Here is a 72,089-nt window from a genome sequence, read left to right on the forward strand (position 1 = left end):
ATGGCCAAGCAGTAGTGGGTGAACAGGGAGTACAGGGAGGGCTCAGAACGCACCCTTGTGGGGCCCCAGTGTTGAGGATCAGCGGGGTGGAGATGTTGTTACCTACCCTCACCACCTGGGGGCAGCCCGTCAGGAAGTCCAGTACCCAGTTGCACAGGGCGGCGTTGAGTCCCAGGGTCTCGAGCTTGATGACGAGTTTGGAGGGTACTATGGTGTTAAATACTGAGCTGTAGTCGATGAACAGCATTCTCACATAGGTATTCCTCGTATGCAGTGTGGTTGCGATTGCGTCGTCTGTGGACCTATTGGGGCGGTAAGCAAACTGGAGTGGGTCTCGGGTCTCAGGTAGGGTGGAGGTGATATGGTCCTTGACTAGTCTCTCAAAGCACTTCATGATGACGGAAGTGAGTGCTACGGGGGGCGGTAGTCATTTAGCTCAGTTACTTTAGCTTTCTTGGGAACAGGAACAATGGTGGCCCTCTTGAAGCATGTGGGAACAGCAGACTGGTATAAGGATTGAGTGACGATAACAGACGTTTAGTCTCTGGAGGGTGTTGATAAATAAGATGTTTTATCAATGTTCATAAGTATGCTTATGTGGGAAAGTTACTTGGGGCGCAGAGAGGGGAGAGGTCAGGTTTGTCTTATCTGTGAATGTGTCTAACTATTCCTAAACCATTTGAAGGGATGGTGTGATTAATGAGGAACCAGTTAGTTGGCTCCACAATGTCTGTGTGCCAGTCACTCCTCTCCGTAAGCTTGTCCAGGAGGGGTTGCATTTTTGATGGGAGTATCTGGAATTGACAATTAATAATGTTTTGTTTTGTAATGTTTTGGTACTAAGTGGTACCAAAAATGAGATAAGAACAAACTGAACAATAATTTATAGCTAATGCTATAAATGATTGGGATACTCCTTTTTCAAGTAAAAAGTTATTTGTGTAATGTTCCTAAGATCTGTTATTTGTCATGTGAGTTGAGATGGGTGTGTCTTGGCTATAAATTATAATAAGAACTGTTTTGTAAGCACTCAGAGAATTCATTTATTAGACACTGAATTGATCTGAGAGTCACAGGGCTATGGTGAAGCTCATATACAGTGGGGCCAAAAAAGTATTTAGTCAGCCACCAATTGTGCAAGTTCTCCCACTTAAAAATATGAGAGAGGTCTGTAATTTTCATCATAGGTACACTTCAACTATGACAGACAAAATGAGAGAAAAAAATCTCTTTATTTGCAAATTATGGTGGAAAATAAGTATTTGGTCACCTACAAACACGCAAGATTTCTGGCTCTCACAGACCTGTAACTTCTTCTTTAAGAGGCTCCTCTGTCCTCCACTCGTTACCTGTATTAATGGCACCTGTTTGAACTTGTTATCAGTATAAAAGACACCTGTCCACAACCTCAAACACTCCAAACTCCACTATGGCCAAGACCAGAGAGCTGTCAAAGGACACCAGAAACAAAATTGTAGACCTGCACTAGGCTGGGAAGACTGAATCTGCAATAGGTAAGCAGCTTGGTTTGAAGAAATCAACTGTGGGAGCAATTATTAGGAAATGGAAGACATAAAAGACCACTGATAATCTCCCTCGATCTGGGGCTCCACGCAAGATCTCACCCCGTGGGGTCAAAATTATCACAAGAACGGTGAGCAAAAATCCCAGAACCACACGGGGGGACCTAGTGAATGACCTGCAGAGAGCTGGGACCAAAGTAACAAAGCCTACCATCAGTAACACACTATGCCGCCAGGGACTCAAATCCTGCAGTGCCAGACGTGTCCCCCTGCTTAAGCCAGTACATGTCCAGGCCCGTCTGAAGTTTGCTAGGGAGCATTTGGATGATCCAGAAGAAGATTGGGAGAATGTCATATGGTCAGATGAAACCAAAAAATAACTTTTTGGTAAAAACTCAACTCGTCGTGTTTGGAGGGCTAAGAATGCTGAGTTGCATCCAAAGAACACCATACCTACTGTGAAGCATGGAGTTGGAAACATCATGCTTTGGGGCTGTTTTTCTGCAAAGGGACCAGGACGACTGATCCGTGTAAAGGAAAGAATGAATGGGGCCATGTATCGTGAGATTTTGAGTGAAAACCTCCTTCCATCAGCAAGGGCATTGAAGATGAAACGTGGCTGGGTCTTTCAGCATGACAATGATCCCAAATACACCGCCCGGGCAACAAAGGATTGGCTTCGTAAGAAGCATTTCAAGGTCCTGGAGTGGCCTAGCCAGTCTCCAGATCTCAACCCCATAGAAAATCTTTGGTGGGAGTTGAAAGTCCGTGTTGCCCAGCAACAGCCCCAAAACATCACTGCTCTAGAGGAGATCTGCATGGAGAAATGGGCCAAAATACCAGCAACAGTGTGTGAAAACCTTGTGAAGACTTACAGAAAACGTTTGACCTCTGTCATTGCCAACAAAGGGTATATAACAAAGTATTGAGATAAACTTTTGTTATTGACCAAATACTTATTTTCCACCATAATTTGCAAATAAATTCATAAAAAATCCTACAATGTGATTTTCTGGATTTTTTTTCTCATTTTGTCTGTCATAGTTGAAGTGTACCTATGATGAAAATTACAGGCCTCTCTCATCTTTTTTAAGTGGGAGAACTTGCACAATTGGTGGCTGACTAAATACTTTTTTGCCCCACTGTATAATTAAAGATGGGACTATAATAAACTCTGACTTGTGTGTGGTTTGCTCTCTCATGATTTGGTAATACAGGAAATTTCCACGACAAGGGACAAAAAGTTAAGCCAGGTAAGGTCTCCGCATGTGTGTGGGGTGGGACGAAAGAGCTATCTATGGCATTTTGAGTGGGACTGAAGGCTCTACAGTGAAATAAAACATTAAAAACTAGCCAAGACAGCAGTAGACAATTCATATTGACACTAGAGTGAGGTATAAAGAAATCACAGGTGTTGATCAGGAGAGCTAAGATAGCAACTGGTAAATGGCGATGAATGGGCAGAGCGGGTCAGTTAGGTACATACAGAACCTGAGTTTGAGGCTGGGGCAGACAGGTAAACTAAATGAGGTACCGTGTTATTGAAACAGTCCAGGGGGCATCAGCTGTGTAGCTGAGTGATCATAGGGTCAAAAGAGCAGCAAACGGTGAGTCAGTCTTTTGTTCGGTAGTCACTACTACACTAGGCAAGCAGGGGACACAGGGTTCTGAAAAGCTAGCGGGCCGGGGCTAGTAGCTGGTTCTTCGGGGACATCGTAACAGAATATTCTGTTGAGACCACATTGGGCGATCACTTCGTCAGTCCAGTCGTGATGGATCGGTGGGGCTCCGTGTCGACAATAAAGGGTCCAGGCCAATTGGCAAATACGGTATTGTAGCCCTAGAATTAGCTGGTATATGGGCCTAGCTCGAGGCTAGCTCAAGGCTAGCTGGTGCTTGCTTCGGGACAGAGGCATTAGCTAACAGTAGCCACTCATTTGCAGCCAGCTAGCTGCGATGATCCGGAGCAATGATTCGGTGTAATGACCCAGAGCGGCAGGAATCCGGTGGTATGGTAGAGAGAAGCAGTCCGATATGACCTGGGTTGATATCGCACTGTGCAAGCTGGCAGGTGTTTGCCAAGCTAAGGCTGGCTGATGACGGGGATAAAAGGCGAGGACCGCTAGCCGTGGCTAACAAAGACTAGTAGCTAGTTAACTGGCAAGCTCCTGATGGAAGTTCCAGTTATAAGGAATAAAAATTGCAGATCCGTACCACATTGGGTGAGGCGGGTTGCAGGAAAGTATTTTTAGTTCGTAGATAGAAAGTGAGAATAAGATAAATATGAAAAAGACCGGTACTTACACGGGATAATTTAAAGACAGATACACTTCCTACTGCACCATCACCTTGAATAAAAAATATACGGAATAAAAATATTCCAAAACATGCATATGTATGCAACAAGGCACTAAAAAAAACACAGCAAGAAAATACACGTTTTGGCCTAAATGCAAAGACTTGTGTTAGGGGCAAATCCAACACAACACATCACTGAGTAACTGCCTCCTTATTTACAAGCATGGTGGTGACCAATACTTTGCCCTGACAAGAAATAGCTGTTTGACAATGTTTCCCTGTCAAGACGAACAGTGACACAGCATTTTGAGGACATCGCAGAGAATATGGAACAACAGTTGAAGGACAAGGTAAAGGATTTCACCTATTTCTCCTTGGCCCTGGATGAGAGCAGTGATGCAGGTGACACGGCGCAGTTGTTGATATTCTTACTAGGCATAACCACAGAGCTTGACATTACAGAGGAGCTTGCTTCAGCACAGTCAATGAAGAGCACAACCACAGGGAAAGATTTATTTGAGGAGGTTATTAATAAGTGTGGCAAAGCTGGGACTGAGTTTTGAAAAGTTATCCAGTGTGACCACTGATGGGTGCCCAAACTTCACAGGAAAAAACGTTGGCCCTTTAAAAAGGATACAAGATCAAGTAGCTGAGCTGAACCCAGATCATAAAATTATTTTCCGGCATTGCATTATTCATCAAGAGGTGCTCTGTAAATGTGTTCTGAAAATGAGCCATGTTGTGGATACAGTCACTAAAGTGGTAAACTTCATAAGAGCAAAATCTTTAAACCACAGGCGGTTTGTCTCACTGTTGGAACACACAGAGTCGGGTAATGCAGATCTCCCCTACCACACAACGTGAGATGGCTCAGTTCAGGGAAGGTGCTTAAAAGGGCATGGGACCTGAAGTCGGAGACTGCTGAGTTTTTGCAAATGAAGGGAAAGTACTGTATGTGGATTACCCTCAACTGCAAGATAAAGAAAGGTTGACTAATTTTGCCTTCCCCGTGGACATCATGGCCCTCAAGAGTGAACTGAATTCTAAACTACAAGGGAAGGGACTTTTTGCACATCAGATGTACAGCCTTGTCAAAGCCTTGAAGGGAAAATTACTCATCCTGACCCGCCAAGTAGAAGCCAACAATCTCACCCACATTCCGACACTAATAGTCTGTTCACTATCAGATGACCAGCGGGAGAAGCATACATCGCTGCTGCGTGCTTTGAACAGTGAGTTTTCTTGTCGTTTTGAGGATTTCAAAGTGTTGGAAAATGACATGCTGTTGGTTTCCTCTCCTTTCACTTTCAATGTGGATAACGCTCCCACTGACCTGCAACTTGAGCCTATCAATATTCAGTCTGATGCAGTGACTGGAGAACTATTCAAAACAATGTCACTGATGAGGTTCTAAGCATCTCTCGATTAACAAAACTTTCGAAAGATTAGGAGTCATGCTCAGAATATGTTTTTAGTGATATATTGTGATAAATTGCAGGCCAAATACTTGCCTAGAGACTTTTCAGCTATACTGTCCGTGGCTGTTTATTTACCACCACAGACAGATGCTGGCACGAAGACCGCACTTAGTCAGCTGTATAAGGAAATAAGCAAACAGGAAACCACTTACCCAGAGGTGGTGCTCCTAGTGGCCGGAAGCTTTAATGCAGGGAAACTTAAATCAGTTCTACCTCATTTCTATCAACATGTTAAATGTGCAACCAGAGGGGAAAAACATTCTAGATCACCTGTACTCAACACACAGAGATGCGTACAAAGCTCTCCCTCACCCTCCATTTGGTAAATCTGACCACAACTCTATCCTCCTGATTCCTGCTTACAAGCAAAAATTAAAGCAGGAAGTACCAGTGACTCTGTCTATAAAAAAGTGGTCAGATGAAGCAGATGCTAAACTACACAGCTGTTTTGCTATCACAGACTGGAACATGTTCCGGGATTCTTACAATGGCATTGAGGAGTACACCATATCAGTCACTGGCTTTATCAATAAGTGCTTCGAGGACGTCATCCCCACAGTGACTGTACGTACATACCCAAACCAGAAGCCATGGATTAAAGGCAACATTCGCTCTGAGCTAAAGGGTAGAGCTGCCGCTTTCAAGGTGCGGGACTCTAACCCGGAAGATTACAAGAAATCACACTATGCCCTGCGACTAACCATCAAACAGGCAAAGCGTCAATACAGGGATAAGATTTAATCATACTACACTGGCTCCGACGCTCGTCTTATGTGGCAGGGCTTGCAAACTATTGCAGACTACAAAGGGAAGCACAGCCGTGAGCTGCCCAGTGACACGAGCCTACCAGACAAGCTAAATCACTTCTTTGCTCGCTTCGAGGCAAGCAACACTGAGGCATGCATGAGAGCATCAGCTGTTCCGGACGACTGTGCGATCACCCTCTCCGTAGTTGAAGTGAGTAAGATCTTTAAACAGGTCAACATTCACAAGGCTGCGACGCCAGACGGATTACCAGGACGTGTGCTCCGGGCATGTGCTGACCAACTGGCAGGTGTCTTCACTGGCATTTTCAACATGTTCCTGATTGAGTCTGTAATACCAACATGTTTCAAGCAGACCACCATAGTCCCTGTGCCCAAGAACAATAAGGCAACCTGCCTAAATGACTACAGACCCGTAGCACTCACATCCGTAGCCATGAAGTGCTTTGAAAGGCTGGTAATGGCTCACATCAGCACCATTATCCCAGAAACCCTAGACCCACTCCAATTTGTATACCGCCCAAACAGATCCATAGATGATGCAATCTCTATTGTACTCCACACTGCCCTTTCCCACCTGGACAAAAGGAACACCTATGTGAGAATGCTATTCATTGACTACAGCTCAGCGTTCAACACCATAATACCCTCAAAGCTCATCACCAAGCTAAGGATCCTGGGACAAAACACCTCCCTCTGCAACTGGATCTTGGACTTCCTGACGGCCACCACCAGGTGTTGAGGGTAGGTAGCAACACATCTGCCATGCTGATCCTCAACACTGGAGCCCCCCAGGGGTGCATGCTCAGTCCCCTCCTGTACTCCCTGTTCACCCATGACTGCATGGCCAGGCACGACTCCAACACCATCATTAAGTTTGCAGACGACGAGACAGCCTAAAGGGAGGAGGTCAGAGACCTGGCTGTGTGGTGTCAGAATAACAACTCTATCCCTCAAGACCGAGCACGCCCCCATTCTCATCGACGGGGCTGTAGTGGAGCAGGTTGAGAGCTTCAAATTCCTTGGTGTCCACATCAACAACAAACTAGAATAGTCCAAACACACCAAGACAGTCGTGAAGAGGACACGACAAAGCCTTTTCCCCCTCAGGAAACTAAAAGATTTGGTTCTACAGCTGCAACAGTGAGAGCTGGTTGCATCACTGCCTGGTACGGCGATTGGTCGGCCTCCGACCACAAGGCACTACACAGGGTAGTGCGTACGGCCCAGTACATCACTGGGGCTAAGCTGCCTGCCATCCAGGAACTCTACACCAGGTGGTGTCAGAGGAAGGCCCTAAAAGTTGTAAAAGACCCCAGCCACACCTGTCACAGACTGTTCTCTCTACTACCGCATGGCAAGCGGTACCGGAGTGCCAAGTCTAGGAAAAAAAAGCTTCTCAACAGTTTTTACCCCCAAGCCATAAGACTCCTGAACAGGTAATCAAATGGCTACCCGGACTATTTGCACTGTGTGCCACCCCCCTCTTTTTACGCTGCTGCTACTCTCTGTTTATCGTATATGCAAAGTCACTTTAACTATACATTCATGTACATACTACGTCAATTGGCCCGACCAACCAGTGCTCCCGCACATTGGCTAACCGGGCTATCTGAATTGTGTCCCGCCACCCACCAACCCCTCTTTTACGCTACTGCTGTTCATCAGAGAGTAGCACTTTAACCATATCACTTTAACCATATCTACATGTACATACTACCTCAATCAGCCCGACTAACCGGTGTCTGTATATGTAGCCTCAGCACTTTTATAGCCTCGCTACTGTATATAGCCTCGCTACTGTTATTTTTCACTTTTTATTTCTTTACTTACTTATTGTTTATCGAATACCTTTTATTGCACTATTGGTTATAGCCTGTAAGTAAGCATTTCACTGTAAGGTCTACTAAACATTGTATTCGGTGCACGTGACAAATAAACTTTGATTTGATTTGTACTGTTTGGGTCAACTTATGTATGTGAACAGACATTTTCAATTATGAAATATAAAAATTCAAGGCACAGATCATCTCTTACTGACTCTCAGCAATCCTGCAGCATAGCGACGTCAGAAACGATACCTGACTTCACTGCTCTAGTCAATGCCCATCAGAGACTTCACTCCTCACACTGATTGAGTAGTTTATATGTAATGTTGAGCCCTCTCTCTTTCTTGTGTTTTTGTGCATACCCGTTAACAAAAGTTCTGTCCGTGGTTGTAATGTGGCCCTCCATGGGAAATAATTGCCTAGGCCTGAGCTAGAGACAATCTCAAACACTCACTGGTATGTGAAGATAATAAACCTGAGTCTGAGACTCATGCCAGATCTCAGTTAAAACAAAGAACAATAATTATGGGGCTCCTTTTACACCCCAAAGAGAAAATATATGCAGAACAGAAAAATGTCAGATTGCTCTGCAGAATTTGTGATTCATTATTAAAGTGTCTCAAGCATCCTGCACTCCTGAACAAAGCCTGCAAGCAGAATCGGATGTCAAAACAATTGTTTTCAAATCTGCTTTGCCTGCAGGTAGCCTACCGGTTAAGAGCATTGGGTCAGTAATCGAAAGACCCCTGGTTCGAATCCCTGAGTCTTCTCTGTGAAAAATCTGTCGATGTGCACTTGTTCCTAAATGCTCCTGTAAATTGCTCTGGATAAAAGTGTCTGCTAGGACTAAAATGTCAATTTAAAATGTTTTGGAGGAGGAAAGAGGAAGGGTGAAATTCAAGAACATTTGTTTAAAAACTTTTCACACACAGTGGAATTCAAAGTTTTTCATCAGGGACCCCATTTTTTTCTGCAGAGGTTCGTTCTGGTGACCCTACCCTTCCCAAATCTAATGACAACCTTAAAATCAATCGATTTACATTTTTACATCAACAAATAACATAGAACCTTCAATTTATTACACTCTCATCTCTCTTATCAAATAATCTTTCCCAAAACCGTTTGTATACTGAACAAAAAAAGTGTTGGTCCCTTGTTTCATAAACTGAAGTAAAAGATCCCAGAAATGTTCCATATGCACAAAAATATTATTTCTCTCAATTGTTTTGCACAAATTTGTTTTGACCCCTGTTATTGAGAATTTCTTATTTGCCAAGATAATCATCTGACAGGTGTGGCATATCAAGAAGCTGATTAAACAGCATAATCATTACATAATAAATGTCCACTCTAAAATGTGCAGTTTTGTCACACAACACAATGCCACAGATGTCTCAAGTTTTGAGGGAGCGTGCAATTTCCATGCTGACTGCAGGAATGTCCACCAGGGCTGTTGCCAGAGAATTTAATGTTCATTTCTCTACCATAAGCTGCCTCCAATGTCGTCTTAGAGAATTTGGCAGTACGTCCAACCGGCCTCACAACCGCAGACCACGTGTAACCACGTCAGCCCAGGACCTCCCAGATCTGGCTTCTTCACCTGCGGGATCATCTGAGACCAGCCACCAGGACAGCTGATGAAACTGTGGGTTTGCACAACCCAAAAATTTCAGCACAAACTGTCAGATACCATCTCAGAGATGCTCATCTGCATGCTCATCGTCCTCACCAGGGTCTTGACCTGACTGCAGTTCGGCATTGTAACCAACTTCAGTGGGCAAATGCTCACCTTTGATGGCCTCTGGCACTCTTCATGGATGAATCCCAGTTTTAACTATACCGGGCAGGTGGCAGGCAGTGTGTATGGCGTCGTGTGGGTGAGCGGTTTGCTGATGTCAACGTTCTACACAGAGTGCCCATGATGGCGGCGGGGTCATGGCATGGACAGGCATCAGCTACGGACAACGAACATAATTACATTTTATTGATAGCAATTTGAATGCACAGAGATACCGTGACGAGGTCCTGAGGCCCACTGTCATGCCATTCATCACCTTCATCACCTCATGTTTCAGCATGATAATGGCCCATTTCACAAGAATCTGTACACAACTCCTGGAAGCTGAAAATGTCCCAGATCTTCCATGGCCTGCATACTCAACAGACATGTCCCCCATTGAGCACATTTGGGTGTAAGGGGTGCGTACTGGCGGCAGAGAAGTCAGGCGCAGGAGAGCAAAAACTGTGTTACAACGGCGCAGTTTAATAATAAAAATCACCGAAAACAGAACAATCAATACAATGGGTACAATACCCGTCGTACACCAGAAATTAAGGCGCACAAGCACTTACAATAAACAATTCCGGACAAGGACATGGGGGGAACAGAGGGTTAAATACACAACCAAGAGATACTGAAGGCCCATCGCCTCGAATCCAGCATGGAGCGAACAGAGTACGCCTGGGCCCCCTCGATGTCCAGAGGGGGCGGAGGAACCTCCCGCACCTCAGACTCCTGGAGTGGGCCAGCTACCACCGGCCTAAGAAGAAACACATAGAACAACAAAAACATAGAATACGGTAATCGGGGGGGAAGCTGTAACCTATAACAAACCTCCTTCACTCTCCTCAGGACTTTAAATTTCCCCACAAACCGCAGACCCAGCTTCCAGCAGGGCAGGCGGAGGGGCAGGTTTCGGGTTGAGAGCCAGACCCGGTCCCCCGGTGTGAACACCGGGGCATTACTGAGGTGATGGTCTGCATTCTTTTTTTGGCGCGGCACGCCCGCTGAAGGTGAACTGGTACCTGGTACCCCAATATGCACTGGAAGGGAGAGAGGCTAGTGCAGGAGTGTCGAAGTGAGTTCTGTGCCATCTCGGCCTAGGGCACGAACGCCGCCCTCTCCCCCGGCCGGTCCTGGCAATAAGACCGCAGAAACCTGCCCACATCCTGGTTTACTCTCTCCACCTTCCCATTACCTTTCGGGGTGAAACCCCCAGACCCCCAGACGTTCCATGAACGCCTTCCAGACCCTAGACGTGAACTGGGGACCTCGATCAGATACTATATCCTCAGGCACAAGTGCGCAATCAAGGCCTTCGCAGTCTGTAGGGCCGTAGGGAGACTGGGCAGAGGGAGGAGACGACAGGACTTAGAGAACCGATCCACAACGACCAGTATCGCGGTATTACCCTGTGAGGGGGAGATCGGTAGGAAAATCCACCAACAAGTGCTACCAAGGCCGTTGTGGAACGGGTAAGGGGTGTAGCTTCCCTCTGGGCAGGTGCCTAGGAGCCTTGCACTGGGCGCACACCGAGCAGGAGGAAACATAAACCCTCACGTCCTTAGCCAAGTTAGGCCACCAGTACCTCCCGCTCAAACAGCGCACTGTCTGACCAATCCCAGGATGACCATAGGAGTGTGACGTGTGGGCCCAATAGACAAACGGGTCACGAACGCCTGCTCAATGTCCGCGTCCAGCTCGCACACCACCGGCACCACCAGGCAGGAGGCGGGGAGTATGGGAGTGGGATCCATGGGCCGCTCCTCTGTGTCATACAGCCGGGACAATGTGTCTGCCTTCACGTTCTGGGAGCCTGGTCTGAAGGAAAGGGTGAACACAAAACGGGTGAAAAACATGGCCCACCTTGCCTGGCGAGGGTTCAGTCTCCTCGCTGCCCAGATGTACTCCAGATTGCAGTGGTCAGTCCAGATGAGAAAAGGGTGTTTAGCCCCCTCAAGCCAATGTCTCCACGCCTTCAAGGTACTGACGACAGCCAACAGCTCCCGGTACCCCACGTCATAGTTTCGCTCCGCCGGGCTGAGCTTCTTCGAGAAGAAGGCACAGGGGCGGAGCTTCGGAGGCGTAGCCGAGCGCTGAGAGAGCACAGCTCCTATCCCAGCCTCGGACACATCCACCTCCACTATGAATGCCAAAGAGAGATCCAGATGGGCCAGCACGGGAGCCGAGGTAAACAGAGCCCTCAGGTGACCAAAAGCCCTGTCCGCCTCAGCCAACCACTGCAAACGTACCAGGCCCCCCTTCAGCAGTGAGGTAATGGGAGCCACTACCTGGCCAAAACCCCGGATAAACCTCCGGTTGTAATTGGCAAACCCTAAGAACCGCTGCACCTCCTTTACCGTGGTGGGTGTCGGCCAATTACGCACAGCTGAAAATTGGTCACTCTTCATCTCCACCCGAGGTGGAAATGTGCTACCCTAGGAAGGAGACGGACTGCTGGAAGAACAGGCATTTCTCAGCCTGAGCACCAGGGACACATGCTCGGCACGTGTAGTGGAGTATATCAGAATGTCATCAATATACACCACTACACCCTGCCAGTGCAAGTCCCAGAAAATCTTGTCTACAAAGGCGAAGACCTGATGGCACATTCATCAACCTATACGGCATGACGAGGTACTCATAGTGCCCTGAAGTGGTACTGAAAGCCGTCTTCCACTCATCTCCCTCCCGGATACGCACCAGGTTGTAAGCGCTCCTGAGAACTAGTTTGGTGAAGAAGTGTGCCCCGTGCATTGACTCAATCGCTGTGGCTATGAGCGGTAGTGGGTAACTATAACTCACAGTGATCTGGTTCAGACCTCGATAGTCAATACACGGGCGCAGACCTCCCTCCTTCTTCTTCACAAAAAATAAACTTGAGGAGGCAGATGAAGAGGAGGACCGAATGTACCCCTGACGCAGGGATTCGAAGACATATGTTTCCATAGCCGCCATCTCCGCCTGTGAGAGGGGATACACGTGACACCTGGGAAGTGCAGCGTCTACCAGGAGATCTATCGCACAATCGCCCCGACGGAGAAGGCGAGAGCCAAATCGGCATATTCAGGGAGAATACGCACGGTGGAGACCTGGTCTGGACTTTCCACCATAGTAGCACCAACGGAAACCCCTAAACACCTCCCCGCACCCTCTTGCGACCACCCCGTGAGAGCCCTCAGTTGCCAAGAAACAGTGGGGTCATGACAAGCTAACCAGGGTAGAACTAGCACCATGGGAAACGCAGGAGAGTCAATAAGGAAGAGACTAATTCTCTCCTTGTGACCTTCCTGCGTCATCATGCCCAGAGGAGCGGTGGCCTCCCTAATCAATTCTGACCCTAATGGTCGACTTTCTAAGGTGTGAACGGGGAAAGGCACAGCCACGGGAACAATGAGGATCCCTAAACTATGGGCGAACAATCTATCTATGAAATTCCCAGCCACGCCTGAATCGGCGACAGCCTTATGCTGGGAATGCGGGGAAAACTCAGCAAAAGTGGCATACAAAAACATATCTTCAACAGAGGGCTCTGGGTGTGAATGGTGCCGACTCACCTGGGGTGACGCCAGAGCACCAACCCGGCACCGACCGACAGTTTGACCTCTGCGGCCACAGATGGTGCACGAGCTGGAACCCCCTCCGGTCTCCCTGCGCACCTCCCCTCCCAGCTCCATGGGTATCGGAGAGGGGATGCGGGGAGATGGAACCACCAGACCCCGATCTGAACATCCGCGGGTAGCCAGCAGGTTATCCAACAGGAGGAACAGGTCCATCAGGTATAAGTGGACGGTTGCCAGGTATATGTCTAGCTGCAACAAGAACCCCTTGCAGTTCGCAGCCGTCCCATCATAAGGAGGGGTGCGTAATGGAGACCCCGGTTGTGCTGGTGGAGGCGCTGGTAGAACTCCCTGTCTCTCCCAGGGGTCCATTGTCTGGACAACGCGGTCCATTGCAGTGCCAAGATGGTGGAGCATTGCTGCGTGCTCCCGGACGCGCTCCTCCACCCCTATACCCAGGGTACCTGCTCCTGCTAACTCCATAAGTTTGGTCCGGAATTCTGTGTGTACTGGCGGCAGGAAAGTCAGGCTCAGTAGAGCAAAAACTGTGTTACAATGGCGCAGTTTAATAATGAAAATCACCATAAACAGAACAATCAATACAATAGGTATAATACCCTGCCCTGAGCCTGCCTGCCGTTCTGTACCTTGTGACTCTGCTCTGGATTACTGACCTCTGCCTGCCCTGAGCCTGCCTGCCGTTCTGTACCTTGTGACTCTGCTCTGGATTACTGACCTCTGCCTGCCCTTGACCTGTCATTTGCCTGCCCCCTGTTTTTGTAATACACTTTTGTTACTTCGAACTGTCTGCATCTGGGTCTTATCCTGAGGTCTGATAGCACTAATCGTGGATAATGCCATCAATGTATTGAAACAGCTAATTTTGATTGAGCAAAGAAGGTTGAATGTTTCTATGTGATACTCACACTACCACTCTGACCCTCACTTGCCACAAAGTTAATGATTTTAAAGTATACTATGGAGATATACTACACTAGTTGTGGAGAAAATCACCATATGCACTAATAACATACAGTACCAGTCAAGAGTTTGGACACACATACTCATTCCAAGGTTTTTCTTTATTTTTACTATTTTCTGCATGGTAGAATTATAGTGAAGACATCAAAACTATGAAATAACACATATGGAATCATGTAGTAACCAAGAAAGTGTTAAAACGATCAAAATATATTTTATATTTGAGATTCTTCAAAATAGCCACCCTTTGCCTTCATGACAGCTTTGCACAATTTTGGCATTCTCTCAACCAGCTTCATGAGGTAGTCAACTGGAATGCCTTCGACTTTGTCAATCACAGCATTCTTATCGGCAGACTCAATAGCCTTGGTTTTTCTAATGACTGCCTCGCCTGGTTCACCAACTACTTTGCAGACAGATTTCAGTGTGTCAAATTGGAGGGTATGTTGTCCGGACCTCTGGCAGTCTCTATGGGGGTACCACAGGGTTCAATTCTCGGGCCGACTCTTTTCTCTGTATATATCAATGATGTCGCTCTTGTTGCGGGCGATTCCCTGATCCATCTCTACGCAGACTACACCATAAAATTATATAAACATTTCATATCTTTGAAATGTTACGAAGATGAAATGTTGATATGTTCACCAAAAGAGAGACCATTGTCCAGAGTGACGTCAAAGTTCTTCACAATTTTATTTGAGACGACTGTAGAACCATCAAGATTCATTGTCAGATTCAACCGCTAATACCTTTGTTTTTTCGGACCTAGAAATATAATCTCTGTGTTGTCTGACTTTAAAAGTAAAACATTTGCTGCCATCCACTTCCTTTTGTCTGAAACATAGGCTTCCAGGGTAGCTGTGTGTTGTCTGCACAGCAGTGGAAGTTGACATTGTGTTTTCGAATGACATCACCAAGAGGTAAAGTATATAGTGAAAACAGTAGTAGTCCTAGAAGGGAATCTTGAGGAACACAAATGTACCATTGATCTGTCAGAGGACAAACCATCCACAGAGACAAACTGATATCTTTCCGACAGATAAGATCTAGAACTTGTCAGTGTAGACCAATTAGGGTTTCCAATCTCTCCAAAAGAATGAGGTGATCGATGGTGGTATCGAAAGCGGCACTAAGGTCTAGGAGCATGAGAACAAATGCAGAGCCTTGTTCTGATGCCTTTAAAAGGAAATGTACCACTTTCACAAGTGTGGTGTAAGTACTATTAACCTTAAGAGTCTATTGACGCACCTGTGCGTCATCTAAGGGACTGTATGTTATTTATAATGAGGGATACCTGGAGAAAATCGGATCTCTCTGAAATTATAATGGATGGTCATCCCGTAATTAAAATATATTTTTCTCTGACACTCCCTGAATACTTGAAAAAAACAAGTGACCCTTCCCTATACCAAAAATAATAATCAAAACATCAAGTGGATAGCCTACCATTTACCTTCAGGACAGACTAAAGCGTTAGATATGCAGTTTTAGAAACTGTTCTTCATTTTGTAAGCCTGAAAGTAGTCACGGACAAGGGTGAAAAGATATCCATTGTAATAAAAGCACTGCATGAATCTATTATCTTATTTGTCACTTTTTTCATTGTTGTTACAAAATAGATTTGTGTTGACTGTGATTAGGGCATGGGAATATAAGACTATCTGCTAGGCTAAATTAACAAACTAGGCATACATAGATCACCACATGATCCTCAAACCAAAGACTGGCCAAACTTGTGTTTCTGAAAGTGAATTGAAAGGCACTGTAGACTGACTGTCACACCCTGACCATAGTTTGCTTTGTATGTTCTATGTTTTGTTTGGTCAGGGTGTGATCTGAGTGGGCATTCTATGTTGGATGTCTTGTTTGTCTGTTTCTGTGTTTGGGCCTAATATGGTTCTCAATCAGAGGCAGGTGGTAGTCATTGTCTCTGATTGGGAGCCATATTTAGGTAGCCTGTTTGGTGTTGGGTTTTGTGGGTGATTGTTCCTGTCTTTGTGTTTGTTACACCAGATAGGGCTGCTTTCGGTTTTTCACATTTCTTGTTTTGTATATTGTTCATTTATCATCTTCATTAAAGATGTATCACAATAACCACGCTGCGTTTTGGTCCGCCTCTCCTTCAACAGAAGAAAACCTTAACAGAATCACCCACCACAACAGGACCAAGCGGCGTGGTAACGGGCAACAGCAAAAGCAGCAGCAGGAGAAGCAACAGAGGCAACAGCAGCAGGAGCAGCAGCAGCAGCAGTGGGAGAGGCTGCACTATTTGGAGAAATGGACTTGGGAGGAGATCCTAGACGGGAAAGGACCCTGGCCAGAGCCAGGGGAATATTGCCGCCCCAAAGCCGAGCTAGAGGCAGCAAAAGCAGAGAGGCGGCATTATGAGGAGCTAGCACGGCAGAGCGGATGGAAGCCCGAGAGTCAGCCCCAAAAATGTATTGGGGGGAGACACACAGGAAGTGTGGCGAAGCCAGGTAGGAGACCTGCGCCAACTTCCTGTGCTTACCGGGGGGCGAGAGAGACCGGGCAGGCACCGTGTTATGCTGTGGAGCGCACGGTGTCCCCAGTGCGGGTGGATAGCCCGGTGAGGTACATACCAGCTCCTCGTATCGGCCGGGCTAGAGTGGGCATCGAGCCAAGTGCCATGAAGCCGGCTCTACGCATCTGGTCTCCAGTGCGTCTCCTTGGGCCGGCTTACATGGCACCAGCCTTGCGCATGGTATACCCAGTTCGCCTGCATAGCCCAGTGCAGGCTATTCCACCTCGCCGCACTGGCAGGGCGACCGGGAGCATTCAACCAGGTAAGGTTGGGCAGGCTCGGTGCTCAAGAGCTCCAGTGCGCCTGCACGGTCCGGTCTATCCTGTGCCATCTACATGCACCAGCCCTCCGGTGGCAGCCCCCCGCACCAGGCTTCCTGTGCGTGTCCAGAGCCCAGTACTCCCTGTTTCTCCTCCCCGCACTCGCCCTGAGGTGCGTGTCCTCGGCCCAGTACCACCAGTGCCGGCACCACGCATCAGGTCTATAGTGCGTCCCGCCTGTCCAGCGCTGCTAGAGCCTTCCTCCTCTCCAGCGCAGCCGGAGTCTCCCGCCTGTCCGGCGCTGCCAGAGCTCCCGCCCCTCAGTCCAGAGGCGCCAGAGCCCCTCAGTCCAGAGGCGCCAGAGCCCCTCAGTCCAGAGGCGCCAGAGCCCCTCAGTCCAGAGGCGCCAGAGCCCCTCAGTCCAGAGGCGCCAGAGCCCCTTAGTCCAGAGGCGCCAGAGCCCCTCAGTCCAGAGGCGCCAGAGCCCCTCAGTCCAGAGGCGCCAGAGCCCCTCAGTCCAGAGGCGCCAGAGCCCCTCAGTCCAGAGGCGCCAGAGCCCCTCAGTCCAGAGGCGCCAGAGCCCCTCAGTCCAGAGGCGCCAGAGCCCCTCAGTCCAGAGGCGCCAGAGCCCCTCCGTCCAGAGGCGCCAGAGCCCCTCATTCCAGAGGCGCAAGAGCTCCTCAGTCCAGCGCTGCCAGAGCCTTCCTCTCCAGCATTGCCGGAGCTGCCCGCCTGCCCAGCGCCGCCTGAGCTACCTGTCTGCCCAGCGCCATCAGAGTCTCCCGTCTGTCCTGAGCCGCCAGTGCCGCCAGTCTACAAGGAGCCGCCAGTGCCGCCAGTCTGCAAGGAGCCGCCAGTGCCGCCAGTCTGCAAGGAGCCGCCAGTGCCGCCAGTCTGCAAGGAGCCGCCAGTGCCGCCAGTCTGCAAGGAGCCGCCAGTGCCGCCAGTCTGCAAGGAGCCGCCAGTGCCGCCAGTCTGCAAGGAGCCGCCAGTGCCGCCAATCTGCAAGGAGCCGCCAGTGCCGCCAGTCTGCAAGGAGCCGCCAGTGCCGCCAGTCTGCAAGGAGCCGCCAGTGCCGCCAGTCTGCAAGGAGCCGCCAGTGCCGCCAGTCTGCAAGGAGCCGCCAGTGCCGCCAGTCTGCCAGGAGCCGCCAGTGCCGCCAGTCTGCCAGGAGCCGCCAGTGCCGCCAGTCTGCCAGGAGCCGCCAGTGCCGCCAGTCTGCCAGGATCCGCCAGTGCCGCCAGTCTGCCAGGATCCGCCAGTGCCGCCAGTCAGCCAGGATCAGCCAGAGTCGTCAGTCTGTCCTGAGCTGCCCCTCTGTCCCGAGCTGCCCCTCTGTCCCGAGCTGCCCCTCTGTCCCGAGCTGCCCCTCTGTCCAGTGGGTTCATTTAGAAGGGTCGCCGTGGTTAGGAGGCCACGGAGGCGGACAATGGGGCGGACTAAGACTATGGTGAAGTGGGGGCCACGTCCAGCACCAGAGCCGCCACCGCGGACAGATGCCCACCCAGACCCTCCCCAATAGGTTCAGGTTTTGCGGCCGGAGTCCGCACCTTGGGGGGGGGGGGGGTACTGTCACACCCTGACCATAGTTTGCTTTGTATGATCTATGTTTTGTTTGGTCAGGGTGTGATCTGAGTGGGCATTCTATGTTGGATGTCTTGTTTGTCTGTTTCTATGTTTGGGCCTGATATGGTTCTCAATCAGAGGCAGGTGGTAGTCATTGTCTTTGATTGGGAGGCATATTTAGGTAGCCTGTTTGGTGTTGGGTTTTGTGGGTGATTGTTCCTGTCTTTGTGTTTGTTACACCAGATAGGGCTGTTTTTCCACATTTCTTGTTTTGTATATTGTTCATTTATCATCTTCATTAAAGATGTATCGCAATAACCACACCACGTTTTAGTCCGCCTCTCCTTCAACAGAAAACCTTAACACTGACTTTGTAGCCTAATAAGGCATTTTTCTTTTCATTATTATTTAATTCATTATTATTTAATTCATTATTATTTAATTGCAAGTAAAAAATAGAAAATATTTTATACAGCCTAAATGCTACATTCAGAGGCATGTTATTGAAATGCTGAGCACTCCTGCCAGCATGTAGTGTCTCACAGATGCTTCACAATTGATTCACTATAGCTTTGAAATAATGATATAGCCTAAATAATAAATTTCCGTTCCTTGTTAGGCAACCCGTCTTGCTCCTGACTGATTTAGAGTATATTGTTTAATAGTCTGTTGAAATGTCCAATGTCAGTTGATAGTGACAGAATCATTGCTTCTCAAGTAAAAATAAATGTTTTGTCTCTGAGTCCTCGGCTATAGAAGATTGTAGCGCAGCCTCTGAATGTCAGAGACACACCAAATATATCCCATATGCATCAGAGCCACGTCTTTTCCTGGCATTTTACAGCTTGTTTCTTACATAAAGCATTGCAGACTCCAGCGTCATTATAGATCGCTTTATAAACTCAGCAGAAAAAGAAACGTCCCTTTTTCAGGACCCTGTCTTTCAAAGATAATTCGTAAAAATCCAAATAACTTCACAGATCTTCATTGTAAAGGGTTTAAACACTGTTCCCCATGCTTGTTCAATGAACCATAAACAATTATTCAACATGCACCTTTGGAACGGTCGTTAAGGCACTAACAGCTTACAGACAGTAGGCAATTAAGGCCACAGTTATGAAAACTTAGGACACTAAAGAGGCCTTTCTACTGACTCTGAAAAACACCAAAAGAAAGATGCCCAGGGTCCCTGGTCATCTGCGTGAATGAGCCTTAGGCATGCTGCAAGGAGGCATGAGGACTGCAGATGTGGCCAGGGCAATACATTTCAATTTTCATACTGTGAGATGCCTAAGACAGCGCTACAGAGAGGGACAGCGGATCGTCCTCGCAGTGGCAGACCAGGTGTAACAACACCTGCACAGGATCGGTACATCCGAACATCACACCTGCGGGACAGGTACAGGATGGCAACAACAACTTCCCGAGTTACACCAGGAACGCACAATCCCTCCTTCAGTGCTCAGACTGTCCGCAATAGGCTGAGAGGCTGGAGATGCACTGCAGTACTTAATGCAGCTGGTGGCCACACCAGGTACTGACTGTTACTTTTGATTTTGACCCCCCCTCTGATCAGGGACACATTATTCAATTTCTGTTAGTCACATGTCTGTGGAACTTGTTCAGTTTATGTCTCAGTTGTTGAATCTTGTTATGTTCATACAAATATTTACACATGTTAAGTTTGCTGAAAATATACCCAGTTGACAGAGAGGATGTTTATTTTTTTGCTGAGTTTAAAACCAGGTCAAGCATTGTGACTGAAGGAATTGGCTGACAATTTATGGATAGTATACTATAATTTCGTCTGTCAAACCGGTAGGCTAACCTCTTATTTCTGGAATAGTAAGAAATAGGCTACAACAATGCCCTCTTGTTAGTAGTCTAAAATCAAATTAAAATGAAGACTGTTTAAATGACTTAAGTCTTCTCGAATTTGCCTACTTTCAGAACCCATGCGCTGTCCATCTTGGAGGCTGCTGCTTTATAGTAATGTATTTATAGTAATCACTCGAATATGGCTTATTGTGAAGTCAATAACTCTGATAAATAACTTCATTATGGGCAACGAAACATATTGTTTTAATTAAAATGAATTATAGCAATAACAAGTTTACCTCTGGTCTCTCTTCTCATCTTCATGCTATCCCTTTCAAATTGAACAGGACATCCGTAGGCCTAGTCCGCGCGCACAGATATTGCATTGGACAAGTTGAATCGCCTCCTGAAGTGCCACCATGCACAGCAAAGTCATTGGTTAGGCAGCACAAAAAGGTATACATCAGTAAGGGCCAGATCGCAATTTACTGTGGGGAGGGGTGGTCCTCATCTGCTTGCATGCGCCTCCCCTATATCAAGGTGTCTAGGCTATAGTAGCCTACAACACCACAATGCAATGAATAATTGCAGTATTGTTTTCAAATACAACATTCTACTCTAGGCTGTGACAATGTCATAATAACAGCGCAAAAGCCCTGTGACAAAGACGGTTTCATTCCATTTGGATCAAATGTGGGTCGACTCTAGACAGTTGATACGGTCTGGAAAGGCACAATAGCAGGCCAGTCTGGCTGTATTTTTACTTCTGATACTGAATGCGCTGTATGTTTCAAATCATTGTTATTCTAAGTCGTCCTATAATAATGTGGCCACATATGCTCCCTCCCTGCAGGCCCAGTTATTCAGGAAAGCTTAACACATGCTCTGCTTCCTCTCCAATCCGAGCACTATTCCTCCTACGCCTAAAACCTAATGCTGCTTTGCTTTATGACCTTTTATATGTGGCATTAATACAACCAGTCACAATATTTTCATCTGATTAGGCTACTTCAAAATTGTCCTGTGGGCATGCGCACGTTCATCCAAAATACAATTCCTGCATCCTCAAAATGGCTTGACATTAACCATATTTCCATCCAACCTTTTTATTCAGTAAAGTATCCTACACGTAGGACAAAAAAATGCACATGATGAGAACGCATGCAGTTTATTAGGCTACAGATGAAATAAATGATGATGAACTTCACTGGGTGGTGAAAGTGCACAGTGAATAGTTTGATGTTCCTTTCAATAAATATGGAGGGTCTTATTCTGGTGACATGATGATCAACGCTTGGCTGCCATTTGACAAATAAAAATAATCTAGCAATTGTGTCCATAATAATCTCATCATGTAGTAGGCTATACCTGCACTGTATCTGCAAACGGTTTGCTAGAGAGCACATGCCAATACCAGAGTGGGCACATTTGTGACAAAACCATCAGTAGGCCTAGAGTTGATAGTGCCATGGAAACCCATTTAACTTGTATTTTTTATTCGGTACATGGGAATTGGACCTCAAAAGTCATTTTTATGTACACTACGTATTGATGCACAGACTTCTATCTGCAACAAGTCATTTTGATGGAAACACAATTTAGCGAGTAGGCTAATTGCAGCTTTTGGCCAATAAAAAAATGAAAATGCAATAAATCAAATTGTAGTAAGCCAAATTGTCCAGGAGAGACTGTCTATCATAGTCTACACCCCAAATTCACCCTTCAGCACCATTATTTCGTGCCTTGTGAGCACGTGAGCCTGTTGCTTAGGAGAGAGAGTGATTGTTTTTTTGTTTTGTTTTTTGTTTCACCTTTATTTAACCAGGTCGGCTAGTTGGCCAAGATAAAGCAAAGCAGTGCGACAAAAACAACAACACAGAATTACACATAAACAAATACTCAGTCAATAACACAATAGAAAAATCTATGTACACTGTGTGCAAATGTAGAAGATTAGGGAAGTAAGGCAATAAATAGGCCATAGTGGTGAAATATTTACAATTTAGCAATTAAATACTGGAGTGATAGATGTGCAGATGATGATGTGCAAGTAGAGATACTGGGGTGCAAAAGAGCAAAAATATAAATAACAATATGGGGATGAGGTAGTTGGGTGGGCTATTTACAGTGCCTTGCGAAAGTATTCGGCCCCCTTGAACTTTGCAACCTTTTGCCACATTTCAGGCTTCAAACATAAAGATATAAAACTGTATTTTTTTGTGAAGAATCAACAACAAGTGGGACACAATCATGAAGTGGAACGACATTTATTGGATATTTCAAACTTTTTTAACAAATCAAAAACTGAAAAATTGGGCGTGCAAAATTATTCAGCCCCCTTAAGTTAATACTTTGTAGCGCCACCTTTTGCTGTGATTACAGCTGTAAGTCGCTTGGGGTATGTCTCTATCAGTTTTGCACATCGAGAGACTGACATTTTTTCAAAACAGCTCGAGCTCAGTAAGGTTGGATGGAGAGCATTTGTGAACAGCAGTTTTCAGTTCTTTCCACAGATTCTCGATTGGATTCAGGTCTGGACTTTGACTTGGCCATTCTAACACCTGGATATGTTTATTTTTGAACCATTCCATTGTAGATTTTGCTTTATGTTTTGGATCATTGTCTTGTTGGAAGACAAATCTCCGTCCCAGTCTCAGGTCTTTTGCAGACTCCATCAGGTTTTCTTCCAGAATGGTCCTGTATTTGGCTCCATCCATCTTCCCATCAATTTTAACCATCTTCCCTGTCCCTGCTGAAGAAAAGCAGGCCCAAACCATGATGCTGCCACCACCATGTTTGACAGTGGGGATGGTGTGTTCAGCTGTGTTGCTTTTACGCCAAACATAACGTTTTGCATTGTTGCCAAAAAGTTCAATTTTGGTTTCATCTGACCAGAGCACCTTCTTCCACATGTTTGGTGTGTCTCCCAGGTGGCTTGTGGCAAACTTTAAACAACACTTTTTATGGATATCTTTAAGAAATGGCTTTCTTCTTGCCACTCTTCCATAAAGGCCAGATTTATGCAATATACAACTGATTGTTGTCCTATGGACAGAGTCTCCCACCTCAGCTGTAAATCTCTGCGGTTCATCCAGAGTGATCATGGGCCTCTTGGCTGCATCTCTGATCAGTCTTCTCCTTGTATGAGCTGAAAGTTTAGAGGGACGGCCAGGTCTTGGTAGATTTGCAGTGGTCTGATACTTCTTCCATTTCAATATTATCGCTTGCACAGTGCTCCTTGGGATGTTTAAAGCTTGGGAAATCTTTTTGTATCCAAATCCGGCTTTAAACTTCTTCACAACAGTATCTCGGACCTGCCTGGTGTGTTCCTTGTTCTTCATGATGCTCTCTGCACTTTAAAGGACCCCTGAGACTATCACAGTGCAGGTGCATTTATACGGAGACTTGATTACACACAGGTGGATTGTATTTATCATCATTAGTCATTTAGGTCAACATTGGATCATTCAGAGATCCTCACTGAACTTCTGGAGAGAGTTTGCTGCACTGAAAGTAAAGGGGCTGAATAATTTTGCACGCCCAATTTTTCAGTTTTTGATTTGTTAATAAAGTTTGAAATATCCAATAAATGTCGTTCCACTTCATGATTGTGTCCCACTTGTTGTTGATTCTTCACAAAAAAATACAGTTTTATATCTTTATGTTTGAAGCCTGAAATGTGGCAAAAGGTCGCAAAGTTCAAGGGGGCCGAATACTTTCGCAAGGCACTGTACATATTGGCTGTGTGTACAGGTGCAGTGATCGGTAAGCTGCTCTGACAGCTGATGCTTAAAGTTAGAGAAGGAGATACAAGTCTCCAACTTCAGTGATTTTTGCAATTCGTTCCAGTCATTGGCAGCAGAGAACTATAAGGAAAGGCCGCCAAAGGAAGTGTTGGCTTTGGGGATGACCAGTGAAATATACCTGCTGGAGCGCGTGCTACGGGTGGGTGTTTTTATCATGACCAGTGAGCTGAGATAAGGCGGAGCTTTACCTAGCAAAGACTTATAGATGACCTGGAGCCAGTGGGTCTGACAACGAATGTGTAGCGAAGGCCAGCCAATGAGAGCATACAGGTCACAGAGGTGGATAGTATAAGGGGCTTTGGTGACAAAACGGATGGCACTGTGATAGACTACATCCAGTTTGCTGAGTGGAGTGTTGGAGAATATTTTGTAAATGACATCGCCAAAGTCAAGGATCGGTAGGATAGTCAGTTTTACGAGGGTATGTTTGGCAGCATGAGTGAAGGATACATTGTTGCGAAATAGGAAGCCGATTCTAGATTTAATTTTGGATTGGAGATGCTTGATGTGAGTCTGGAAGGAGAGTTTACAGTCTAACCAGACACCTAGGTATTTGTAGTTGTCCACATATTCTAAGTCAGAACCGTTCAGAGTAGTGATGCTAGTCGGGCAGGCGGGTGCGGGCAGCAATCGGTTGAAGAGCATGCATTTAGTTTAACTAGCATTTAAAAGAAGTTGGAGGCCAAGGAAGGAAGAAGATGGAATTGTGAAGATGGAAGCCTTTTTCTGTCATGTATTGTCATGTTGTGTCTTGTTTCTGTCCTTTCTCTTCACCCTGTCTCCCTCTGCTGGTCGTTTTAGGTTACCTTTTCTCCCCCTCTTTCCCCCAGCTGTTCCTTGTCTCCTCCTAACTACCTCGTCACCCCTTTTCCCACCTGTTCCCTTTTTCCCTCTGATTAGTCCTCTATATCTCTCTCTGTTTTTGTTTCTGTCTTTGTCGGATTCTTGTTTGTGTTATTCATGCCTGAACCAGACTATCGTCATGTTTGCCGCAACCTTGTCCTGTCCTGTCGGAATCTGCCGGTCCATCTGAGCCTACCTATGTTTTGTTATTAAAGAAGCTCTGTTTACGTTAATTCGCTTTTGGGTCCTCATTCACGCACCGTAACAGAAGAATCCGACCAAGAATGGACCCAGCGACTTCGGATCCTCTCCACTCAGCCGTCGAGATCCAGGGAGCAATGCTAGGCAGACACGAGCAGGAATTGTCTGCTGCTCGACATGCCGTTGAGACCCTGGCCACCCAAGTCTCCAACCTCACAGAACAGGTTCACCATCTCCGCCTCGATCCACCGGCCACTTCCAGGGCTTTCGAATCTCCGGAGCCCAGAATCAATAACCCGCCGTGTTACTCTGGGGAGCCCACTGAATGCCGCTCGTTCCTCACCCAGTGTGATATTGTGTTTTCTCTCCAGCCCAACACTTACTCCAGGAGCACTGCTCGTGTCGCCTACGTCATATCTCTCCTTACTGGACGGGCTCGTGAGTGGGGCACGGCAATCTGGGAGGCAAGGGCTGAGTGTACTAACCAGTATCAGGACTTTAAGGAGGAGATGATACGGGTTTTTGATCGATCTGTTTTTGGGGAGGAGGCTTCCAGGGCCCTGTCTTCCCTATGTCAAGGTAATCGATCCATAACAGACTACTCTATTGAGTTTCGCACTCTTGCTGCCTCCAGTGGCTGGAACGAGCCGGCTTTGCTCGCTCGTTTTCTGGAGGGTCTCCGCGCAGAGGTAAAGGATGAGATTCTCTCCCGGGAGGTTCCTTCCAGCGTGGATTCCTTGATTGAACTCGCTATTCGCATTGAGCGACGGGTTGATCTTCGTCACTGAGCTCGTGGAAAGGAGCTCGCGTTCTCCGTTGCCCCCCTCTCCGCATCACTACCATCTTCCTCTGCCGGCTCGGGTGCTGAGCCTATGCAGCTGGGAGGTATCCGCATCTCGACTAAGGAGAGGGAACGGAGAATCACCAACCGCCTCTGTCTCTATTGCGGTTCTGCTGGTCATTTTGTCACTTCATGTCCAGTAAAAGCCAGAGCTCATCAGTAAGCGGAGGGCTACTGGTGAGCGCTACTACTCCTGTCTCTCCTTCAAGATCCTGCACTACCTTGTCGGTCCATCTACGCTGGACCGGTTCGTCAGCTTCCTGCAGTGCCTTAATAGACTCTGGGGCGGAGGGCTGTTTTATGGACGAGACCTGGGCTCGGGAACATGACATTCCTCTCAGACAGTTAAGGGAGTCCACGGCCTTGTTCGCCCTGGATGGTAGTCCTCTCCCCAGGATTCAGCGTGAGACGCTACCTTTAACCCTCACTGTTTCTGGTAATCATAGCGAAACCATTTCTTTTTTAATTTTTCGTTCACCTTTTACACCTGTTGTTTTGGGCCATCCCTGGCTAGTTTGTCATAATCCTTCCATTAATTGGTCTAGTAATTCTATCCTCTCCTGGAACGTCTCTTGTCATGTGAAATGTTTAATGTCTGCTATCCCTCCTGTTTCCTCTGTCTCTTCTTCACAGGAGGAGCCTGGTGATTTGACAGGGGTGCCGGAGGAATATCACGATCTGCGCACGGTGTTCAGTCGGTCCAGGGCCACCTCTCTTCCTCCACACCGGTCGTATGATTGTAGTATTGATCTCCTTCCGGGAACCACTCCCCCCCGGGGTAGACTATACTCTCTGTCGGCTCCCGAACGTAAGGCTCTCGAAGATTATTTGTCTGTAGCTCTTGCCGCCGGTACCATAGTCCCCTCCTCCTCTCCCGCCGGAGCGGGGGTTTTTTTTGTTAAGAAGAAGGACGGGTCCCTGCGCCCCTGCATAGATTATCGAGGGCTGAATGACATAACAGTGAAGAATCGTTATCCGCTTCCTCTTATGTCTTCAGCCTTCGAGATCCTGCAGGGAGCCAGGTTTTTCACTAAGTTGGACCTTCGTAACGCTTACCATCTCGTGCGCATCAGGGAGGGGGACGAGTGGAAGACGGCGTTTAACACTCCGTTAGGGCACTTTGAATACCGGGTTCTTCCTTTCGGCCTCGCTAACGCTCCAGCTGTCTTTCAGGCATTAGTCAATGATGTCCTGAGAGACATGCTGAACATCTTTGTTTTCGTTTACCTTGACGATATCCTGATTTTTTCACCGTCACTCCAGATTCATGTTCAGCACGTTCGACGTGTCCTCCAGCGCCTTTTAGAGAATTGTCTTTTTGTGAAGGCTGAGAAGTGCTCTTTTCATGCCTCCTCCGTCACATTTCTCGGTTCTGTTATTTCCGCTGAAGGCATTAAGATGGATCCCGCTAAGGTCCAAGCTGTCATTGATTGGCCCGTCCCTAAGTCACGCGTCGAGCTGCAGCGCTTTCTCGGCTTCGCGAACTTCTATCGTCGTTTCATCCGTAATTTCGGTCAGGTGGCAGCTCCTCTCACAGCCCTTACTTCTGTCAAGACGTGCTTTAAGTGGTCCGTTTCCGCCCAGGGAGCTTTTGATCTCCTCAAGAATCGTTTTACATCCGCACCTATCCTTGTTACACCTGACGTCTCTAGACAGTTCGTTGTCGAGGTTGACGCGTCAGAGGTGGGCGTGGGAGCCATTCTTTCTCAGCGCTCCCTCTCTGACGACAAGGTCCACCCTTGCGCGTATTTTTCTCATCGCCTGTCGCCGTCGGAACGTAACTATGATGTGGGAAACCGCGAACTGCTCGCCATCCGCTTAGCCCTAGGCGAATGGCGACAGTGGTTGGAGGGGGCGACCGTTCCTTTTGTCGTTTGGACTGACCATAGGAACCTTGAGTACATCCGTTCTGCCAAACGACTTAATGCGCGTCAGGCGCGCTGGGCGCTGTTTTTCGCTCGTTTCGAGTTCGTGATTTCTTATCGTCCGGGCTCTAAGAACACCAAGCCTGATGCTTTATCTCGTCTCTTCAGTTCTTCAGTAGCCTCCACTGACCCCGAGGGGATTCTCCCTGAGGGGCGTGTTGTCGGGTTGACTATCTGGGGAATTGAGAGGCAGGTAAAGCAAGCACTCACTCAAACTCCGTCGCCGCGCGCTTGTCCTAGGAACCTTCTTTTCGTTCCCGTTCCTACTCGTCTGGCCGTTCTTCAGTGGGCTCACTCTGCCAAGTTAGCCGGCCACCCTGGCGTTCGGGGTACGCTTGCTTCCATTCGCCAGCGTTTTTGGTGGCCCACCCGGGAGCATGACACGCGTCGCTTCGTGGCTGCTTGTTCGGTCTGCGCGCAGACTAAGTCCGGTAACTCCCCTCCTGCCGGCCGTCTCAGGCCGCTTCCCATTCCCTCTCGACCGTGGTCTCACATCGCCTTAGATTTTGTCACCGGACTGCCTTCGTCAGCGGGGAAGACTGTTATTCTTACGGTTGTCGACAGGTTCTCTAAGGCGGCTCATTTTATTCCCCTTGCTAAGCTTCCTTCTGCTAAAGAGACGGCACAAATCATCATCGAGAATGTTTTCAGAATTCATGGCCTTCCGTCAGACGTCGTTTCGGACAGAGGTCCGCAATTCACGTCTCAATTTTGGAGGGAGTTTTGCCGTTTGATTGGGGCTTCCGTCAGTCTCTCTTCCGGCTTTCACCCCCAGTCTAACGGTCAAGCAGAACGGGCTAATCAGACTATTGGTCGCATCTTACGCAGTCTTTCTTTTCGCAACCCTGCGTCTTGGTCAGAACAGCTCCCCTGGGCAGAATACGCCCACAACTCGCTTCCTTCGTCGGGTACCAGCCTCCGCTGTTCTCATCTCAGTTCGCCGAGTCCAGCGTCCCCTCCGCTCAGGCTTTTGTCCAACGTTGCGAGCGCACCTGGAAGAGGGTCAGGTCTGCACTTTGCCGTTATAGGGCGCAGACTGTGAGAGCTGCTAATAAGCGTAGAACTAAGAGTCCTAGATATTGTCGCGGTCAGAGAGTTTGGCTCTCCACTCAGAACCTTCCCCTTAAGACCGCTTCTCGCAAGTTGACCCCGCGGTTCATTGGTCCGTTCCGTATTTCTCAGATCATTAATCCTGTCGCAGTGCGACTTCTTCTTCCGCGATATCTTCGTCGCGTCCACCCGGTCTTCCATGTCTCCTGTGTCAAGCCCGTTCTTCGCGCCCCCGCTCGTCTTCCCCCCCCCCCCCCATCCTTGTCGAGGGCGCACCCATCTACAGGGTCCGTAGGATTTTGGACATGCGTCCTCGGGGCCGTGGTCATCAGTACCTAGTAGATTGGGAGGGGTACGGTCCTGAGGAGAGGAGTTGGGTTCCCTCTCGGGACGTGCTGGACCGTGCGCTGATCGATGATTTCCTCCGTTGCCGCCAGGTTTCCTCCTCGAGTGCGCCAGGAGGCGCTCGGTGAGTGGGGGGGTACTGTCATGTATTGTCATGTTGTGTCTTGTTTCTGTCCTTTCTCTTCACCCTGTCTCCCTCTGCTGGTCGTTTTAGGTTACCTTTTCTCCCCCTCTTTCCCCCAGCTGTTCCTTGTCTCCTCCTAACTACCTCGTCACCCCTTTTCCCACCTGTTCCCTTTTTCCCTCTGATTAGTCCTCTATATCTCTCTCTGTTTTTGTTTCTGTCTTTGTCGGATTCTTGTTTGTGTTATTCATGCCTGAACCAGACTATCGTCATGTTTGCCGCAACCTTGTCCTGTCCTGTCGGAATCTGCCGGTCCATCTGAGCCTACCTATGTTTTGTTATTAAAGAAGCTCTGTTTACGTTAATTCGCTTTTGGGTCCTCATTCACGCACCGTAACATTTTCATTGAAGTAAAACAAAAGTTAGAGGGAAAAAAGTATGCCTATAGTGAAAAGCCTACAAGGGGAATTTATGTTTAAATATTGTAGTGGGAGATGAGAAGAACGTTGCACGGCCAAATGCAGGCTACTGTGCAATTCCCTATTCAGGTAGGATGCAACTTTGGAACTGACATTTATGTATAATAATTTGTTTAATCATTATTATTATTGTATATCATTGTTATTATTGTAAACCTATTTATTAATTGAACCCACTTTTTTAAATATGCAAAACCTGTTTTGTTTAATTCTGTTGAGACATTTTCATTGGCTAAATTAAAATGATCTGCATTTTTAATTACGTGCTGCATATTTAGTTTAAGATGGTTTAAAAGTAGGTCTGTTGTAAAATAGTTAGTTAGTTTCTGTAATTTGTTGGGTAGGGTGGGCACTTGCCTTTGTTGGTAATTGCTGCAATATAGCCTGTGCAGAACGTTTGTGAAGGTTTAAACAACATTCATTCAGTTGTGCCATTTTCTTTGGTCAAACTAAGTTCCAACTGTAATGGTGTGTTTGCCGCAATATAATAGCCTGCTCCTATATTTCTTATGAGCAATGGCTCGACTTACTTTTGATATTACCGTAATAAAGTTTAGAAACTCTTGTGAAGGTTTGGTGTGGTGTGGTTTTTATTAAGCTTTAGCTACTGCAAGCCTATAATATGAACCAGCACTCCAACTGACTCCAACAAGCTTGAGGTGAGGAAGAATGTTTCAGGCCTGCCAGAGTTACTCCTATAATCTAACAATATAATGCTTATCTTTATAAAAACATATTCTGATTGAAAATGAACGAATGACCTCCTTCTGTAAGTCTATATCTGTATAGCAGACACATTACCCATCTGACATAAAGAAGTGTCATAGCATTTTTAAATATTAATATTATACAGTGGACACCTAAGCCTAAAAGCCTATACATGCAATTCCCTGATGCATGTGAGGTGAACGATTATTGTTTTGTGAAAGTACCCTAAAAATCAATCAAATAATTGACTATAAAGTTTTGCATATGCTACACAAGGAATAGTGTTTTGTAATTTGTTATAGGCTGTTTTTAAGGACATGTAAATGTGGCTTATTTGGCCAATTTCCCTCATTTCTTGATGGCACTGGCTGCTCAAGTCAGATCTGAATGCATATGGATGTCTGGTAAATGTATTCCCAGGCGCCAAACATTCCCTAAAGGAAACCCCAGAAATGCTCCTATTGTTGATATGCAGATTTTAGAATATTAGCATGAAAATCTGTCAGCAATTGTATGGAAACCTATAGCTATAGACACCCTAAAGACCGTGGCAAGTGCGCTAGTCCAGTGTCACTTTGATTATGTCTGCCCATCATGGTTCACCATCAGCCCCAAACATCAAAAGAATAAGATACATATTAGGTTTGGATATTTTCCCTGTATTTTACAAATGTTCCATGCCGATAATAATCACTTTTCTCCCCAAACCGGAAGTGTCATTCTAAAGCATATGTCTGGATTTGATTAGAGCTTTGATCGGCATGAAAATTCAAGTCTAATGCTACCTGAGTCTGAGGAGCCATAAATTAAATACATTTCACAAATCTTGCATTAAAGACATTTTTTTTAATCTTAGAATTTTTTTATTTATTTTAGATTTTTTTTTCTTCCAATACAGAGCCTATGATAGGCTATCGCACATTAACCAGGGCAGAAAAAACAAAAAATCCCATAGATGTAGCTATTCTCTCTTGGGTAAGTAAATGAAACAAGCTCCAGTAAGCTAATCTTTTTGGGTGTGGACTGTGTTATTGTATTGTATTATACTGTACCTGGGAGAGAATATGTGACGCTGGTGAGGCTGGTGCAGGACATGCCGCCTACTAAGTTACAATTATAGGCTAGCAAATTTGATTTTAATTTTGAAATATATTAGGCCCTATTTTACATGTTTATAATTAGTAGGCTGACACATGCATACCTTTCATAATATTTCCTCTAAAAACGTGCCATTTCCATGTTAGCCTACCTCCTCTTTCTCTATTGTTGCATCATTCTTTCCTCGCTTTCAACAGTTAAATGAAATGTTTTGTTTTCCTGATCTTCATCATTGTAATGACATGCTTGAATAATATAGGACTAGAATAAGATGCAGACAGATTTATTTACTCTTCATGAAGATTAAATAGTTAAGGGTATGAACAAATAACTGCTATAGCCCACCGCCATCCCGCGTTCTCTATTTTTTCAAACTTCCCGGCCGTGGCTATGAGTTCTATTGGCTGCTGTATTTAACAGTAAGCAAACAAGGGCTTGCATCCCTCTTCCAATAGTCTGTTAGTATAAGAAATGCTAAAAAGATCGGGCTCTGGAGGATCCTGGCTGACTGGCGGCTCTGGCGGATCCTGGCTGACTGGCGGCTCTGGCGGATCCTGGCTGACTGGCGGCTCTGGCAGATCCTGGCTGACTGGCGGCTCTGGCGGCTCATGACAGACGGGAGACTCTGGCGGCTCATGACAGACGGGAGACTCTGGCGGCTCATGACAGACGGGAGACTCTGGCGGCTCATGACAGACGGGAGACTCTGGCGGCTCATGACAGACGGGAGACTCTGGCGGCTCATGACAGACGGGAGACTCTGGCGGCTCATGACAGACGGGAGACTCTGGCGGCTCATGACAGACGGGAGACTCTGGCGGCTCATGACAGACGGGAGACTCTGGCGGCTCATGACAGACGGGAGACTCTGGCGGCTCATGACAGACGGGAGACTCTGGCGGCTCATGACAGACGGGAGACTCTGGCGACTCATGACAGACGGGAGACTCTGGCGGCTCATGACAGACGGGAGACTCTGGCGGCTCATGACAGACGGGAGACTCTGGCGGCTCATGACAGACGGGAGACTCTGGCGGCTCTGGACAGACGGGAGACTCTGGCGGCTCTGGACAGACGGGAGACTCTGGCGGCTCTGGACAGACGGGAGACTCTGGCGGCTCTGGACAGACGGGAGACTCTGGCGGCTCTGGACAGACGGGAGACTCTGGCGGCTCTGGACAGACGGGAGACTCTGGCGGCTCTGGACAGACGGAAGACTCTGGCAGCTCTGAACAGATGGGAGACTCCGGCTGCGCTGGAGAGGAGGAAGGCTCTGGCAGCGCTGGACAGGCGAGGCGCACTGTAGGCCTGGTGCGTGGTGCCGGCACTGATGGTACTGGGCCAAGGACACGCACAGGAAGCCTGGTGCGGGGAGCTGCCACCGGAGGGCTGGTGCGTGGAGGTGGTACTGGATAGACCGGACCGTGCAGGCGCACTGGAGCTCTTGAGCACCGAGCCTGCCCAACCTTACCTGGTTGAATGCTCCCGGTCGCACTGCCAGTGCGGCGAGGTGGAATAGCCCACACTGGGCTGTGCAGGCGAACTGGAGACACCATGCGTAAGGCTGGTGCCATGTACGCCGGCCCAAGGAGACGCACTGGAGACCAGTTGCGTAGAGCCGGCTTCATGGCACCTGGCTCGATGCCCACTCTAGCCCGGCCAATACGAGGAGCTGGTATGTACCGCACCGGGCTATGCACCCGCACTGGGGTAACCGTGCGCTCCACAGCATAACACGGTGCTTTCCCGGTCTCTCTAGCCCCCCGGTAAGCACAGGAAGTTGGCGCAGGTCTCCTACCTGGCTTCGCCATACTTCCTGTGTGCCACCCCCCAATACATTTTTGGGGCTGACTCTCGGGCTTCCTTGCCAGCCGTGTTCCCTCGTATCGCCGGCTCCTCTCTCCGGCTGCCTCTGCTCTCCTAGCTGCCTCCACCTGTTCCCATGGGAGGCGATCCTTTCCTGCCAGGATCTCCGCCCAAGTGTAGCAACCCTTGCCGTCCAACACATCATCCCATGTCCATTCCTCCTTGCGCTGCTCCTGCTACCGCTGCCTGTCACCACGCCGCTTGGTCCTGTTGTGTTGGGTGATTCTGTAACAGTTTTCTTCCTGGGAAGGAGAGGAGGACCAAAATGCAGCGTGGTTATTTATAAACATCTTTAATGAAAGATGAAAACGTGAACACTATACAAAATAAGAAAACGTGGAGAAACAGTCCTAACTGGTGCAAAACACAGAGACAGGAACAATCACCCACAAAATACCTAAAGAATATGGCTGCCTAAATATTGTTCCCAATCAGAGACAACGATAAACACCTGCCTCTGATTGAGAACCACTCCAGGCAACCATAGACTTTCCTAGAACACTCAACTGAACACAACCCCATAGACTACAAAACCCCTAGACAAAACAAGACACATAAATCACCCATGTCACACCCTGGCCTAACCAACATAATAAAAAAAAACACATATGTTGTTGCATTACAACCTGTAATTTAAATTAATTTTTATTTGGATTTCATTTAATAGACATAAACAAAATAGTCAAATTTGTGAAGTGGAACATTTTTAAACATTTAAAACGGAAAAGTGGTGTATGCATATGTATTCACCCCCTTTGCTATGAAGCCACTAAATAAGATCTGGTGCAACCAATTACCTTCAGAAGTCACATAATTAGTTAAATGAAGCCCACCTGTATGCAGTCTAAGTGTCACATGATCTGTCACATGATCTCAGTATACACCTGTTCTGAAAGGCCCCAGAGTCTGCAACGCCACTAAGCAAGCAGCACCATTAAGACCAAAGAGCTCTCCAAACAGGTCAGGGACAAAGTTGTGGAGAAGTACAGATCAGGGTTATAAAAATATATCCGAAACTTTGAACATCCCTCAGAGCACCATTAAATCCATTATTAAAAAATGTAAAGAATATGCCACCACAACAAACCTGACAAGAGAGGGCAGACCACCAAAACTCACAGACCAGGCAAGGAGGGCATTAATCAGAGAGGCAACAAAGAGACCAAAGATAACCCTGAAGGAGCTGCAGAGCTCCACAGCGGAGATTGGAGTGTCTGTCCATAAGACCACTTTAAGCTGGGCTTTTAAGAGCTGGGCTTTACGGAGGAGTGGACAGAAAAAAGCAATTGCTTAAAGAAAAAAATAAGCAAACATGTTTGGTGTTCGCCAAAAGGCATGTGGGAGACTCCCCAAACATATGGAAGAAGGGGTACTCTGGTCAGATGAGACTAAAATGTAGCTTTTTGGCCATCAAGGAAAACACTATGTCTGGCGCAAACCCAACATCTCTCATCACCCCGGGAACAACATCCTCACAGTGAAGCATGGTGGTGGCAGCATCATGCTGTGGGGATGTTTTTTTATCGGCAGGGACTGGGAAACTGGTCAGAATTGAAAGAATACAGGGCAATTCTTGAGGGAAACTTGTTTCAGTCTTCCAGAGATTTGAGACTGGAACGGAGGTTCACCTTCCAGCAGGACAATGACCCTAAGCATTCAGAAAGTAATCAGACCACTTTACTTTTTCCTTATTTTAAAATTGATTAATGTTTTTTCCCTCATAAATCAATACCCCATAATGACAAAGCAAAAAAAATGAAATTTTAGCAAATTCATAAAAATATAAAAACTGAAATATCACATTTACATAAGTATTCAGACCCTTTACTCTGTACTTTGTTGTAGCACCTTTGGCCGCAATTACAGCCTGAAGTCTTCCTGGGTATGATGTTACAAGCTTGGGCACACCTGTATTTTATCCCATTTCTCTCTACAGATCCTCTCAAACATTCAGGTTGGATTGGGAGCGTTGCTGCACAGCTATTTCAGGTCTCTCCAGAGATGTTCGAACGGGTTCAAGTCTGGGCTCTGGCTGGGCCACACAAGGACATTCAGAGACTTGTCTTGAAGCTACTCCTGCGCTGTCTTGGCTGTTTGCTTAGGGTTGTTGTCCTGTTGGATGATGAATCTAGACACAATCCTGTCTCATAGCTCTACGGACAATTTCTTTGACCTCATGGCTTGGTTTTTGTTCTGACATCCACTGTCAATTGTGGGACCTTACATATCAAGTTATAGAAACATCTCAAGGATGATCATTGGAAACAGGATGCACCTTAATACAATTTCAAGTCTAATGGCAAAGGGTCTGAATACTTATGTAAATAAGATATTTCTGTTTTATATTTTTTAACAAATTAGCAAAAACTTCTAAAAGCCTGTTTTCACTGTGTAATTATGGGGTATTGTGTGTAGATTACTGATGATTTTTATATATTTAATCCATTTTAGAATAAGGCTGTAACATAACAAAATGTGGAAAAAGTCAAGGGTCTGAATACTTTCCGAAGGCACTATATATAAAAAAGTATGTGGACACCCCTTCAAATTAGTGGATTCAAGCAGCTGCACACAAGCCTAAGATCACCACTCGCAATGCCAGGCGTGAAGGGAAATCTTAACTTTACAGAATACAATGACATTCTGGATGACTCTGTGCTTTCAACTTGGGAAGTCCCATCAATTTGGGAAGGCCCTTTCCTGTTTAAGCATGACAATGCCCCCTTTCACAAAGCGAGGTCCATACAGAAATGGTTTGTTGAGATTGGTGTGGAAGAACTTGACTAGCGTGCACTGCGCCCTGACCTCAACTCCATCGAACACCCTTGGGATGAATTGGAATGCCGACTGCGAGCACAACATCAGTGCTCGACTTCACTAATGCTCTTGTGGCTTAATCGAAGCAAGTCCCCATAGCAATGTTCCAACATCTAGTGGAAAGCCTATATGCACTGCATTCAGAAAGTATTGACACCCCTTGACTTGGTCCACATTTTCTTGTGTTACAGCTTCAATTTATAATGGAGTAAATTGAGATTTTAGGTCACTGGCCTACACACAATAGCCCATAATGTCAAAGTGGAATTATTTATTTTTTTACAAATGAATTAAAAATGAAAAGCTGAAATGTCATGAGTCAATAAGTATTCAGCCACTTTGTTATGACATGATTGAATAAATTCAGGAGTAAAATTGTGATTAACAAGTCAAACAATAAGTTGTGTGGACTCACTCTGTGTGCAATAATTGTATTTTACATGCTTTTAGAATGACTACCTCTATTATCTGTAAGGTCCCTTATTCAAGCAGTGAATGTCCAACATAAATTCAACCACAAAGACCAGCAAGGTTTTCCAATGCCTCACAACCAAGGGCACCTATTGGTAGATGGGTAAAAAAAAAACAGACATTGAATATCCCTTTGAGCATGGTGAAGTCATGAATTACACTTTGAATGGTGTATCAATGCAGGCATCCTTCCTAACTTCCTCTCCTAACCGGAGAGTAAGGAAATTGCCCAGGAATTTCACCATGAGGCCAATGGTGACTTTAAAACAGTTATAGGAGTTTAATGGCTGTGATAGGAGAAAACTGAGGATGGATCAACAACATTGTAGTTAGTCCACAATAATAACCTTTACAGAGTGAAAAGAAGGAAGCCTGTACAGAATACAAATATTTGAAAACATGCATCCTGTTTGCAACAAGGTACTAGAATAATACTTCAAAAAATGTGTCAAAGCAATTCACTTTTTGTTCTGAACACAAAATGTTTTGTTAGGGGCAAATCCAATACAACACATTACTGAGTACCACTCTTCAAATGTTCAAGCATGGTGGTGGCTGCATCATGTTAAAGGTATGCTTGTAATTGTTAAAGAATGGAGAGTTTCTCAAGATAGAAAATAAACGGAATTTAAGCAGTATTTACAGTATTTAAGCACAGGCAAAATCCTAGAGGAAAACCTGATTGAGTCTGCTTTCTACCAGACACTGGGAGATTAATTCACCTTTCAGCATGACAGTGACACAATGTCAAATCTACACTGGAGTTGCTTATCAAGAAGACACAATGTTCCTGAGAGGCTGAGTTACCATTTTGACTTAAATCTACTTGAAAAGCTATAGCAAGACCTGAAAATAGTTGTCTAGCAATGATAAACATACAATTTGACAGAGATTGAATAATCTTTTCAAGAATAGTGGGCAAATGTTTCACAGTCAAGGTGTGGACTCACAGCTGTAATCGCTGCCAAAGGTGCTTCTACAAAGTACTGACACAGGGGTGTGAATACTTATGTAAATGAGGTATTTCTGTATTTCATTTTCAATACACAGGCAAACATTTCTAAAAACATGTTTTCACTTTCTCATTATAGGATATTGTGTGTAGATGGGTGATTAACATTTTTTTTAAATCAATTTTGAATTCAGGCTGTAACACAACAACATGTGGAATAAGTCTAAGGGTATGAATACTTTCTGAAGGCACTGTACTGTATATGGACGAGATGGATCCTATTACTGTATGTCTGGTGAAAACCAAACACTGCATTCCACAGTAAGAACCTCATACCAAAAGTCAAGCATGGTGGTGGTAGTGTGATGGTTTGGGGATGCTTTGCTGCCCCAGGACCTGGACGACTTGCCTTAATAGAAGGAACCATGAATTATGCTCTGTATATGATAATTATACAGGAGAATGTCAAGCCATTCTTTTGTGAGCTGAAGCTGAAGCGCATCTGGGTCATACAGCAAGACAATGTTCCAAAACATGAAAATGGTTCAAAAGCAAGACATTTGAAGTTTTGGAATGGCCTAGTCAAAATCCAGACCTAATCCCAATTGAGAAATTGTGGCAGGACTTGAAACAAGCAGTTCCATGCTTGAAAAGCCACAAATGTCACTTAGTTAAAGTGGTTCTGCATGCAAGAGTGGGCCAACATTCCTCCAATGCAATGTGAGAGACTGATCAACAACTACAGGAAGCATTTGGTTGCAGTCATTGCTGCTCAAGGTGGCACAAACCATTTTTGAGTGTAATGGGGCAATTACTTTTTCGAATTGGGTATTGCGTAATTTTGTTAATTAAATTTTTTTATTTGTAAAGCGAACTCAGGTTCGCTTTATCTAATAGTTTTGGTTGAAGATCTCATAACATTCAGTATTAAAAATATGCAAACATTTAGAAAATCAGAAAGGGGGCAAATACATTTTCATGGCACTATATGTGTTTTTTTACTGACAGATCAAATCAATCAATCAATCCAAACTGTGCAGTGGCAATTTTATGAATGGAAAGAGACATCTGTTGCAAAACACTGAAAGGTTTAATGACATTCAGAGCTTGTCAAGCCAAGCCTTCAATACTGGGTAAGCCGGTCTTCCATCTAAAATGCGCGTAGTCGCGCAGCTCCCTTTGGACTGCCATGCAGATGAAATATCAGTATGCCCAGAGAAACACAAAATTGAACTTCACTCAACTTTCTAGAGTTTTCCTGTTTAGTTAACACTATGGAGGTTTCGGTCTGCTGTGTGGAATTGTGCTCGAATCAATGCAATATTAGACACTTTCAATGTAACATACCGAAACAAAATGAACTATGCAAGACTTTGTATGCAAAACTAACTGTGCAAGAGATTTTCTTGTAGTTGGAGTAGGATACTATTGCATTGACATGCATGACTCAGGCCCTTAATAAACACAGGCTGGTGCGCCATAACCAATCAGAGCAGCAGTAGGCCTATATGCAAATAGCCATGGCCATGTTTGGATCTGTTCACTTTTAACTAGACAGCATGAGTGGTCATGAGTAGATGTGCTTGAGATCAAAGCGAGAGCTACATGTAGCCAACTGTGTACATTTGTTCATATTATTTTCTAGTTAGTGAGTCATTAGCCCAGTTATAGCTATTTTCTAGTTAGCAATGGGGGAGTGGTTGCTTCCTACAAGAGCACAAAACCTGTACATTTCTAGACATATTTTTTACGTCTTAAAGGAGCAGTGTTGTATTTTGAGAAAGGCTTGAATAAGCTAAGTGGCCAACAGGCAGAGGGTAGAATAATTTGTCTGATTCCCTGAAATAATGGTATGGGAATAATAATTACTTTTATTTTGTAAAGTGGTTTCTTGCATCAAACAACACAACATTTTCAGTCACCTCCTTGTCTGAAGGACAAGTGGATAAATAGGTTAATGTCACGCCCTACATGTTTTTTTTTTTAAAGTCTCACGGAATTAGGTCGACATTGAACACCACACATTGGCTGCTACTGCGGCCTGAATGATATAACAGCTATTTCCATGTTAAATGTTATGGGATGCATTTTCTCTGTTGTTTTTGATGGTAGGCCACTCTGGTAGGCCTACATTATGATCAAATAGCCACAGTACCCTACTTGATCAGTGTCTGAAACTGTAACTTAAAGTGGGTACAGCCTCAGTGTTCACAGTAAATGTGCGCTGGAAGTTGCACAGAATTTTCACAATGTTCAAGTTTGCGCTCAGCAGACCTGAAATTTGCTCAGTAATGAAAATAATTTGAGGGAACATTGGTAGGGAGGGAAGTGTTTCTGTTTGTGGAGATTGACATATTCTATTTATTGCGGTGTTGAAAATGCAAACCATGATATTGAAGTGCCCAAAGTCAGTACGTTTTGTTTATTGTTTGTGTGGTGCATTGGTACAGAAACCTGTTGTTGGAAAAATTGTTGCATATAAAATCTGATTCCCCGTAGCTGATCATTGTCAGCAAATGGCTCTGATCGTGAAGTAATGAAACAGGCAGGGAGAGAGCTTGTCTGTGGGGTTCGGCAAACCCTCAACCTTTTGGCCCGTAGCCCTGCGTGGCATCGAAGGTGCCACAAAAGCATGCTGAAATGGCCAAGATGATTAAAAACAGGGTCGCAACAGATATTGTTATTTGTGGTCTTAAACATTATTCTGAGTTAATTCTATGAGGGGAGTGTGTTCAATTTATTTTACAGTACAAGGAGAAGGTCATGTAAAAATTATTTTTTTAATTGGGTAAGGGGGTTCATTTAAATTTTTAATGAAACTTTAAATTACATTTTGATTTTGTTGCAGCAAGCAAGGAGAAGCTGATCTCACATATCTAGGTAGAATGAAAAGGGGATTAACGTCTTCACTGCCATCTCACAGTCACGAGTATTCTAAGCTGCTGAACAGCCAGCATGTTGACATGAGCATCTCATTAAAACGAGTGCACAGGCCAAAGTACAGATCCAATAGTCATCAAGAACGGTGACAGCTGTGAGTCTTTTTAGTACTGGTGAACGGATTATGCACCTACTGCTTTCCCGGGCGTGGATCAGATTGTGAGGGGAAGTAATCCTCGAATTTGAGCAAAGTTTTGCTCAGATGTGACCCCATCAATGTATGCATGTCATCCATGTCTACATCACCCAGCCAGAGTTGAGAAAAGGGGGAACATATTGAAAATGTCACTCGCTCTCTCAAGACACCAATCTTTTCTTGAAATCTGCAATTTTATCTGTTTGTTTGGAAAATGTCACTTGAGTATCCCTGTATGGATAGGTTGAGCAGCAGTCTTGTTGGTAGGCCTACAGATCCCGATACAACGGTTCATCCTAATCCATGTCCCGTTATGTGCTCGTTTAGAACACAGAATATTTCACCTGCAGTTGTATTCTGAGGCAACACATTGCAACAAAGAAATTCTTCATATATGTATCGAATATATACAAGAAGAAGCGGGCATTTGAAATGTCAGTCGTCTCATCTAATTGGATTGCAAATCAATCTGATGTGCGGGCTCTGTCTAAAACATACATGTGATTCAATATCATCTGCCATATCCTGGATTCAACACGTGACCGTGTCATTGGGATTTCACTTATCTTTGTAGCAGCAGTTGGGCCTAAAACCTCTTAGCAAGCATCCACGACTGAGGGCATGACCAGCTTTTCAACTATACTGAAAGGAGCCTGGCACGTGGAAATATTATGAGAGAGTAAGTATGAATCCTTCAGTCAATCAAATGAATTTATAATGCCCTTTTTACATCAGCAGAAGTCACAAAGTGCTTATACAGAACGACGAGAGAGGTAGAGGTAGGGTCGAATACAGCAGCTTCGGCACAAGGTAGCACATCCGGTCAACAGGTCAGGCAGGGTTCCATAGCTGAAGGTAGAACATTTGAAACTGGATCAGCAGCACGGCCAGGTGGACTGGGGACGGGGACGGCCAGGATTCATCAGGCCAGGTAGTTCTGACGCCTGGTCCTATGGCTCAGGTCCTTCTCCGAGAAAGAATTGAATTGAATTGAATTGAGAGACACTCTGACCCTAGCCCCCCTCCCGGCACACAGACTATAACAGCATAAATACTGAAGACCGAGTAAACACTCATTGTCTGTGAAATTATTGTTCAGCATTTTTGTTTGGTTGGTCATCTATTTTTTGTAAAAAAATAATAATAGGCTTAAATAGGCTTAAAAAATATAAGGGCCTCCCGAGTGGCATAGAGGTCTAAGGCACTGCATCACAGTGCTAGCTGTGCCACTAGAGATCCTGGTTCGAGTCCAGGATCTGTCGCAGCCGGTTACGACCAGGAGACCCATGGAGCGGCGCACAATTGGCCCAGCATCATCCGGGTTAGGGGAGGGTGTGGCCGGCAGTGATGTTCATGTCCCATCGCGCACCAGCGACTCCTGTGGCGGGCCAGGCGCAGTGCATGCTGACACGGTTGCCAGGTGTACGGTGTTTCCTCCAACACATTGGTGTGGCTGGCTTCCAGGTTAAGCGGCGTTGTGTCAAGAAGCAGTGCAGCTTGGCTGGGTTGTGTTTCAGGGAGGACGCATGGCTCTCGACCTTCGTCTCTCCCGAGTCCGTATAGGAATTGCAGTGATGGGACAAGACTGTAACTACCAATTGGAGAGAAAAAGAGGTATAAAATCGGTGGATTCAAACTTGCAATCTTTGGAATCAGTTGCTTATGCCCATTTGCTGTCCCTGTCCACAACACCCTAGCAAAACTGAAACGTACTTGAAGGTAACAGCGCTCATTGTTTCCACGTCATCTCCCGACGTCCTCAGACATGGATGATGTCGAATATTGACTTGTATCATGGGTGACCTGGCTGGTTCTGGTCTGTGCTTCCATAATAAATTAGCAGTGTGGCAGTTTTCCTTGGTTGGAGTCTAAGCAAATTATTTGTTGGAATTGCAAAACTTTATAAAATGGTGTTTCCGATAGTCACAGATTATGAGGAAAAACATACAGATCCACAATATCTATTCCATGGGACAAAACTAGATCCAGGGTATGATTGTGGCCTAGGTCCTGAGACGGTTGAATAAACAGACAGAGTTGATGATGGCTTTGAAAACCTTGTGGAGTGAGTCTGTGGACTCACTCCACAAAAGACGAAAATGCAGTCTTTATTTTTTCTTTCGTTATTTCAAATTTTCTGTCATAAATGTTAGCAATATGGTCACTAGCATAGCAAGGAGGAGAGGCCTCATTTAACGCAGTAAATTCATCAGGCTTAAGCCATGTTTCAGTCAGTAAAATCACATCAAGTTTATGATCAGTGATTCGTTCATTAACAATGACTGCCTTGGAAGTGAGGGATCTAACATTAAGAAGTCCTATTTTGAGATGTGAGGTATAATCACAATCTCTTTCAATAATGGCAGGAATGGAGGACATGGTCTCAATGGGGAACGCTGAGCTGACTACTGCAAGGGGCAGACTCCACTAAGCTGGCAGGCTGACCTTCACCCTATCTCATTGTGAAGCTAGAGGAGTTAGAGCCCTGTCTATGTCGATAGATAAAATGAGAGTACCAGCTAGGATGGAGTCCATTTCTTCAGCAGGCCAGGCTTGGGCCAATTATCTACAAATTCTATCTTTTGGGAGGGGCAGAAAACCATTTTCAACCAGTGATTGAGTTGTGCAAGTCTGCTGCAGAGCTCATCACTCCCCCTAACTGGGAGAGGGCCAGAGGCAATTACTCGATGCCGACACATCTTTCTAGTTAAGTTACATGCTGAAGCTATGTTGCACTTGGTGACCTCCAACGTTAAGGGTGAAACAGTCATTGATGCTGACGTGGATAACAATATCCCTATACTCGCCAATTTTAGCCTGAGCCAGCACCATCTTCAGATAAGTATTTACTTCGGTAGCCCTGCCTACTAGTAAAAAAAATATATTTTTAAGTGTAATGTTGCGCTTAATGGAGTCGTCAATGACTAACGTTTTCAATCTGTCAGAGCTAATGGTGGGAGGCTTAAGACCATGTAACGGGTGAATGAGAACTCCGACTCACAATAAGATGTTAGTTCTCCTGAATATTATATTATGAGTACAGCAACTGCAATGAGAAGTCATAATGTTACTTAGCTTTTTTCGCCTGGTGGAGGTCCTTCAGATCCATGTCCAGAGAAAGCGTCCAGGGTGAATGACAAAAGTCGAGTGAGGACAAAACTAAGACGTTGGAAAACTTGTTAAATACAGAGTTTAATTGAAAACTACAAATCAGGTAGCGAAGTAGCAACAAACAGCACAGCAGTACAGAGACAAAGTAGACGAGAGACCATAAAGACCTAAGAGACCTGAGAGAGACAAGAGAGATCAGAGAGAGACCAGAACATGACCAGAGAGCAACCATAGAGACCATAGAGACCAGAGAGAGACTAGAGAGATCAGACACCAGAGAGAGACCAGAGAAAGGGACCATAGAGACCAGAGAGAGACCAGAGGGACCAGAGATCTGAGAGAGACCAGAGAGAGATCAGAGGAACCGGAGGGACCGGAGATCTGAGAGACCAGAGAGAGGGACCAGAGAGGTCAGAGAGAGAGACCAGAGAGAGGGACCAGACACCAGAGAGAGACCAGATAGAACAGATGGAGACCAGAGAGAGGGACCAGAGAGAGACCAGAGCCTCATTGAGTTTTTTAAAATTATTACATTTTTTATTTCACCTTTATTTAACCAGGTAAGCTAGTTGAGAACAAGTTCTCATTTGCAACTGTGTCCTGGCCAAGATAAAGCATGGCAGTTCGACACATACAACAACACAGAGTTACACATGGAATTAACAAAACATACAGTCAATAATACAGTAGAAAAAAAGAAAACAAAGTCTATATACAGTTAGTGCAAATTAGGTCAAATAAGAGAGTTAAGGCAATAAATAGGCCATGGTGGCGAAGTAATTACAATATGGCAATTAAACACTGGAGTGGTAGATGTGCAAAATATGGATGTGCAAGTAGAGATACTGTGGTACAAAAGGATAAGAATAAATAAATACAGTATGGGGATGAGGTAGATAGATGGCTGTATACAGATGGGCTATGAACAGGTGCAGTGATCTGTGAGCTGCTCTGACAGCTATTTCTTAAAGCTAGTGAGGGAGATGGGAATCTCCAGCTTCTTCAGTGATTTTTGCAGTTAGTTCCAGTCAGTGGCAGCAGAGAACTGGAAGGAAAGGTGACCAAAGGAGGAATTGGCTTTGGGGGTGACCAGTGAGATATACCTGCTGGAGCAAGTGCTACGAGTGGGTGCTGCTATGGTGACCAGCGAGTTGAGATAGGGCGGGGCTTTACCTAGCAGAGACTTGTAGATAACCTGTAGCCAGTGGGTTTGGCGACGAGTATGAAGCGAGGGCCAGCCAACGAGAGCATACAGGTCGCAGTGGTGAGTAGTGTATGGGGCTTTGGTGGCAAAACGGATGACACTGTGATAGACTATATCCAGTTTGCTGAGTAGAGTGTTGGAGGATATTTTATAGATGACATCGCCGAAGTCAAGGATCGGTAGGATGGTCAGTTTTACGAGGGTATGTTTGGCAGCATGAGTGAAGGAAGCTTTGTTGCGAAATAGGAAGCCGATTGTAGATTTAATTTTTGATAGGAGATGCTTAATGTGAGTCTGGAAGGAGAGTTTACAGTCTAGCCAGACACCTAGGTATTTGTAGTTATCCACGTATTCTAAGTCAGAGCCGTCCAGAGTAGTGATGCTGGATGGGCGGGCAGGTGCGGGCAATGATCGGTTTAATAGCATGCATTTAGTTGTATTTGCGTTTAAGAGCACTTGGAGGCCACGGAAGGAGAGTTGTATGGAATTGAAGCTCGTCTGGAGGTTAGTTAACACAGTGTCCAAAGAAGGGCCAGAAGTATACAGGATGGTGTTGTCGGCGTAGAGGTGGATCAGAGAATCACCAGCAGCAAGAGAGACATAATTTATGTATACAGAGAAGAGAGTCGGCATGAGAATTGAACCCTGTGGCACCCCCATAGACTGCCAGAGGTTCGGACAACAGGCCCTCCGATTTGACACACTGAACTCTATCAGAGAAGTAGTTGGTGATCCAGGCGAGGCAATCATTTGAGAAACCAAGGCTGTTGAGTCTGCCAATAAGAATGTGGTGATTGACAGAGTCGAAAGCCTTGGCCAGGTCGATGAATACAGCTGCACAGTAATGTCTCTTATCGATGGCGGTTATGATATCGTTAAGGACCTTGAGCGTGGCTGAGGTGCACCCATGACCAGCTCGGAAACCAGATTGCATAGCGGAGAAGGTACGATGTGATTCAAAATGGTCAGTAATCTGTTTGTTAACTTGGCTTTCGAAGACCTTAGAGATGCAGGGTAGGATAGATATAGGTCTGTAGCAGTTTGGGTCTAGAGTGTCTCCCCCTTTGAAGAGGGGGATGACTGCGGCAGCTTTCCAATCTTTGGGAATCTCAGACGATCCGAAAGAGAGGTTGAACAGGCTAGTAATAGGGGTTGCAACAATTTCGGCAGATAATTTTAGAAAGAGAGGGTCCAGATTGTCTAGCCCGGCTGATTTGTAGGGGTCAAGATTTTGCAGCTCTTTCAGAACATCAGCTATCTGGATATGGGTGAAGGAGAAATGGAGGGGCTTGGGCGGGTTGCTGTGGAGGGTGCCGGGAAGTTGACCGGGGTAGGGGTAGCTAGGTGGAAAGCATGGCCAGCCATAGAAAAATGCTTATTGAAATTCTCAATTATAGTGGATTTGTCGGTTGTAACAGTGTTTCCTAGCCTCAGAGCAGTGGGTAGCTGGGAGGAGGTGCTCTTATTCTCCATGGACTTTACAGTGTCCTAGAACGTCTTTGAGTTTGTACTGCAGGATGCAAATTTCTGTTTAAAAAAGCTAGCCTTAGCTTTCCTAACTGCCTGTGTATATTCGTTCCTAACTTCCCTGAAAAGTTGCATATCACGGGGGCTATTCGATGCGAATGCAGAACGCCACAGGATGTTTTTGTGCTGGTCAAGGGCAGACAGGTCTGGAGTGAACCAAGGGCTATATCTATTCCTGGTTCTACATTTTTTGAATGGGGCATGCCTATTTAAGATGGTGAGGAAGGCACTTTTAAAGAATAACCAGGAATAGATACTCTACTGTCGGGATGAGGTCAATGTCATTCCAGGATACCCCGGCCAGGTCAATTAGAAAGGCCTGCTCGCAGAAGTGTTTTAGGGAGTGTTTGACAGTGATGAGGGGTGGTCGTTTGCTCGCAGACCCATTATGGATGCAGGCAATGAGGCAGTGATCGCTGAGATCTTGGTTGAAAACAGCAGAGGTGTATTTGGAGGGTGAGTTAGTTAGGATGATATCTATGAGGGTGCCCGTGTTTACAGAGATGGGGTTATATCTGGTAGGGTCATTGATAAGTTGTGTGAGATTGAGGGCATCAAGCTTAGATTGTAGGATGGCCGGGGTGTTCAGCATGTCCCAGTTTAGGTCACCTAGCAGCACAAGCTCAGAAGATAGATGGGGGGGCAATCAAATCACATATGGTGTCGAGGGCACAGCTGGGGGCAGAGGGTGGTCTATAGCAAGCAGCAACGGTGAGAGACTTGTTTCTGGAAAGGTTCATTTTTAGAAGTAGAAGCTCAAATTGTTTGGGTACAGACCTGGATAGTGAGACAGAACTCTGCAGGTTATCTTTGCAGTAAATTGCAACAACGCCCCCTTTGGCAGTTCTATCTTGTTGAAAAATGTTATAGTTAGGAATGGAAATTTCAAGGTTTTTGGTGGTCTTCCTAAACCAGGATTCAGACACGGCTAGGACATCCGGATTGGTGGAGTGTGCTAGGGCAGTGAATAAAACAAACTTAGGGAGGAGGCTTCTAATGTTAACATGCATGAAACCAAGGCTTTTATGGTTGCAGAAGTCAACAAATGAGAGAGCCTGGGGGATGGGAGTGGAGGTTGACACTGCAGGGCCTGGATTAACCTCTACATCACCAGAGGAACAGAGGAGGAGTAGGATAAGGGTACGGCTAAAGGCTAACAGAACTGGACGCCTAGTATGTTCAGAACAGAGAGTAAAAGGAGCAGATTTCTGGGCACGGTAGAATATATTCAAGGCATAATGTACAGACAAAGGTATAGTAGGATGTGAATACTGTGGGAGTAAACCTGTGCATATAGTGATAATGAAAGAGATATTGTCTCTAGAAATAGCATTTAAACCAGGTGATGTCACTGCGTGTGTGGGAGTTGGAACTATATTGTTAGCCGAGGCGTGTTGAGCAGTGCTAGAGGCTCTACAATGAAATAAATCAATAGTTACAAACCAGAACAGCAATCGACACGGCATGGTGACGTTAGGGAAAGGCATGCGTAGCCGGGTGATCATACAAGTCCAGTGTGTGGCTTCAGGCAGCTAGCGGCACGGGGCTAGCAGGCTAACAGAATGGCCTTAGAGGGATGACGTGACGGAGGAAAGTCTGTTGTGGCCCCCTCGTTCAGTTACATCAGCGGATGGATCAGCAGGGCTCTGTGTGGTAAACCAGGCCAATTGGCAAAATATGTATAGTGGCCGAATAAATATGTCCGAAGGGCCTCTTAAGCCAGCAGTCCAATGTGCTTTAGATAGCTAGCAGGCCGCAGATTAGCGGCTGTGCTTTCAGGGGTCGTTAGCTGCTATAATTCCAGGTGGGGGGAAAAAATATCATAATAAAAATGTTTAAAACATTTTTTTTTTAAATTGGTTCAGAGCTTGCGGTAGGAATCCGGAGATATGGAGAAGAAAAAGTCCGACTAGCTCTGGTTTGAGTCGCGCTGTACAGACTGGTGGGAGTTGTCCAGGATAAAGGTAGCTGATGACCGCTAGCAAAGGATAGCTGACTGCTAGCTGGTAGCTTCGGAATGGATTCGATGGGCCTCGTAAGCCAACAGTCTGTTGTGCTCTAGACAGCTAGCATTCAGGGGACGTTAGCTGCAAAGGTCGGAAGGTGAGAAGATTCAGAGCTTGCGATAGGAATCCGGGGATATGGAGAGAAAAATAGGTCCGGTATGCTCTGGTTGAATCGCATTGTACAAACTGGCGAGAGCTTTCCGAGCTAGGGGTTAGCTGATGACCGTTAGCTGGCTAGTTTATGTTGGAGAGATTCCAGTTATAGAGGCAGGGAAAAATACTTTTGTGAAAAAGCAGGTCCACACCACATTGGGTGAGGCGGGTTGCAGGAGAGTATTTTGAAGTAAGGGTTTAGAAAAATATAAAAAGATATGCAAAGAAAAATATATTAAAATATATATACATGGGACACGACAAGACGAAGGACAAATACGTCTGACTGCTACGCCATCTTGGATTCAGGTTTGGTGGGTTTCTTCTCTCTACAGAATTTCAAAAGATCAATGTTCTTTCAAACATATGCTGGATATACAGAAATACATGTACGAGGTCTCTGAACATTGTGACCAGGATTAGTAGAAGTTAGAACCCCCACTGCTGTCTTCGGTCAATGAAACATGAGTTTAGCCCTACTTTTTACAGTCTATGGCTTAGACTAGTGACAAACTTGAGTTTGGGTTTGAGCTTATTTATTCTTGCTCACATATAAACTGAAATGCAGAATTTACATTACTAATAATTGCACATTTAAAATACATAACACATAATACGTGACATACAGTGACTTGCGAAAGTATTCACCCCCTTGGCATTTTTCCAATTTTGTTGTCTTACTACCTGGAATTAAAATGGATTTGTATCATTTGATTTACACAGCATGCCTACCACTTTGAAGATGCAAAATATTTTTCATTGTTAAACAAACAAAAAATAAGACAAAAAAATGTACAACTTGAGCATGCATAACTATTCAAAGTCAATACTTTGTAGAGCCACCTTTTGCAGCAATTACAGCTGCAAGTCTCTTGGGGTGTCTCTATAAGCTTGGCACATCTAGCCACTGAGATTTTTGCCATTCTTCAAGGCAAAACTGCTCTAGCTCCTTCAAGTTGGATGGGTTCGCTGATGTACAGCAATCTTTAAGTCATACCACCAGAGTAACTTCCATATGTTTGGGGAGTCTCCCACATGCCTGTTGGCGAACACCAAACATGTTTGCTTATTTTTTTCTGGACACTCTTCCATAAAGCCCAGCTCTGTGGAGTGTATGGCTTAAAGTGGTCCTATGTACAGATACTTCAATCTCCTCCTGGAGCTTTGCAGCTCCTTCAGGGTTATCTTTGGTCTCTTTGTTGCCTCTCTGATTAATGCCCTCCTTGCCTGTGAAGTTTGGTGGGCGGCCCTCTCTTAGCAGGTTTGTTGTGGTGCCATATTCTTTCCTTTTTTTTATAACAGTATTTTTATTGGAATTTCACAATTTTCACCCAAATTAAGAGATGAAAAAACAGCACGCACTTACATACACACACATATATACACACATATACATATACTGTACATACATACACAATCTTCCTCTCCCTGCTAGGCGCTTCTCACCCCATCCCCATTATTGCGTCTCTCAATACATACTTTTTGAACAAACATACAAGCAGAAATTAAACACAAAAGCTCAGTTTAAACCAAGAAGTTAGGTTCAACACATGGAACGTACAGTGTAATTCTGAAATACATAGATCACCACCATTCTAAGACAATCCTTGCAGCATAATAGCTGATATCTCAGGTTCTAGATCATTTAGATAAGGTTCCCATACTATGTAGAACTGATCTGTTTTAGAATGCAATGTACATGTCAGATATTCCAGTGGCACCCATTCAAATAGTATCTTATGCCAATCTTTAATGGAGGGAACCTTATCACTAATCCACTGTAAAAGGATGTTTTTCCTCGCTGCGAAGGTAAGGATGTTGTAAAGCCTCCTTTTACCCACAGAAGTAACCTGCCTACTAGGGAGACCTAACAGTAAAGAAACTGGGTCCAATTCTAGATCAACCCCTAGGATCTTTTCAATTTCTTGCAGAACACCAGACCAGTATCTTTGTATTTTGGTACATGACCATAAACAATCTTTCCATTTTAAATAATGGATTTAATGGTGCTCCTTGGGATGTTCAAAGTTTTGGATATTTTTTTTACAACCCAAACCTGATCTGTACTTCTCCTCAACTTTGTCCCTGACCTGTTTGTACTGCTCCTTGGTCTTCATGGTCTTCATGGTGTCGCTCGCTTGGTGGTGTTGCAGACTCTGGGGCCTTTCAGAACAGGTGTATATATACTGAGATCATGTGACAGATCATGTGACACTTAGATTGCACACAGGTGGACTTTATTTAATAACTAATTATGTGACTTCTGAAGGTAATTGGTTGCACCAGATCTTATTTAGGGCTTCATAGCAAAGGGGGTGAATACATATGAACGCACCCCTTTTCCATTTACATTTTATTCATTTTTTGAAACAAGTAATTTTTTAAATTTCACTTCACCAATTTGGACTATTTTGTGTATGTCAATTACATAAAATCCAAATAAAAATCTATTTAAATTACAGGTTGTAATGCAACAAAATAGGAAAAATACCAAGGGGGAGTCCAAGCCAACCTCTTGCAGGTAATAATTTAATGTAATAATTAGCCTTATATTTATTTACAGGTTGTAATGCAACAAAATAGGAAAAAGGGGGGTGAACACTTTTGCAAGGCACTTTAAATAGAATACAGAACACTTGAAACATTACAGGACATTTCTTCTGATGAAAATTGAAATATGATTGGGAAAGCCATTTAAGAGCTAGAGTTATTATACAGTCTGATAACAGAGGCTAGAGTGGCGTTTCACTGGCGATTCGTACAGGAAGTTATACAGGACAATTGGTGGCTGTTTCTCAGGAGCCTGGTGGTGCAGTTACCTCTTTTTGGAGGGAGCAGGTTGTTCAGTGGATGGTCAAGAGTGTGCATGTCCTTCACCAGGTGCACTGCAGCCTGCTCTCACTTGCTCTGCAGTGACGGGAGCTGTGGTTGGACTGCTCCACCTCTGGAGATGATCATCAAGGCCCTCCTCTGCACCTTGTCTCGTTGGGCCTGCTGCTTTTTGCTGCATCCAACTAACAGCACTCCACCATATACCAGACAAGGGCTGTCCATTGTAGTGTAGACTGTGACCAGCATTTTGAGGCCTTCCTCACAGACTGCTCCACATGTGTGTCACCACTGAGGTTAGAGTCTAGATGCAAACCAAGATACTTGGTTGTTGTTACCAATGGTACTTCCTGTCCTCCTATGATGAGCGGTGCAGTTTGTGGATGGTCTCTAGCCAAACATGTCCGCATTTCCACAGACTTTTTCCCATTCAGGAGCATGTTGTTGGATGTGACCCTCTGTTCCAGCTGCTTTGCCTCCAAGCCCATGGAAGTGTCCTCTTGGATGCTGGTTAATGGTATAGATCGGGACAGCCCTACATGGTCTGCATACCCAGTGTCCAGAGTGTCACTGAAAACAACTTTCGTGTTGACATGTGAAGGGGAAACAGATATGGTGAAACCACGTCCCCTTGTGGCACACCAGAGATTACCTCTGACCAAGGGCTATATGTGATTGATTGGTCTATCCTGCCACCCAGTGGTCATGCCAGGGACTGGAGACTCCAAGGCCTGAAAATAATATGAAACACAATTTGGACAATATCACAATCTTAAAATAATAAATGTAATCAATGTACACTCAAATAGCCTAATTAAACTTATATTGAGTACATAGTGAGGGGTGTGCAGAGTGAACCTTTAGGTGGATCTCATAGGCCAGAATCGACATCCCACTTCTCCTCTTTTTGTATCTCATACAGGGCCGTCTCTTGTCTTTTGGTATCCATAAGCAAGATTTGGTTGAGACCAGAGATCAGAGAGGGACCAGAGAGAGACCAGATAGATCAGATAGGGAGGGACCAGAGAGAGACTAAAGAGACCAAAGAGTTCGGTGAGAGACCAGAGAGACCAGAGAAAGACCAGAAAGAGAGGGACCAGAGGGAGACCAAAGAGATCAGCGAGAGACCAGAGACCAGATAGATCAGCAAGAGCGGGACCAGAGAGAGACCAGAGAGAGACCAAAGAGAACATAGAGAGACCAGATAGATCAGAGAGGGACCAGAGAGATCAGAGAGGGACCAGAGAGAGACCAGAGAGAGACCAGAGAGGGAGGGACCAGAGAGAGACCAAAGAGATCAGTGAGAGACCAGAGAGAGACCAGAGAGATCAGAGGGAGGGACCAGAGAGAGAGACCAAAGAGATCAGAGAGAGATCAAAGAGGGACCAGAGAGAAAGACCAGAGAGATCAAAGAGGGACCAGAGAGAGAGACCAGAGAGATCAGAGAGGGAGGGACCAGAGAGAGACCAAAGAGATCAGCGAGAGACCAGAGAGAGACCAGATAAGGACCCTAGAGATCAGAGAGGGGGGGACCAGAGAGAGACCAAAGAGACCAGAGAGAGACCAACGAGATCAGAGAAGGACCAGAGAGAGACCAGAGAGAGACCAAAGAGATCAGAGAAGGACCAGAGAGAGACCAGAGAGACCAGAGAGAGAGACCAAAAAGATCAGAGAAGGACCAGAGAGAGACCAGAGAGACCAACGAGATCAGAGAAGGACCAGAGAGAGACCAGAGAGACCAAAGAGATCAGAGAAGAACCAGAAAGAGACCAGAGAGACCAAAGAGAGACCAAAGAGATCAGAGAAGAACCAGAGAGAGACCAGAGAGACACCAAAGAGAGACCAGAGGGGCAGGATTAGTTTTCTCCAAGACATCTATGATATATATGCTGGACGTACATAAATACTTGTACGAGGCCTCTGAACATCGGGGCAGGGATTAGTAGAAGTTAGAACCCCCACCTCTGTCTTCGGTCAATGAAACATGAGTTTAGCCCTATTTACAGTATATCTATGCCTTAGCCTAGTGACCATCTTGGTCTATACTGCAACTCAGTGGTCATGCCAGGGACTGGAGGCTCCAAGCCCACAACATGGACTGCATATATGCCTGAAACTCAATTTGGACAATAACCTAATTCAACCCATATTGAATACCTAGTGAGGGGTGTGCAGAGTAAACCTCTAGGTGGCGCTCATAGGCCAGAATCCACTTCTCCTCTTCTTGTATCTCTAAGTGGCCCTAAGTGTGAAACGTTTTTTAGTGCCACCCCCCTTGACGGTGGAAAGTCAACGTAATATTTTAAAGTTAATTTTCTGCAGTTCTACACATTTTGCCATGTGGCAGAGACACATTTTAGCAATTTTATAACAAATGTAATGCAATTCTACTGATTTTGCCATGGGGAGAGATACTTTCTTTCAGTTTTATAGCTAATGTCCTTAAATTCTACATATTTTGCCATGACTTATGCCATGTTAATGATATCTGAGTGAGAATGACTAACAACATCAATGGGACCCCCCTGGAGGTCAGGGCCCCTGGGTACATCGGTATTCGGCCATGATTACTACAACTTTAGATAACTTACCAATAAAAAATGTGTTAGCTGACATGGCTAATTGAGTGACTGTCAGTGACTGACAAAACAAAATGTGATGGGTTGAGAGGGTGGGTGTTTGAAAGCTGGGCTGCTCAGACCCTTCCTGTCTGGAGAAGAACAACAGGCCTACTTTGACCTATCATATGACCAGGCTAAAGGCTACAAGGTGGTTAAGGCAGCGATTCTTGCCCGGAATGGCTACATGTTAATGACCCGGTCTTGAAGTTCCAGGAATGGACCTTTGTTCGCGCCCAGTCAGTTAGGGCCCAGATGCACGTCCTCATTCGGCTGACGAAGGCCTGGTTGCAGAGTGACCCTGCAGGGCCCAGCGTGGTAGAGAGAGTGAACCACTTCCTACGGGCCCTTCCCTATGATGCCAAGAAGGTGGCCAGGCAGGGCAATCCACAGTCCGTGGACCAACTAGTCCTCCTAGTGGAGAGCCACCGAAGCCGGATGGGTCGGTACGGTTTTGCAACGCTTTTGAAAACTAAATGAGATATCGAAATTTGACGCTTATCCTATGCCCCGTGTAGATGAGCTGATTGACAGCCTGAGCAACGCCTGGTATATATTTTCACTGCAGACCCCACAGTGAGTACACAGCAGCATATTTGGATGGCGTGATTGTGTACAGCCCTAACTGGGAATCTCACCTGAAGCAGCTCAACACTGTCTTGGAGGCTCTTCGCAGAGCAGGTCTAACCGCCAATGCAAAAAGATGCAGACTGGGACTTGAGGAAGCAGAGTACCTGGGTTTCACCATCGAGGGGGGCAACATCAAACTGCAAGAGATGAAATTTCAAGCCCTCTGAGAGTGGCCACAGCCCCAAACCAAGTCTCAGGTAAAAACCTTTGAGGGACTAACCAGCTATTAATGTAGGTTAATTCTTAACTGTGCAACTGTAGCTTGTCATCTCACAGACCTGACCAAAAAGACCCAGCCCAACGTGGTCAGGTTGACTGACAAAGCGAAAGAAGCCTTCCAGAACCTGAAGGAGGCCCTGTACTCCAGACCGGTCTTGGTGATTCCGGACTTTGGGAGAGAGATGGTGATCCAAACAGATGCCCTCGACACAGGGGTGCGAGCGGTCTTGTCCCAAGAAGTACGAGGGGAAGAGCATCCTATCCTATACATCAGCCGGAAGCTGTTGCCCCGAGAAACCAAATACTCAACAGTGGAGAAAGAGTGCCCAAGTTAAAGTACTACCTCTTGGGACGACACCTCACTCTGGTCACGGACTATACTCCTCTAGTCTGGATGTCCAGAAACAAGGTAATCAACGATAGAGTGACCAGGTGGTTTCTCTCAGTCCAACAGTATCGTTTCTTTGTTGTCCACAGGTCCTGGTCAAAACACGGGAATGGAGAGGCCTTGTCCCGTCTCAACACTCTGTGGACGATGGCCGCCCCGCCCGCCTGGTCAGAGCTGACGAGGGGGGTGTGTGACGGAGTGACAGGTTGGGTGTGTGAAGGCCGATATATTGCTGACAGTTGGCTACATCTGCTGGCCCGGAAGAGGAAGAGCCTAATTACACACATTTGAATATAATTAGCTTGAAGGTTGGGTTGTGTCTGTTTTTACCTGGCTTTGCCCAGATCCGTTTTTGGTCTGGAGCAGCAAGAGCTGACCTGCAGGGCCCTCCAACAATGGGAGGGATATCGAACCTAACTGGACGTTACTTGGCAGTAAGCCTGACCAAAGTAAGGACAAGCCTGTAGAATTTCTGTTTTCTTTTGTTGGAAAATACCTTGCCCTGCCTGTCAATTACAGTAGAGCCAACGTTCATGTAGACCTATGTTATCACACCACAAGGGCAAGGCATTTTGACAACATACTGTAAGTAGTAACCTAGGGATGTTCTTTCACCCTACCCACATGTTTAGGCATTACATCTAATAGCGGGCTATTGGTACTATCACTTTCATAGCATCATCCTTCACCCTTCACTATAGTGACACCTCTAATCTCAAATCATGCTTGTGGATAACGAAAATTTATGGGAACATACTATGTGGCTCTCAAGATCAAAGTAACGGTTAACTGTGGGTGAATGTCTTTTCCCTGGCAACAATGACAGTGTCCAGTACACAGTAAAAGATAACAGGTTTGAGTTAATTAGCCATTCATTCCATTCCTGTGATTCCAGTCACTATGCAGACTCGCTGCTGTGATAGGTCATAATGCTTGAGAAAAGGCTGTCATGTTGACCTAATAGGCTAGAAGCACACAAAACACAGCTTATCCATCCAAAGCATGTGTGGAGAGACTGGGGACCTTCCGTCTACTCTCTGCCTATTTATCGGACAGGAGATTAAGCTAGGCCTAATGCAAGACAAGTAAGTTCTTTAACTTGCTCACTTGGAGCAATTCCGAGCAAGGGTAGCATTCCAGAGGGACATCAGAGACTGTAACGTTCTTTGCTTCACGGAAACATGGCTCACTGGAGAGACGCTATCGGAGGCGGTGCAGCCAGCGTGTTTCTCCACGCATCGCGCTGACAGAAACAAACATCTTTCTGGTAAGAAGAGGGGCGGGGGCGTATGCCTTATGGCTAACGAGACGTGGTGTGATCACAGAAACATACAGGAACTCAAATCCTTCTGTTCACCTGATTTAGAATTCCTCACAATCAAATGTCGACCGCATTATCTACCAAGAGAATTCTCTTCGATTATAATCACAGCCGTATATATTCCCCCCCAAGCAGACACATCGATGGCTCTGAATGAACTTTATTTGACTCTTTGCAAACTGGAATCCATACATCCTGAGGCTGCATTCATTGTAGCTGGAGATTTTAACAAGGCTAGTCTGAAAACAAGACTCCCTAAATCAGCATATCGATTGCGCAACCAGGGCTGGAAAAACCTTCGATCATTGTTATTCTAACTTCCGCGACGCATATAAGGCCCTGCCCCGCCCTCGTTTCGGAAAAGCTGACCATGACTCCATTTTGCTGATCCCTGCCTACAGACAGAAACTAAAACAAGAAGCTCCAATGCTGGTCTGAACAAGCTGATTCCACACTCCAAGAATGCTTCCATCACGTGGACTGGGATATGTTTCGTATTGCGCCACTGACACGGCCTGCAACGAAAACATGCGGACTCTCCTTCACTGCAGCCGAGGTGAGTAAAACATTTAAACGTGTTAACCCTCGCAAGGCTGCAGGCCCAGACGGCATCCCCAGCCGCGCCCTCAGAGCATGCGCAGACCAGCTGGCCGGTGTGTTTACGGACATATTCAATCAATCCCTATACCAGTCTGCTGTTCCCACATGCTTCAAGAGGGCCACCATTGTTCCTGTTCCCAAGAAAGCTAAGGTAACTGAGCTAAACGACTACCGCCCCGTAGCACTCACTTCCGTCATCATTAAGTGCTTTGAGAGACTAGTCAAGGACCATATCACCTCCACCCTACATGACACCCTAGACCCACTCCAATTTGCTTACCGCCCAAATAGGTCCACAGACGATGCAATCTCAACCACACTGCACACTGCCCTAACCCATCTGGACAAGAGGAATACCTATGTGAGAATGCTGTTCATCGACTACAGCTCGGCATTCAACACCATAGTACCCTCCAAGCTCGTCATCAAGCTCGAGACCCTGGGTCTCGACCCCACCCTGTGCAACTGGGTACTGGACTTCCTGACGGGCCGCCCCCAGGTGGTGAGGGTAGGCAACAACATCTCCACCCCGCTGATCCTCAACACTGGGGCCCCACAAGGGTGCGTTCTGAGCCCTCTCCTGTACTCCCTGTTCACCCACGACTGCGTGGCCACGCACGCCTCCAACTCAATCATCAAGTTTGCGGACGACACAACAGTGGTAGGCTTGATTACCAACAACGACGAGACGGCCTACAGAGAGGAGGTGAGGGCCCTCGAAGTGTGGTGTCAGGAAAATAACCTCACACTCAATGTCAACAAAACTAAGAAGATGATTGTGGACTTCAGGAAACAGCAGAGGGAACATCCCCCTATCCACATCGATGAAACAGTAGTGGAGAGGGTAGTAAGTTTTAAGTTCCTCGGCATACACATCACAGACAAACTGAATTGGTCCACTCACACAGACAGCATCGTGAAGAAGGCGCAGCAGCGCCTCTTCAACCTCAGGAGGCTGAAGAAATTCGGCTTGTCACCAAAAGCACTCACAAACTTCTACAGATGCACAATCGAGAGCATCCTGGCGGGCTGTATCACCGCCTGGTACGGCAACTGCTCCGCCCACAACCGTAAGGCTCTCCAGAGGGTAGTGAGGTCTGCACAACGCATCACCGGGGGCAAACTACCTGCCCTCCAGGACACCTACACCACCCGATGTCACAGGAAGGCCATAAAGATCATCAAGGACAACAACCACCCGAGCCACTGCCTGTTCACCCCGCTATCATCCAGAAGGCGAGGTCAGTACAGGTGCATCAAAGCTGGGACCGAAAGACTGAAAAACAGCTTCTATCTCAAGGCCATCAGACTGTTAAACAGCCACCACTAACATTGAGTGGCTGCTGCCAACACACTGACTCAACTCCAGCCACTTTAATAATGGGAATTGATGGGAAATGATGTAAAATATATTACTAGCCACTTTAAACAATGCTACCTAATATAATGTTTACATACCCTACATTATTCATCTCATATGTATACGTATATACTGTACTCTATATCATCTACTGCATCCTTATGTAATACATGTATCACTAGCCACTTTAACTATGCCACTTTGTTTACATACTCATCTCATATGTATATACTGTACTCAATACCATCTACTGTATCTTGCCTATGCTGCTCTGCACCATCACTCATCCATATATCTTTATGTACATATTCTTTATCCCCTTACACTGTGTATAAGACAGTAGTTTTGGAATTGTTAGTTAGATTACTTGTTGGTTATTACTGCATTGTCGGAACTAGAAGCACAAGCATTTCGCTACACTCGCATTAACATCTGCTAACCATGTGTATGTGACAAATAAAATTTGATTTGATTTGGTCTCATCAGTTCAATTATGTTTCCAATCCCAGTTAAACTGTTGACCCCACTGCTGGTCCATTTAGAGTGCTATGGCTCATTAAACTACCATAACTTTTATGGTAGCGGCGTATCAACCAATTACAGCATCTGACCACCAGCAGTAGACTTTATAAGTATTTTTGCAAAGAGATCAGAGCCCAGAGAAATATAAGAATGAATGTTTTCCAATAACCTTTTTGAGGATAAGACATTTTGTGAATCCAGGCCTGACTGTTACATTAGATCAAATATAAACATTTAATACAGACTGAAACCAACACAGAATAATTTTGTATGTGACTTTATTGCTGTCAATATGCATGTCATTTGAAAAATATGCCAAATAACTCACTTTAAGTAACATACTCATTCAAAAATAGTCTATACCAATTATTAATGAAATACCATAAATCTTACAGGTATTCATTTATCTTAAAGTATAGTTTTATTGCTTGGATATTTTGTTCTACGTTTTACAATAAACTGACACTTGTATCTCAGTGCTTGTGCTTGTTAAATATGAACCATGTTTGTAGATAAAGATTCTCAAATGTGTCAACTTTATTAAAAAGAAAAGTTGATCAAATTAGCCCCCAATGAATCAACACATTTTACAGCAAAAACATGGACTAATCCTAAACTTAGAAACCTAGAAAATGAATATGCTGTCAAGATATACAGACAACTAACATTTGCCCCAGGACAGATCAAGATGGGAGCTGGCATATTTGGGATAGAAAACATGACATCAATAGGGACCATGATTAAGAGTGTACCATCATTTTGACATTCATCACAGTTCTATCATACTTCAGATACACTTACAATACAATATTGTTTTTGACATTATACCACGCAAGATTACAAATATAATTGTATTATATTAACGCTGCAGTATATTAGCTTTCATACACTCCTGTAAGAGTAGCATGAAGATAACAGCATAGATAAGAATCACAGTGAGTTTTGATTCATCTCATTTAATTGGCTGAGATGAATGCTTGAAGATGTTACAATTTAAATAATTTACAAACCCAGTAATCAATAAGACCACATAACCAAAAGCTCTATCTTCAAGCCACTTAGAAACTGCAATTAGTCCAAATGCAGTCCAGGATTTTTTGCACAAGTAAATAATTTAAGCCTACATTTCTACAAGGGCTGCAATGCATCTGTGAGAGCTGGCAACCGAGAAAGCTGGCAACCGAGAAAGCTGGCTGGTGGAGGAGATTAAATGTTGAATGGTTGTGAATGAATATTTGGTCATGGAACTTTGAAAAGCTGTACACTATATGCAACATTAGTTCTTGCAGAAATGCAAGACAAGTAACTTCAATATTGCATTGTCTCACTGATTCTTCAATGATATCGTAGATCATAATATTATTTAATATCCTTAAAAAACACTTACTAAATGATCACTTCATTAAAAAAGGTAATAATAAAAATGTTGCCCCACAGACAACTGGAAAAATTGTCATATTGTAAATACATGTAATTATTATTTCACTTAATCTCTCAGCGATATAATATGCGTCACTGTTATTGCATTTATTTAAATGTGATACAAATAAAAATCTCGAATTAATTAGTTACAGAGCAAAAGAAACTCAGAAAATGATAAGGTAGAGATCCTGTGCTGTGCCCTTTCATGCAAATAATTCAGTATTAATGATGACAAATCATTACATAATAATAATGGGTTCATCATACTGTACTTATAATGCCTGGCACCTACAGTACATTAATTAAGTCAAAGAGGTAGAGCTACAAATAAGTATATTTATATATTTCAATCCCTACTACAGATAATCGTAGTTGGTGTCCTCCTGTCTCTTATTAAGCCGATAGGAACAACAGACGAGGGTTAATTCCACAAATTCAATTATAATTCCAGGTCAGTCGTTGAATTAAGAGATAATTAATTTCCTCTGAATTCCAATGTTAGGTCAATTAAAATATTTTAATTCCCAATTGAAATGATCCCCAACAATTCCCTCAGGCTTTAAGGCTGATGTCAGTGTTCAGATAGCCAAGTTATACTAGAAATATAGAAATACAAGTTTAAATGATTTAAAACAAATCCTGCAGTCGATTTGACACTTTTTGCATTAATTATATTACCTGGGAAATATACAAATATTGAATTGCAATTCAATTCAAAAAACATTTTCTTTTCAATTCCAATTCAAACAGTATAATTCCAATTCAATTCCAAAACTTTAAAATTCTTTAAATTAGAATGTAATTCAGTCAGAAATTCTCCACTTCATGAGTGATTTCAAGAATTGAATTAGAAATTCTAATGACATTGCAATTGACCTCAACCCTGCAACAAACATAACTAATAGAACAGACCAATCAGAAAAGTTTATCAGTTTCATACACACTGGGAAGGAAAATAGCCAAACCAACATTTTGGTTCAAGAGCAAAAAATATTTAGCATATATAAATACGACAATACAGGTGTGAAGGACAGAAACACATGAAATCCAAAAAGGACACTATGATGATGGACAGTTGAACATGAAATGATAATGGGATTTTTAAGTTTGATCTGTTCTGGCAGGCATAGAATAGGACAGTCAAGTCCAACTTCACAGCTCCATAAGAGTTGCATAATAAAGTGTGTTGTACTTAATTACCTAACAGGCATGAATTATGAATACATGAAGCATTGTATTAGTTTAAATGCTTTATAAATCATTAATACCATACCCATGAATAAGCAATGAATGGCTTCCAAAGAACTTCAACGTTTTCCTTGGTGTAGAGCATGACCTCTACAGCAAATTAAGGATTTTCAAATGCAACCCCTACCCCTCTCATACAAACACTTACATCTCCCCGTTTCACAAGGCTCCCTCCTATACTTCTCTTCTCAAAACAAAGAATTCTGTCAGTTATCTTAAATTAAAAATATGTACTTCAGCAGGACATTTAAAAGAGAATTATAAAACAGTGCTACAGTATAAATGAGGCTGCTGTAGGGGTCTTTGTTTACATCCAACATGGCATCTCATTCCTTACATAGGGCTCTGGTCAAAAGTAGTGCACTAAGAGGACAAGAGTAGTGCACTATATAGGGAATAGGGTGCAATTTCAGATGCACTTTGTGCTGTGTTGATTAGTGCTGGTTTTGTTGGGTTGTTTGTGTTAGACTAGAGGGACATTTCAGATCCCAGAGACTAGTTTTTCCAGAAGAAACCGTTGTCTTCTGGCTCCAGGTCGATTCTAATCTGAGGCACAGCTTTTTTTCAATAGATTCAGACTGAGAGATAGAAAGAGAGGAGAGGGATAAAGAGCGAGAGAGTGAGAGAGAGAGGAGACAGAGAGAAGGTAGAGAGATTGAACAACCATGACACGCTATACTCTGACTGATTGTCACACTATATAAATCTGTGGGTGTCTGGGGGTATAGAATAAGTCACACAGGCTCGCTCACACAGATACCTTGCTACAGTAGTGGGCTCAAAGTAGTCCTCAACATGGTGAGTGTTGGTCACGGAAAGACGACGGGGGTCCTAAAAGAGAAGACAAAACACACACAACATTAACAAGTTTCAGCCACTTAAATATTCACTCTCAAAATATCATCATAATTCAGACCAGGTCCAGCAAAAGAGGAACATTTGAGCAAGCGTTGCAAAGCCATGATGTTTCACAGTAGAAGCAGCTGTTAATTAAGCATTTGTAAGCAGCTGTTAATTAAGCATTTATAAGCAGCTGTTAATTAAGCATTTATAAGCAGCTGTTAATTAAGCATTTATAAGCAGCTGTTAATTAAGCATTTGTAAGCAGCTGTTAATAGAACAATAAGAAAGGATTAGAAAAGTAAGCTCATCTGCGTTAGTGTGCAGAATACAGCTGGATGTCTGCAGAGTCAGAGAAAAGCGAGAGATCTGATCAAGACTCAAAGATGAGGTTAGTGCTTCACAAAGGGGAAGAGGGAGAAGGAGAGACAGAGAGAGAGAGAGATATACAGTGCCCCTGGAAAGTATTCAGACCCCTTGACTTTTCCCACATTTTGTTACATTAGATTTCTTATAAAATTGTTTAAAAAAAAGATATCCACACACAATACCCCATAATGACAAAGTGTAAACAGGTTTAAGGCATTTTTGCTAATTTAAGTCGGTTAGGACATCTACTTTGTGCATGACACAAGTCATTTTTCCAACAATTGTTTACAGACAGATTATTACAATTCCAGTGGGTCAGAAGTTTACATACACTAAGTTGACTGAGCCTTTAAACAGCTTGGAACATTCCAGAAAAGGATGTCATGGCTTTAGAAGCTTCTGATAGGCTAATTGACATCATTTGAGTCAATTGGAGGTGTACCTGTGGATGTATTTCAAGGCCTACCTTCAAACTCAGTGCCTCTTTGCTTGACATCATGGGAAAATTAAAAGAAAGCAGCCAAGAAAAATTGTAGACCTCCACAAGTCTGGTTCATCCTTGGGAGCAATTTCCAAACACCTGAAGGCACCATGTTCATCTGTACAAACAATAGTACGCAAGTATAAATACCATGGGACCACGCAACCGTCATACCGCTCAGGAAGGAGAAACGTTCTGTCTCCTAGAGATTAACGTACTTTGGTGAGAAAAGTGCAAATCCATCCCAGAACAACAGCAAAGGACCTTGTGAAGATGCTGGAGGAAACGGGTACAAAAGTATCTATATCCACAGTAAAACGAGTCCTATATCGACATAACCTGAAAGGCCACTCAGCAAGGAAGAAGCCACTGCTCAAAAACCGCCATAAAAAAAAACTGACTAAGGTTTGCAACTGCACATGGGGATAAAGCACAGGGGTGGCAGCATCATGTTGTGGGGGTGCTTTGCTGCAGGAGGGACTGGTACACTTCACAAAATAGATGGCATCATGAGGAATGGAAAATTATGTGGATATATTGAAGCAACATCTCAAGACATCAGTCAGGAAGTTAAAGCTTGGTCGCAAATGGGTCTTCCAAATGGACAATGACCCCAAGCATACATCCAAAGTTGTGGCAAAATGGCTTAAGGACAACAAAATATAATTACAAGCATTTCATTAGTGTCAAAGGCTTTTATTGACAATTACATGAAGTTGATGTAAAGAGTCAATATTTGACCTGACCTAAGTCAGGGAATTTTTACTAGGATTAAATGTCAGGAATGGTAAAAAACTGAGTTTAAATGTATTTAGCTAAGGTGTATGTAAACTTCCGACTTCAACTGTAGTATTCAGACCCTTTGCTATGAGACTCGAAATTGAGCTCAGGTGCATCCTGTTTCCATTGATCATCCTTGAGATGTTTCTACAACTTGAATGGAGTCCGCCCGTGGTCAATTCAATTGATCAGACATGCAAAAACAAAGCCATGAGGTCAAAGGAATGGTCCGTAGAGCTCAGAGACAGGACTGTGTTGAAGCACAGATCTGAGGAAGGGTACCAAAACATTTCTGCAGCATTGAAGGTCCCCAAGAACACAGTGGCCTCCATTCTTAAATGGAAGAAGTTTGGAACCACCAAGACTCTTCCTAGAGCTGGCAGCCCAACCAAACTGAGCAATCGGGGGAGAAGGGTTTTGGTCAGGGAGGTGGCCAAGAACCCGATGGTGTAGTGTGAATTTCCTGCATTACCAAATCATGAGAGAGCAAACCACACACCAGACAGTTATCATGAAGTCCATCTCTAATTTTATATGAGCTCCATCACAACCCTGTGACTCTCAGATCAATTCAGTGTCTATAAATGAATTCTCTGAGAGTGCTTACACATTGCAATTGAGATCCTTTATAGCAAAGACACACATAGCCAGACAGCATTGGCTATAAATTATCGTTCAGCTTTGGTCTCCTAAACTATGTTCTTATCTCGCTCTTGGTACCACTCAGGACCAACACCATTACCTCAACCAATGGCATATATCAAATACACCCCCTCCTGGACAAGATCACAGAGAGACAGTGACCTCCACACAGACATTGTGGAGCCAAGAGATAATTGGTTCCCCCTCAATCATGCCTTCACATGGTTTAAAAGATACGTTTACATATGAAGACAAGCTTGACCTCTCCCCTTTCTGTGGCCCAAGTAACTGAACCCTGACAGAGAACAGATAACTGCAAACGGCCAACACTATAGTACAACAAAATACATTATAAATGACAAGTATCTCACAAGCATATTATGAAAATAAAACATCTTAGCTATGTTACCTAACTAATTCTGATTCTGCCACGACAGGGCTCTAGAATTCCTCTGTGGATATGGGAGAACCTTCCAGAAGGACAACCATCTCTGTAGCACTCCACCAATCAGGCCTTTATGGTAGAGTGGCCAGATGGAAGCCACTCCTCAGTAAAAAGGCACATGACAACCTGCCTGGAGTTCGCCAAAAGACACCTAAATTGACTCTCAGACTATGAGAAATTAGATTCCCTGGTCTAATGAAACCAAGATTGAACTCTTTGGCCTGAATGCCAAGTGTCACGTCTAGAGGAAATCTGGCACCTTCCCTACGATGAAGCATCATGCTGTGGGGATGTTTTTCAGGGACTGGGAAACTAGTCAGGATTGAGGCAAAGATGAACGGAGCAAAGTACCGAGAGATCCTTGATGAAAACCTGCTCCAGTGCGCTCAGGACCTCAGACTGGGGGGTGAGGGTTCACCTTCCAACAGGACAACAACCCTAAGCATACAGCCAAGATAATGTAGGAGTGGCTTTGAGACAAGTCTCTGAATGCCCTTGAGTGGCCCAGCCAGAGGCCGGACTTGAACTCAATCAAACATCTCTGGAGAGACCTGAAAATAGCTATGCAGCAACGCTCCCCATCAAACCGGACAGAGCTTAAAAGGATCTGCACAGAAGAATGGGAGAAACTCCCCAAATACAGGTGTGCCAAGCTTGTAGAGTCCTACGCAAGAAGATTTGAGGCTGTAATCGCTGCCAAAGGTGCCTCAACAAAATACTGAGTAAAAGGTCTGAATACTTATGTAAATGTTATATTTCCGTTTTCTTTTTTTTTGTTGTCATTATGGGGTATTGTGTGTAGATTGATGAGAAAAAAAATGTTTTTTAATCCATTTTAGAATAAGGCTGTAACCTAACAAAATGTGGAAAAAGTCAAGGGGTCTGAATACAGACAGACAAAGAGCGAGCGAGACAAATAGAGACAGAGGGGGAAGGAGGCAAGAAGGTAAGAGAAACATTTCCAAGAAGGCCTTAGCAGCACTCATTAAGACTGCTTTTACACATAATACGTAAATATGTGTAGTAAATATCTCTCTCTCTTCACCACAGATGTGCAACTTTCCTGCTTACACTATCCTTACTTTACCCATGTGTGCAGTTATTAGCATACCGTAAATACACAGTACATAGACAAACAAAACAAGGATAGCTATTCAAACTATACAGGAGTTTGTGATCTAAACCATATTGCACATACTGTTAAACACTTGATTAATAAAAATATTCACAAAAGTGTGGACCTTTTAAAAGTCTTGGCTGACAACAAATGCCGTCTACTCTACTGGTATAATGGTAATTAGCATCAGAGAGTCATTGGGAGAATCTCAATTGCATATTCCCCGCGTCCTCTCTCCGCGCCTCCTTCTCAAAACCCCTTGGAAGAGAAGGTCAGAGGGGACGGACCTCTGGCTTCCTCATCTAATGGATTTTGAGAAGGAGGCGAGGAGTATGCAATTGAGATTCTCCCATTCTCTTTACACTATACCCCTCAGAGGGGGGTATGTGGTGCAGAAGTGTCCAACACTACCTAAAGAGGTGGCTTGGAAAAGAGATTTGAATCTAGATCTGTCTCTTTACACAACAAAATATGTGTTGTGGAACTGGTATGTGTCGTCAAAGAAGTATAGTGTAAAAGGGCTCTAAGCCCCGTACAGTTGTGGGTACGAAACCCCATGCAGTCTTGTTGTACTCACTGTCCGAGGCCTTATCCTTATTCCCCAACATGGGCTCCGTCTCCATTATATCCATGGAGATTTTAATACTGGGGATTTTGTCATTGTAGGGGTACTCAGGGGGCTGGAGGGAGAGAATAACAATGGCTATACTTTCTGCTACTTACTTCAACTCATTTAACACATTGGCAACTAACTACCTGGGTCATACTCATTAGGGCACACTATAGCAAATCATTTTGCAATGGAAAACCAAAATGGGGGTTTCTCATAAGTTTAGGTACTGTAGTCCCTCCCTGTTTCATTGTGTTTTCTTCTGTTTGGTACCTAATGAATATGACCCATGTATCTACTGTAATGGCGTCCAGTGGTGCGCCGTTTAAACAAACAAACAAGTAATTAATGATGTCATCCATGCTGTGTAATTATCATTTTACAATGTAGTTTCTACACAAATACCTGGTGATATCTGTACCATATGTATGTCCGTAGGAAAAGACAGTGCTCAGACAGACAGTGTTCATTTCAGTACCGTAACATAAAGTGTTAGCCAGTTCTCATTTGGAGAACAGTGTTCACAGAAGGGATAGTTTCGGATAGGAGGAGTGGTGTGACTGTTAGGAGGGAGGACAGGTCATGAGTTAAGCGTGCTAGTGTTCTACAAAAAGTAACATGCTACTGTTACTACTACTGTTACTACTACTACTACTACTACTGTTACTACTACTGTTACTACTACTGTTACTACTACTACTACTGTTACTACTACTGTTACTACTACTGTTACTACTACTGCTACTGCTACTACTGTTACTACTGCTACTACTGTTACTGTTACTACTACTACTACTACTGTTACTACTACTACTGTTACTACTACTGTTGCTACCACTACTGTTACTACTGTTACTACTACTACTACTACTACTACTACTACTACTGTTACCACTACTGTTACCACTACTGTTACTACTACTACCACTACTGTTACCACTACTACTACTACTGTTACTACTACTACTACTACTGTTACTACTACTACTACTACTACTGTTACTATTATTGCTACTACTGTTACTACTACTGTTACTATTACTACTGTTACTACTACTACTACTACTACTACTACTACTGTTACTACTACTACTACTACTGTTACTACTACTACTACTACAAGGTAGATCCCTTGGGGGAAACACATAAAATCAAGCAGACTGATCCACTTTCAATAAAGCCTCAAAATGACTTACAAAATCGATTTCACTGTCGATGCTTCCTTTCTTCTGTTTCTTCTTCCTCTTCTCATCCTCCTTCTTCTTCTTGTCTTTCTCTGGGATGACATCATCCAGGTAGCTGAGATCTTGCTGGGAGAAGATGTAGTCCATGGCCTTTCTGACTGCCACCAGGGCCAAGATCTGGAGAGACGGACACAGACACGTCAGTGGGGATAGATAATGGCTACTATATACTGTGTTGGTGGGTACATGGCTGAATGCATTGTATAGTATTGTGTGTTTGTGTCTGTTAGTAACGGTTTCCACACTGCTTAAGTGAATGTGTCACTACTGTATTGTACACGTGTATGAATGGTTTATTATTGGCTCCTTGGTACATTTCATCGTGTAGGTGTACTTGTTTGTGTATGTCGGACTCTCACACACGTACCTGTGAGTGTGTGTCTGTGCATGCCTAGGTGTACTAAAACTCTAAACCACTTTTATTCTCCCCACAGAAACACATAAGGCCCTCCCTCACCCTCCCTTCGGCAAATCTGACCATGACTCTCTTCTCCTGCTTCCTGTTTACAAACAAAAGCTCAAACAGGAAGTACCAGTGACGCGTTGAAGCAGTGATCCGATGAAGCAGACGCGAGGCTACAAGACTGGGAGTACAGACTGATATGTTCCAGGATTCTTCCGATAGCATTGAGGAGTTTACCACATCACTCAAGGGCTTCATCAATAAGTGCATAGATGATGTCATCCCCATAGTGACTATTCAAATGTGTCCAAACCAAAAAACATGGATTACAGGCAATATCCTCGCTGGGCTAAAGGCTAGAGCTATTGCTTAAAAGAAAGGGGACACGGACATGGACGCACACATAGAAAGCATGCTACGACCTCTGATCAGACATCAAACATGCAAAAGAAAAATATAGAAGGAAGGTGGAATCCTATTTCAACGGCTTCAATGCTAAACGTACTGTATGTGGCAGGGCTAGCAAACGATAACGGAGGAAACCCAGCCGTGAGATGCCCAGTGATGCTCCAAAACGAGCTAAATGCATTTTATGCTCGCTTCAAGGAAAACAATATTGAGTCCTGTTGTTCCGGATGTGATCTCGCTCTCCATGGCCGATGTAAAACTTTTAAACAAGTTGACATTTTCAATCTCCACCTGTAATGTTTTAAACTGACCACCCATTGTCCCTGTTCCCAAGGACTCCAAGGTAACCAGGACCATCTACCTGTAGCACTCACATCTGTAATTATGAAGTGCTTTCGAAAGGCTGGTCATGACAAAAATCAACACTATCATCCCAGGCACCCTGGACTCACTCCAATTCGCATATTGCCCCAAGATCACACAGCTCCACAGATAAAGCAATCTCAACTTAACTTCACAGTACCCTCTCGTACCTGGACAAGAGGGAAAATAGCTATGTGAGAATGCTGTACATAGACTACAGCTCAGCATTCAACACCATAGTTCCCTCCAAGCTCATTACTAAGCTGGGGACCTTGGGACTGAACACCTCCCTCTGTAACTGGTTCCTGGACTTCCTGATGGGACTCTCCAAGGTGGTGAGTGTAGGCAACAACACCACTGCTAAGTGAACCCTCAACACGTGGGCCCCTCAAGGGTGTGTCCTTAGTCTGTTTATCCACGATCGTGTGGCCACGCAAGACTCCAACACCATCATTAAGTTTGCTGAAGACACGACAGTGGCTGGCCTGATCACCAATGGTGATGAGAGCCTACAGGGAGGAGGTCAGAGACTTGGCAGTGTGGTGCAATGACAACAACCTTTCCTTCAACATCAGGAAGAAGAAATAGGGGAGAGCATGCCCCATCCACATTGACAGGGCAGTAGTGGAGAGGGTTGAGAGATTCAAGTTCCTTGGACCACCCCACACAGTCGTGAAGAGGGCACGACAGCGCCTCTTCCTCCTCCGGAGAGTGAAAAGATTTGGCATGGGCCCTCGGATCCTCAAAAGGTTCTACATCTGCTCCATCGAGAGCATCTTGACTGGCTGTATCACCGCTTGGTATGGCAAATGCACCACCAGACCACAAAGCTCTACTGAGGGTGGTACAGACAGCCCAGTACATCACTGGGGCCGAGCTCCTAGTCTGTCCATTAGACTAAGTTCACTGATGTTGAAGGAAAGGTGCTCTCTAGATGGAGGGTTGACCACATGTTGACAACATGTGACTAACAGTGCATTTTTATGTGGGGATTTAAGTGCCTTGGTCAATGGCAGGAGGTGGTAGGTCTACATGGGATCAGACACAGCAGCTTTCCAGTGTCAATAATGCTTACGTTTTCATGTAGGCTATAATACTAGCCATGAACATTTGGTTAAAGGTCATAGAGAGGTCATGGAAAAGGTGTATGAACCCTTAACAGTGAATATTCAGAGGTCTCTATAGCATAATGTAATTTAGGATTTCGGTAAAACTTAGTCTAATGGACAGACTAGGAGTGTCACTATGGGGATGACATCATCTATGCACTTATTGATGAAGCCCTTGAGTGATGTGGTAAACTCCTCAATGCTATCGGAAGAATCCTGGAACATATCAGTCTGTACTCCCAGTCTTGTAGCCTCGCGTCTGCTTCATCGGATCACTGCTTCAACGCGTCACTGGTACTTCCTGTTTGAGCTTTTGTTTGTATATATAGATATATATCAATAAAAGGCTCAAATATGAATGTTTCAGGCGAGATCTATGCACACTAAGTTAGTTGTAAATTAGACTATTCTTAGAATGTTTTTTACGTTGTCACAATTACATGGCTACTGTTTAATAGAGGGGAATCCCAGCTTTCCAATGGTGCAGATTTATTTAGGCTCTACAGTGCCGGTGGAAAGGCCACAGCTAAATGAAGGCTTAGTTAGCTATAGTTAACTAGAGAGATACGTGCTACTAGTTATGTTTTGAATTGGTGATCTAGTTGGTCTGTCTGTCATTATTGTATACCTGCTCTTTCTCCGCGGGCAACGACCCACTCACACTGGTACACTCGCAGCACCACAGACAGGAAATGAAGGGTCAAAACGATAATGGCTGATATGTAGTTTTATTATTGATTGATCTTATTTAAAAGTGTCCTTTCATGAATTACATTAACAACAATTATGAAACTAATTTCCATGACCTTACAAACCCTAATTTGACGACTTGGCACAGTGCATCATGCCATTCAGGCTGGTGAAATCTCAAACAGCCTACTGTCACACACAGATTCACAGACTAGCAGTAAATAAACTGAAACAAAGCAGAATCAGTAAATGAATGCACATTCTCCATTACTATTCAATGAAGATCCCGCCTTCATTCTGCTTTGATCAACCTTTTTTGCCTCGTGTGTGAATCTGGGCCAGAGATAGGCTATTTTGTTTTTATAGAGGAGCCGGTACGCAATTCCCCAAAAATGTGCCGGTACTACGTTCCGATCAGCTCCGGCCCAA

General features: G+C 44.9%; 1 protein-coding gene and 1 pseudogene across 3 annotated transcripts in view; one reads left to right on the forward strand and one right to left on the reverse strand.

Annotated features, from left to right (window-relative positions):
* Nucleotides 1-4,147: 4,147 nt before the first annotated feature.
* On the forward strand, nt 4,148-13,527 carry LOC149983184 (general transcription factor II-I repeat domain-containing protein 2B-like; annotated as a pseudogene).
* Nucleotides 13,528-59,750: 46,223 nt separating this feature from the next.
* nbc (sodium bicarbonate cotransporter) overlaps nt 59,751-72,089 on the reverse strand; it is an 89,506-nt gene continuing 77,167 nt past the window's right edge. For 2 of the 3 annotated variants that reach the window (XM_036976497.2, XM_090233545.1), the window contains 4 exons: nt 68,640-68,804; nt 67,411-67,513; nt 62,920-62,990; nt 59,751-62,737 (listed from right to left, as the gene is read on the reverse strand). In XM_036976497.2, coding sequence (XP_036832392.1) covers nt 62,950-62,990; nt 67,411-67,513; nt 68,640-68,804 — 309 coding nt within the window. In that variant the 3' untranslated portion in view covers nt 59,751-62,737; nt 62,920-62,949. 3 annotated transcript variants of the gene reach the window in all.

Source organism: Oncorhynchus mykiss, chromosome 5, assembly GCF_057628025.1.
Source record: "Oncorhynchus mykiss isolate SJ-2025 chromosome 5, ASM5762802v1, whole genome shotgun sequence".
Taxonomy (NCBI): Eukaryota; Metazoa; Chordata; class Actinopteri; order Salmoniformes; family Salmonidae; genus Oncorhynchus; species Oncorhynchus mykiss.